Source organism: Humulus lupulus, chromosome X, assembly GCF_963169125.1.
Source record: "Humulus lupulus chromosome X, drHumLupu1.1, whole genome shotgun sequence".
NCBI lineage: Eukaryota > Viridiplantae > Streptophyta > Magnoliopsida > Rosales > Cannabaceae > Humulus > Humulus lupulus.
The window spans coordinates 163,794,767-163,866,855 of NC_084802.1; positions in this window are offsets into that span (position 1 = coordinate 163,794,767).

The following is a 72,089-nucleotide window of genomic DNA, read 5'->3' on the forward strand; positions in this document are numbered from 1 at the left end:
CTGGGGATTCAACCTCATGTTATATTTCCTCAGGATCTCAAAACATTCATTTAGGTCGGATACATGGTTGTTGGCAGTCTTGGATTTGACTAGCATATCTTCGACATGCACTTCCATTTTTTTTTCGATCTGACCAACGAACATTTTGTTAACTAACCATTGGTAGGTAGCCCCGACATTCTTTAATCCGAAGGGCATGACTTTATAACAGTATACGTTTGTTGGAGTCATAAAGATGGTGTGCTCCTAGTCTGCAGGGTTCATCGCGATCTGGTTATATCCAAAATACACATCCATGAAGGACATGAGCTCGTGCCCCACAGTGGCATCTACCAACTGATCTATTCTCAGCAATGGAAAACAATCCTTAGGACAAGCTTTGTTTAGGTCAGAGAAATCAATCCAGGTCTGCCATTTTCCGTTTGGTTTTGGGACCAGGATAGGATTCGCCACCCAGATCGGATATTTTGCTTCACGAATGAACCCGCACTTTAATAACCGAACTACTTCTTCCTCCAACGCCTCAGCTCAGGTTGTTCCTAAATGTCTCTGTTTTTGGGATTTCGCAGGTACGCTTTTATCCAAGTTGAGGGTGTGCATGATCACACTCGGGCTTATTCCCACCATGTCTTCATGAGACAAGGCGAAGACATCTAGATTCCCTTGCAAAAAATTTATCAGCTCCATTTTTCTCTCATCGTCAAGATTTTTCCCAATCTTAGCGACTCTTGAAGCGTCCTTGGGATCTATATTTACCTCCTCGAGCTCTTCGATAGCTTGGAGCTCTGATCTATCCTCACCCATTTGTGGGTCAATATCATCACTTGGGGCGGTGCCTCTATCCTTGGTTTCCTGAGGTTCTTCCGTTCCAGAAGCAACTTCTACTTCCTGGGACTCCTCGCTCCATCATGTATGGCCATTGTTTTCTGCATGGGTTGGGATTTTCCCTTCATGGAAATGCTATAGCATTCCCTAGCAGCAAGCTGATCACCTTTGACAGTGCATATTCCTGCAGAGAAGGGGAATTTGATTACTAGGTGGCAGATATAGGTTATGGCTTCAAACGTCATCAACGCAGGTCGGCCCAAGATCGCATTATAGGTCGATGGACAATCGATGACCACAAACTCAAGGAGTTTGGAGACAGTTCGTGGACCTTCACCCAATGTCACCACTAGCTTGATTGTTCCGATGGCTACTGATCCATCATCGAAAAATCCATATAGAATCATGGAAGTTGCCTTTAGGTCGGTTATAAACAACCCCATTTTTTCTAAGGTGGCCCTAAACAGTAGATTCATAGAACTTCCATTATCTGCTAGTATCCTCCTAACTCTTCGGTTGGCGAGCTGAATCGTTACGACTAAAGGGTCGTTGTGTGGGAACTGGACATGGCTGGTGTCTTCTTCCGTAAAAATGATCGGTTTCTTTTCTAACCGCTGGTGCTTTGATAATTGCTGCTCCGGGACGAACTCCATTCCGTTGTGGGATTTTAGCTCATTGATATACCTCTTCTGGGCACCTCTGCTCGTGCCTGCCAGGTGAGGACCTCAAGAAATGGTTGCTATATCTCCTCCCATGATCGGAGGAGGGTTGTCTTGATTCACCTGATCTCCATTTTGATTTAATGGAGCCTCCAGAGTTGATGGAATGTTTTGTCCAGTGGGCAGTCTGGGAGTTCGTCGATTCCGGGCGTACTGAGCCAAAGGTCCTGCCCTGATGAGAGTCTTGATCTCATCCTTTAATTGTCTACAGTCATCAGTATTATGACTGATATCATTGTGGATTCGAAAAAATTTCGAGGGATCTCTCTTCACCCTTTGATTCTTTAACAGTTCCGGCTTCTTCCATGGAAGGCGAGCAGAATTCGCCAAGAAGATACACTCTCTAGTATCCGTGATGTCAGAATAATTTGCATATATTGATTTAAACTTCTCCACGGACTTGTTTCTCTTTAACCCGCTTTGGCCGCCTTCGCCATTTCCCTTTCTTTTACTACCCCCTTGGTTATTCTGGACAATGGTTTGAGCTGTAGCACCTGCCATAGTGGTTGCCACTCCAACGGGTTGAGCAGGGGTTTGGCTGATTCCTGCAACAGAAGCTCGCGCCACTTCTAGATTAATCCACCTCTAAGCTCGGTTTAGGACCTCATCCACAGTGTTAAATCCCTTTCTCTGTAGCTCCTGCCATAGGTCGCCTCCCACAAGGATCCCCGTCCTCATTTCCATGAGTTTAGAACTCTCATTGGTGTCTCTTGCTCGTGCGGCAACATTGGAAAACCTACTCAGGTATGCTTTCAAAGGTTCTTCGGGTTGTTGTTTTACATTTTCCAAGGAGTCAGCCTTAATCCGAACTGCCTGAGAAGCCCTGAAAGCTCTCTTGAAATCCGTAGAGAAATTCTTCCACTAGCTGATAGAGTGCTTTTTGTACTGTTTGAACCATTGCCTAGCCGGCCCGATCAGAGTCGAAGGGAATATTAGGCACCTTAGATCGGGTCCAATGTTGTGGGCCATCATTAGGGTATTGAACATTCCCAAGTGGTCGGATGGATCTCCATCTCCATCAAATTTTGATAAATGGGGCATCCTGAAACCCGACGGGTATGCAGTTGCCGCAATGTTTGGGGTGAAAATCTCGAGCTCATCCCCTGAATCATTTTCATCTTTTACCTTTTCTAATAGGAGTTTGGTCTTTGATTCCTTGGTTATTTTGGGGTTGTTCCACAGCTCCTGTCCTACTGTACGCGTTCGGTGGGTTGTTGTCCCTCTAAGTTCGAGCTTGGTTTGGTGGGACATTCCCGTTATCACGTACTTCGGAAGGAACTCCCTCTTGACAAGTGTAACTGACTCCATTTTGGGCTGAATTTCTCCTCTGTGAGTTTAGGTGATCTCAAAGATTGGTCTGGGGATCCACTTGAGGGCTCTGAGCCGAACTCAGGTGATTTCTCAAATTTGTATCGGACCTGCCCCTTCGACGGCTCTCGGTCCAATAGCTCCCATTAGCGAAGCTTAGTGCTCGCGGTTGAGGATGAGGATCTGGGATACTGCCGCATGTCCACGGGGCATAGGTAAGGGTAGCGGTAGGAGGATTTTTCCCGCTGTCCCCATAAGCAGGAACATTTCGCGCAGAACGAGGTGGTGTTGGATGTCTTATGGGTGATGGGGGATGCCTAATTAGCGAGGCAATTCTTGTCCCGTCAGGATGAACCAAATTAGCCTGCGGTCATTCTGCCCCACCATTTCTAACTCTCTGCATATGGCGATCTGATCGTGATGCAGGAGGGTTGGCTGGAACATGCTGTCTTCGTGAGTTTGCCCTAGACCTTCTCTGTGGGTTGCCATGGGCGTTTTCAGGCGCATACGACAGTGGTACTGAACTTGGGGTCGAGGTCCTAACCGATCGGCTGACTTGCCAATGACCCCTGGGAGGGCCATCAGGCTGAACATCTTGGTGATCTTGTGCTAGGCACAGAACTTGTGGTCGAGGTCCTAACCGATCGACTTGGTTTGGATCGGCCATCCCGGCGAGACTTATGAGACCCACCTTGCCTCTTTCTGACATTAATGTCGGTTGCAAGAGGGGGTAGCCGAGCCAAATCCTCCTCGATTTGCTTGTTTGCTTTGGCTAAATGGCTTCTTAACTGCATGTTTTCCAGTTCTACCACAGTCAAGTAATCTGGGTTCGGATTCGACAACAATGATGCCGAACTCCCAATGTCGTCGTGGCCCATCGATTATTTTCCCGATAGTTGCTAGACTTCAGGGCTATGCTCATCGAAAATAGCAGTATGGTGAGCCTCCTGCCCACCAGGCTTTTCCATTTCATTATAGTGCCTTGATCGAGTGACCACCATGATGAACTTTGATTGGGATTTTGATGAAAGCACTAATCTGCAACTCTCAATGAAAGCACCAAACTGTTGACGCAGTTTTTCACTAATAGTGAATTATGAAAATAGCTGGGATGAATTAGTGCTTAATGATAAACCACAATAAGAAAATGATACTCAAGAGTTCTAGAAAAGAACTCTCAAGAACACTCATCTTTTTTTACGTGGTTCGGGGGTTAAAATCCACCTAGTCCACGAGTCTATGTTATTACTGTTTTTCTCTCTAAATTTTGACAGGATTTTTTGCATTATAGGAAAAATCCTCCTTTTCCTATCCAAGATCTTAGTATTTATAGAGAAAATCCTTGGACAGGCCTTGGGGTTATCACGTGACTTAACCCCCAGTGTTACCCATACCACACTAATTATAAATATTATAATTTATCCTAAGATATGGTCTGATCATTAGGTAAAACTGATCTTTGGATTCTCAGGGATAATCAAACATGCCATGCCTGACCATGCACGATTATATTACGTGTCCAGGTTTTTAGGGATCCGTGGACATGCCATGTCTCACCATGCACGTCTATATAACGTATCCGGGTTTCTTAAGAATCTAAGGATACGTCAGGTCTCTAGCGTACCCCAAGCTGAATGCATCGTGAGCTTGTGTCATGGGTGATATGCCTTATATACATTACAAGCTCGTACTTATTGCTTTGCATTCCCAACTCATGTTATTGACCTGGGGAATCGTGCTGCCTTTGTGGAGAAAATATGGACTTATGGATCATCTATTGGAGTCCTTTACTTGCCAGCTGTACACGAGCTGAATAAAAGACTCGTGCTGAATTTTAGGATGCACACTATGTTACAATGTGTAACAAATGAAATTTTGTCACATTATTAATCTAACATTATATTATATAAAATAATATAACATTTAATGTTCTATTATTACTAATAAAAAATATATACAAAAACAAGTAGGAAGAAGACCCTCGTAATGTGATCTTAGTACGCATGCATATAAATATATATACTAGATTCAAGCAATGTGTAATGCACGTTTATTTAGTTTTATTTATAGAATTTATTAATTATTTTTATTAAATTTGTATCATTGTCATATAAATTTCAAATAATAAATAATATTATATATAAAAGAATGACATAAATATATTAGATGAAAAATTAAACCAAAACATTGTTTATGATATATATATATATAACATGATAACCTTTTTAAACATAAATGATAATTTTTTTAATAAAAATAAAGATTCTTTATTATATATTTTATAATATTCAAATTTATATTAATATAAGTATTAAATATCTAGTCTTATATTAATTATTATTATAATAATATTTGAATTCATATTAATATAATTAGTAAAAAAATAGGATTATATATTATTATTATCCCTCAAAATTCAAGAGCTGACGTGGCGAATGAGAAAGCGGCACGTGGCATCACAAGTCATGGAAAAATTGATAAAGTATTGAAAAAGACCAATGAACAAAAATGGATAGGTCTAGGACCTATAGTGAAGTCGACTAGGCCTAAACCCCCTAGGGGTGGTCGGCCTAGTGTGACCTAAGGACCACATGGGGTGGTCGGCCCACCCTATTCTTCATAGGGTGGTCGACCTAAACTCCCAAATATACTTTGCTGGATAAAGTTCACGCTCATTCAAGTTGAAATCAACAGGCCTAGCACCCAGAAGATCAGGCCTTGCATCCAAGCTCTAAAGGGTCATCGGGCATAGTAGCTAAATCTCATATACCAACCAAGACTTAGTGTTTTCCCGAAGATTCCAATCGTGCATCGTCAACCATGATCCAGAGAAACGATGAGAAGACCCACGATCTCATAATCATGGGAAGGTGGACACGTATCTCCATTCCCAATGATCGTTAACCACACCACGATCCCCAGTCTTGCTGATCATGTAACAACCCATGGGTACTATAAATAAAGGACCTAGGGCTTCATTTAAAGGGATAGTTTTTTTGAGGGAAAAGGGAGAGACTTTGGGATCGATCATTTGATTAACTTTCGGGCAAATCTATGACGAGTGAACTCTTTAGGTCATCTTTGTAATGGTCAATTGAGTGATTCAATACTAAATACTCAGTGGATTAGGTTATTAATGTTCATTAGAACAGGGCTGAACCACTATAAATCTCTGTGTTTTGTCTAGATATTTGTACTCTGTAGTATATATACATTTATATCATTTAAAAGGTGTCGTATATCATACATACAACTGTTGGCCAATTTCACAGGTCAACATTTTGGTGCTTTCATTGAGAGTACGAAATCAAAAAACACACTTTCATCAGTTTTATGATGCCTCCAAAACCTAGTCAGACGAAAAAGACAGCTCCTAGGGATTCCACCACTCAGGATCCCATCTATCCTGTTAATGAACCTCAAGTGGAGGTTGGAGATCAACCTGATGCGGAGGATCCATAGGATGCTCACCAGGAGGAGATGGCGCAATTTCTGGAGAGGCAAGAGACCTTTGCTGCAAAAATTTTCCTCCAGAGGGCGACTATGGAACAACAACGGCGGGAGATAGATAAACAGATCCATAGGATGATCTAAAGGGAGGAAGAGGCTGACCGGAGGCACCATGAGGCTGTTGTGGCCCTGGAGGCGGCTACCCAATTAGCTTGAGCTAACGCTGAAGCTGCTGCTCTGGCGGTGAGGGAGGCTCAGGCCAAAGCAGCATGGATGTATGACAACAGTAACAGGGAGTCCCAAGGGAGGAGTTGAACCCCAAGGACGCTCTCAGAGCCACTTTCCCAGAGACAGGATGAAGAGGTGCAGTCCAAGACTGCCTCCTCCATGACTAAGAAGAATAACACTTCCTCTCGAAGTAAGAGTGTTACCAACCTAAAGGCCACCTCCCAGGGGGGGCAGATGAAAAGGTACAGGAAGGAAGGTTAGACATCTGAGAGGCGTGATAGAATTGAAAATGGTCGCTCAAAGTCTTAGAGTCATGTAGGAGGAGAGGCTTGGGGGCAGGATTGCACCGGCAAGAGGAAGGCAGACCTACCACCCCTACACTCTCAGTCTCGCAAGGGAAAGGAACTGATGAACAACACCAATACTGTAATGCCCTACCTCGTTAGAGCCGTTACTAAGTGAGTTAAAAACGTGCAATTAACTCACTAATCGATGTTTTAGGTTTAAAAGTGTAGCTAAACTATAATAAAAGTCATACAATTTGAAAATATAATCATCCATTGAAAATAATAAAGCGTTAAACATTTGGGATCCCAAAATACTATTTTAGAAATATTTACAACTCAAAAATATAATTAAAGTCGACTAAACGACAAAATTAGATTTAATACAAACATCCCCCAAAAATACCCTGTTCGTGGCAGCCAGGTAGGCCAAACATGTACACGTCGCTTCACGCTCTCCGTACTCATGGTTGATCGACTTTCCCCTTGCCCTTACATGCACCATAGAGCACCCGTGAGCCGAAGCCCAGCAAGAAAACTCCACACAAGCAAATAACATATGCATAACATCATTCAACCCATAACAAAACTGCCAACAGGCTAAACACATAACGGCCATGCCGTCCCAGGCTCTGGGTTCGCAGTCTACACCGTGAGGATATCCCAGGTATCCTATAGGGTCTCACCCTGGCAACTCGCACTCTGTGTGCTAAACGCTACTCCCGGCCCCTTGCCGTACTCGGCCTATCCGTTCTCAGCCTTTGCCGTTCCCAGCTCTCGTTGTTCTCGGCCTTCGCCGTTCCCGGCTCTCGCTGTTCTTGGCCTTCACCGTTCTCAGCATTCGTCGTTCTCGACCTTCACCGTTCCCGGCTCTTGTCGTTCATTCATATATATGCACACGTAGCATAATTAAACAAGTACTTAAACACATATAAACATAATCAATGGGGCTATGCCCTGAAACACAATCATATAAGGTCGTGCCCTACAACACAAACTATAGGGCCTCGCCCCGCTCTATGGGTACAACAGTTTTCTTACCTGTGTCCCGAGCTTTCCAAGCACCGATGTCCCAAGCACAGTCCCCTAGTCTGAGCCTCGCTAAAAACCTAGTCACAACGTATCAACAACATCCATCCATCAATTTCTAATCCATTAAATAAATTTGGGTCATAATTCTAGTCTCCGGGACCTTGAATTCTATCAATCCGGATGATAAAATCTATCCTGAGCCTTAACTTTTGGATTCCTGAGCCTAAAACCTCCTTGGAGCCCAAAAACTCACTAAGTACCGCGGCCCCAAGAACCCATGACGCGGCCCGCCTCAACTAGAAACCCCAACCCCCAAAACAAGGCATGCGCGCCATGGCACAAGCCATGGTGTGCCGCAACCCGCCCTTCTTTCTGGCCTCCCAAGTGTTCTAGAGGGCGGCAACTCAACAAGAACAATGTCGCGGCCCGATCCTTAAAACCCAGAAAAATCCTCCATTTTCACAACTAAAGCCAAGCCAATTTACCCCAAAATCAATCTAACAATCCAACTCAATCACCACAGAAGTTCTACTATAGTCTCAGCAACAAAACCTAACAAGAATTAACCCCAAACTTCATCTAGAAACTCAAAAGTGATTCACCACCTAGCTCACATGCATAACCTTGAAATATCAACAGAAACTCAGCATAACTCAGATAATTAGGTGCTAGATTCTTACCTCAACTGATAACTTGGCCCTGAGCTAATCCTTAATCACTGCCAGCTTCAATTCCCTTGACAAGCAAGCCAAAATCCTCCTATAGATCAACGTCTCCAAGCTTCCAAAGAGAGAGAACTCCAAGATAGAGAGAGAGTCGGTTTCTCCAAGGTTCAGAATGTTTCTTGGTTTTGTTTTACTTATCCTAAGTCATTTGAGTTATCTCCAAGGCTCGAGGTACAAAAAACGTCCCCTAGGGCAAAATGATAAATTTCCCCGATATTCCCTCCTATATGTTCTAACTTCAAATATATCTCCAAATATTTATTTCCATAACCCGATAACCCAATAAAATATCTAATGCTCGGACTACCCCTCGACTCGCCCCGAGTTGGGTATTCGACCCCGTTGTGACATTCTAGCTAAACCGCTCCCTAGGACTGTCTCAGATCGTGCAACACGAATATATCACAATATTCACAATTATTACATTTATGCCCTCAACGAGCTAAAATTACAAATATGCCCCTAATAACTAAATGGGACCCACATGAATATTTAATTCACCTAAACATGCATTTCTAATCCCATACTCAACAAATTCACATATTAGCATAAAAAATCACTTATTGCCCTCCAGGCACGCTAATCAAGGCCCTAAGCCTTATTAGGAAATTTAGGATGCTACAAATACCCTGTTTGATAGGCTCGGGAAAGATGCACAACCTTAGGATTTGAGGGAAGTCAATAATAGGAGAACCAGCCCTCACGAGGGGGTACCAGGGACATCTACCCCACCTGGAGCAGCAATCCCACCAGTAGTGTAGGCTCAGATAGATGCACTCACCACGGCTGTTCAGGGCCTGAGAAAGAAACCTTCCAATATCAAGATGGCTCATAGAAGTGGAAGCCCCTTCAATGCCAAGATCCAAGCTGCTCAACCACCATCGAAGTACAAGACCCCGAAACTTCCAACATACATTGGGAAGGAGGATCCAGTCCGACACATTGGAAAGTTCGAGGATCAGATGGAGTTACACGGTGTGGAACATGATTATAGGTGCAGCGTATTCCCTACCAGTCTCTCTAACTCAACTCAGGAATGGTATTGAAAATTCAGACCTGGATCCATCACTTCCTGGAAGCAATTCAGGAAGGAATTTTGTAAGGTCTTCAGTGCCGGTCAGATTCAATCAATTTATGCCAATTAGCTAGCTGACATCAAGTAAGGGAAGGATGAATCTCTAAAGGACTACATCCAAAGATTCATGAGAGAAGAAAACTGAGCATCCACGATAGGAGATGAAGGGAAGTTCGTTGCCATCTCGACAAGAATCATTTATCATAGTCCCTTGTCAGATAGCATCCACGTGAACCCCTTTAACACCTTACAGGAGTTCCTGGAACGAGCAAACAAATGCATGAACCTAGATGACACTATCATGAAGGAAGAAAGAGGCATAAACCATCCGACCGCTATCAAGGAAAGCAAGAACGTCGCAAACCCTCAGGCCAGTAGTGGGGGCAACAATAAGAAGAAGAGTACCTCAGGGTCCAAGCAGAATGGAGAAAAGAAGGCTAAGTCAGAATCAACTAAAAAACAACCTAAGCACCAGCCCTACCAGCCCAAGTTCACCAACTATAGTCTCATGACTACAACAAGGGCTGAGATTTACTTGGCAACATACCAGAAGGTACCATACCGAAAGCCACCACCCTTGCGCTCAGAAGGAAAGAGGGACAAGAACAAGTTTTGTCGGTTCCATAATGACTATGGCCACTACAGAAATGAGTACAAACAACTGAAGGATGAGATAAAGTTTCTCCTCCGATCAGGAAAACTCTCGAGGTACCAAGTCAAGACCGAAACCCCAAGCAGGATCCAGAGTTTCGAAGGCAAATGAGTCCACCGTTGGAGCCAGCGGTCGTAGACTTCACATTGGACACCATATATGGGGGCCCCACATAGCAGGCAACAGTAACAATGCTCGTGAGCAATATGCAAGGACCCTAAGACTTGAGGTAGGGAGTATTCCCAGTGTATGGCAGTCGAGGAGCGGTCTCCAAGAAATCTAAAGTATGAAGCTGAAACTCTCACTTTTATGGAGGATGACACCAGGCACGTGAGGTACTCCCACAGTGATCCTCTGGTTTTACCATTCAAATCGCCAATGCCTGAGTGAAGAGATGCTTGGTGGATACAAGAAGTTCAGTAGATATCATCTACAAATCATCCTTCGAGAAGATGAAGCTCACGATCAAGGACCAAGCACCTTGTTCCCAAGTGATATATGGGTTCACAAGAGAATGCCTAGCACCAGCAGGAACTATCAAACTGCCAGTCATAGTGGGGGGATGCCCCTAGACATGAGACTGTGATGACAGAGTTCCTAGTGGTAGATTTCTCATCGACATACAACGTATTGCTTGGGAGACCCCTCCTGATGGCATTACACATAGCAGTGTCCATCTGGCATCTGTCTTTGAAGTTCCCCATAAGAGCAGGGCAAGGATGCGTATAGGGTAACCAAAGGGAGGCACGAGAATGCTATAATGCGTCAGTGGTCAAAGAAAATAAAGGACCATGCATAAACAACATGGTGGTGACCTATTGCGAAGGGAATGAAGGAACCGATAAGGTTGTCAACATGGAAGTTGATGTTGAAGGAAACACTCTACTAGAGCCGAGGGCTTCTTTTAACAAAGATTTGTTATTGTAACAAGTTTTCCAAAGCGAGGGAAACAACATTGATCCTTGCTTTGGGGATGAAGTCATGGGGGTAGGACTAGTTGAAGATCTTGACGAAGTCCTACTAGATGAGGAGGACCCGAATAGAGTAATCAAAGTTGAGAAGGAACTAAAGGTGGAAATTAAGGCACGGTTGGTAGAATTTTTGAAGAAGAACCAGGATGTCTTTGCCTAGTCACATAAGGACATGGTTGGAATTTATCCATCCGTGATAAGCCATGTCCTCAATGTGGATAAAAACTACACACTGGTGGAACAAAAGAGGAGACTGCTTGACAAAGACCGATCTCAAGCCCTGAAGGAGGAGGTCGAACGGCTCAAGGAAAACAGTTTTATAAGGGAGGCCTACTACCTAGACTGGCTATCAAACCCCGTGCTGATCCTAAAACCAAACGAGAAGCGAAGGACATGCGTGGACTTCACAATTCTGAATAAGGCCTACCCCAAAGATTGATTCCCACTACCCAGAATATACCAACTGTTCGATGCAACTGTAGGTCATGAAATACTCCCATTCATGGATGCATATTCTCGATATAATCAGATAAGTATGCACCCTCCCGACGAGGAACATACCAGCTTCCGGACAAACAAGGGATCGTACTGTTATAAGGTAATGCCATTTGGATTGAAAAACGCAGAAGCCGCCTACAAGCGTTTAGTGAATGGCATGTTCCGAGACTTGATCAACAAAAATATGGAGGTATATGTCGATGACATGTTGGTCAAGTCCAAAGAAGCTAGAGGGCATGTTCAAGACTTGGAGGAATGCTTTGCAATACTTAGAAAGTATTGCATGAAGTAAAATCCTCTCAAGTGCTCGTTTGGAGTAGTTCAGGTAAGTTTCTCGGATACATAGTTAATTCACGTGGAATCGAGGCTAACCCCGAGGAGATACATGGATGACTCCTATTATAAACTATCTCAACAAATGAGTAGTACCAGTGATCGGAACAAAGAACGGAAGTTGGTGAGACAAGCTGCACGATATATGATAGTCAAAGGGGTCCTGTACCGACGAGGGTACTCCCTACCACTGTTAAGGTGCGTTACACCAGACCAGTCAAAGTTGTTAATAATCGAGGTACACGAGGGGTTTTGTGGAGATCACGCTGGGGGGCAGAGCCTATCAAAGAAAATCTTAAGGAAAGGATGTGTTTGGCTGACAATGAATGAAGACTCGATGGAGTATGTCAGAAGATGCCACAAGTGTCAGATGTTCTCCAAGATACCCCAAGCGACACCTAATGAATTAACACAAATGCAAAGTCGTTGGCCCTTTGTTGTATGGGGAATCGACCTGATCGGGAAGCTACCCACAGGAAGGGGAGGAGTCCAATTTGTTGTTGTAACGGTGGACTACTTCACCAAATGGAATGAAGCAGAACCACTCGCCACCATCACCTCGAAGAAATCCTTAGACTTTGTGGTGAAGAATATCATTTGTCGATTCGATCTACCGAAGAAGATAGTCTTGGACAATGGGACTCAATTCAACAGTGATATGTTCACCAACTTTTGTACGAGGCATGGAATCACATAGAGCTTTTCCTCGGTAGCACACCCCAAGCCAATGGTCAAGTAGAAGCAGTGAACAAGACTATCACAGGCACTCTAAAGAAACACCTTGAACCAGCCAAAGAAGCCTTGCCAGAAATACTTCTGGAGGTCCTATGGTCACATCGAACAATGGCTCGAACAACAACATGCCATACACCATTCTCTTTGGCATTTGGGTATGAAGCCATGTTGCCAGTTGAACTCACTCCATTGCATAGACGGGAGACATACGATCAAGGGAGGAACCATCAACTAATAGAAGAGTTGCTCGATTTTATCGTAGAAATATGAGAAAAGGCAAGTCTCAAAGTAGAAGCACACTAGCAAAAAGTGGCCAAATACTTCAACTCTAAGGTGAAAGATTGAAAATTCTAAGTTGGAGACTTAGTACTCAGGAGGGTGTTCCTAAACACTAAGGACACTACAACAGGGGTACTAGGACCTAATTGGGAAGGGCCATACCTTGTGGAGGAGGTGATCCCACCAGGGACATACGAGATAGCTCGACTGAATGAAGAACTAATAAAAAACTACTAAAATGGCGAACACATAGGAGAAGTCGAAGTTAGGATTCTGCCTCCACATTCCATAAAAGGTGTGCTCTACGGATTTATACTCAACCTCTGCCAAATTAGCCTCTAGGAGAGTGACCCTCTCCCGCAGCACCTTAGTCTTAGCTTCTGCTCTCTTCTTCTTTTTTGATGACGAAGAGGCTTTCGCCAAGGCTTTCTCCAGCTTGAGGTTGACATCGGCAAGTTGTCCCTTGAGCTCCTGAACTCTGACCGCTAGACGATCCCTTTCGACATTGGATGAAGATAGGCCCTATGTCGAGTCTATAAAGTGTTGAGCCACCAGAGAAGCCTGCAAGGAAGCAAAAAGTGAGCAAACAAGGAGCCCAAAACACAAAAAAAAAACCAATGTAAGACGCATGAACTCACCAAAGTTGTGGAGCACAAGAGGGTCTCCCCAAACTCCACCATTGTAAAATTCTCGAGACCTCTCCACTCAGTCTTTGGAATACCCTCGGCAACTAGGGCATACCTTTGCACGAAAGGGGCTGACGTACAACCCACCCATGATGTTCCCTCCAAATCAGGAGCTCCCGGGTGAGCAAGGATAGATGACCCACTCATCGAGGGAGGAGGAGGCGCAAGAACATCGGACAAAGATTACCCCGAATGACCATGACTAGCGGGAACGTAAGGAAGATTATCAAATTCATTGGAGAAAGGCAGAACGAAGTGCCCTTGCATGGTCTGTGGACCGCGGGAATGAGAAGTCGTGTCGTGGTCCGTAGGAGCAAAAGAGGGACACCTCCTAGAGGGTGGAGATAGCTGAGCTGGACGTTTAGATTCGGGGGAAACCTCCTCAAGCACCCATTCAACATCGCCCTCGTCCAAGTGAGGTTCTGCCAGAGTTACCTTCTTCTTTCGCTTGGAAATGTGCCATAGCAAGTCGGGCGCTGAAACCCTGGATAGACAATAGTGATTGAGGTTGGCCATAGTAAAGAGATGGGCAGCCATTTTCATTACAGGGTCTACATCAAGGAAGACATCTACCGGCGCTGCCTCCGACTCAGGAACGTCGGGGATACTAAAGCTCTCTAAACAATCACCTCAGTTATCAATATGAGTATAAGTTCCAAAATAGCAAGCTCAATATAAAAGGAAAGACTTGAAGTACTTACTTGGGGATGAGCGGAAATGTTCGCGGACGGAAAGGCGACCTTTCACAAAGAAAAAGTCATGCTTCCAAGAACCCAGGTTAGACACAGAACCCTCTATCAAGGAGACCTGAGAGCTGGCTTTCTGTAAGAAGTAGAAGCCTTTAGATTCAGGAGTGGGCATGAGATCATACATAAAATGCACCTCATGGGCCGTGGGAGCACGACCGTTAAGCTTCACGAACGCCATATACAGGCAGCTTAAGGTCAACCAGCTGTTAGGTGCCAACTGAAGCAACTGAAGCGAAGCAAGGTCTAAGTGATTTAGGACCATGATGAAGAACGGTTGTAAGGGAATGGTCCCATCCACCTTCAAGATATGCTCGCTCATAGCAACATAGCCCTGGGGGGATTATCAACCCGACACTTGTTGGAGGGTACATACAGCTTATACTCTTTCCTAATGTGGTACTTCTCGGACAACTCTAACAACTTGTTTTCCGACACGTTGGAAATGATAGTGGATGCCAATAAAGGATCAGAGTCTGGCTTCTCGGGAGCCACCTGTCATCTCATTCTCTTTGGCATGTCTACAAAACCAAAGTAAAAATGTGGGGTCAAAACAGGGCACTTTACCCTCCATTTTTTTTTCTTCTTGCTTGAGTTTTCCACCGAGGCATTGAGTGTGGAAGCATCTAACACAGGTGGATTAAGGACAAAGGTTGAGGGAAACCAGGGGAGACCTCGGGAATATTATAGGGAGAAAATGAGGTAGGAGGTTCAGGAGGGAGGTTTTCCTCCATGAACTCCAGCTCCATTTGTAGATAAAAAAAGGCTCACTCTCAGGCTTGCAATGTGATCATTAAGGTCAAAGGAGAAAGGGACTCCATCACCCCTCGAATCCGAATCTATCTCGCTCTCCACCACCCAGATTTTACGCCTAAGCTCAGCCATGCGTTCAAGGTGACATATACGGGCCCTCCTCAAGGTGTCATAGTTTTGGTAAGGGTTGTTTTCGGGGGACCCCGAGTCTGAGGATAAGTCTACAAACTCGACCTCCAAAGGAACGCTAGATGACCCCTCACATGCCATAAAGTCGCGTCTTGTTGGTAATAAGGGTGCAAGTGTAGGTGGAAAGGGTACTACAAAACACAAAGGAGTAAGCTCAAAACCTCTAGACACAAGTGCTCGAAACAACCAACTACGGGGTACAAGGGAGGGCATAGGTGCAAATGGGTGCATATACATGAATTAGCTCACGAAGAGCTTCGACTGAGACAACCCTTCCCAAGTAACGTCATTTAAACCCATTAAGCATAAGAAAGGGTGAAAGCATACCTTGAGCGGGTAAAGTTGCGCACCATCGCAGCTGAAGAAATACTAGGGTACACGCCAACAAACATAAAGGGGAAAGGTATTTTAGTCTCTTAGCACATATATATACATTTAAATATAAAAAAAAATAAGGAGAAAAGGAAGACAAAATGCCCTTGTGAGGGATGGAACCACTTACCTCTTTGAAGATTTGAAGACACAAGTACCACAAGCTAAGAAAAGAAAGTGTAGAAATTGTCTTTGAGAAGAAGACCTATTTATAAGAAGCTCAAACTCATCCTAACCGTTGAATCCAATGTTTGATCTATGGTCACAAATAAATCCAAATACCTACATTGGGATCCGCAAAGCGAAATGATAGGCTCACATTCAATCTCAAGGGATCATGAGGATCACCACCTCCAAAGCGAGTTTTTACACACCACCAAAGCAAAGAAACACACTAACACCACCTATGCTTTGAAGACACCATAGCGGAGAGTCTACCAGAGCGCCTATAGGCCCCCTCACACCGTGCCTCCGTGAAGCCACCTCACCTTGCACCTCAACAAGGCCATCTTGCCCCGTGCCTTCGCAAGACCATCTCGCCCCGCGCCTCGGCGAGGCCGTCTCACCCCGTGCCTTTGCGAGACCATCTCACCTCGTGCCTCAGCGAGGCCATCTTGCACCCTGCCTCCACGAGGCCACCTCACCTTGCACTTCAGTGAGGTTATCTCGCACCGTGCCTTTGCAAGACCGTCTCGCATCGTGCCTCGGTGAAGCCGTCTCGCTCCGTGGCTCCACAAGGCCCACCTACCTTACACAACTGCCTTGTGCCTAAGGTCTTGCGAGGACCCCCTTCACTGATGTCAAGCCTCACACAGAGGCTCCAGCTGCCTGGGTTCGCATGGCACACGCCTGACCAACGCCTCGCACGACATACATCCCCTGCGGACAAGATCTCGCAGGGTACCCCTCGCGCTTCGCAAGTGTGTCTCCACAAAGACCACAAGTAGTCTGATGCTTAGCAGAATATAGAGTGGCCTGAGGCATAGGCACATCTTGGAAAGGTGAAAACATCTACGGGGCACGTGGAACACGTAAGGGTACGAAACATACGTATCAACCAAAGGAATCCCCAAGCACGCCTATGATGTTCGTACCCGACAAGTAGTACGACACGATACCAAGGTAGGAGTGCTGTTGCAGACCCCTGACACGTACTAAAGCTGATCACCACTCCACCAACACCACTACCACCTGCGCTACTATCTTGACAGTGTACTATTTTATCCCCAGGGACCACCATGTATAAGGGGTCATTAGAGCCCAGCTATAAATAGACCTTCACCCCTCACAATAAGGGGTTGGAAAATTCATTGTATACTCAGGCTATTAAGAAATATACAAATGTTTTACTCCATTGTTGATCTGTGCTTATTTTTCCTCAAGTCTATTCTAAGTTCTTACTTAGTTATCTGCTTACTAAGCTTTGAGTTTTTCGATCTAACATCATGGACGAGTTCTCACCGTCAACAGTTTGGCGTCGTTTGTGGGAAGGATGACTATCAAGCCGTTGTTCTTCCATAAATTTTGACAAGAAAAAATTCCACGGTGTTCAAAATGCCTATGGGAATCTCAGGATGCTGAGATTCACCTTGACGGATGTAGCATCCCAAATTTGCTAATAGGGCTTAGGGCCTTGATTAGCGTGCCAGGAGGGAAATAAGTGATTTATTATATTAATATGTGAATTTGATGAGTATGTGATTAGAAATGCATGTTTAGGTGAATTAAATATGCATGTGGCCCCCATTTTGTTATTAGGAGCATGTTTGTAATTTTAGCCCGTTGAGGGCATAAATGTAATACTTGTGAATATTGTGATCTTTACCACGTGTGAGTGGTGATATATTTGTGATGCACGATCCGAGATAGTCCTAGGGAACGGTTTAGCTAGGAAGTCACAACAGGACCCAATACCCGACTCGCGACAAGTCAATGGGTATTTCGAGCATTAGACATTTTACTGGGTTATTGTATTATGAAAATAAATAATTGGAGATGTATTTGAAGTTAGGACATTTAGGAGGGAATATCGGGGAGATTTACCATTTTGCCCTCGGGGATGTTTTTGGTACCGCGAGCCTTGGAGGTAACTTAAGTGACCTAGGATAAGTAAAACAAAACTTAGGAAACACTCAGAACTTGGTAAACCGACCCAAACCCCTTTTCTCTTTCTCTTATTTTCTCTAAACCGTACCAAGGGAAACATTGAAGATTAAGCAAGGAATTTGGGCTCTAAACTTGGGGATTAGCTCAGTTTCAACTTGTGGATTCAAGCAGAGGATAAGGTAAGCTTTGAACTGTGATTTTAGCCTTTAGATTCTGTAATTATTGGCTGAGTTTTTGGCTTTCTTAAGTCTTTGAAGTTGAAGATTAAATTTGGGATTTGATGAGGTTTTGAGCTAGCTTTTTGTTAGGTTTTGTTTCTGGGACTATTCTAGAACTTCTGTGGTGATTAAATTGAGTTGTTAGATTGAAAATGGGGGATTTTTCTGGGTTCGAAGGGTTGGGCCGCGACATTGTTCTTGGTGAGTCGTGACCCTCTAGAACATTTTGGAGGCCAGGAAGAGGGGCGGGCCGCAACGCCCTATAGGTTGGGCCGCGACACGCATAGGCTAAAATGGGAGGCTGGTTTCTGGTTGAGGCGGGCTGCGGCACAAGGCCTTGGGGTCACATCGCTTAGTGGGTTTTTGGACCCCGAGAAGGTTTTAGGCTCAGGAATCCAAAAGTTAAGGCTCGGGATGGATTTTATCACCCAGATTGATAGAATTCAAGGTCCTGGAGATTAGAATTATAACCCAAAGTTATTTAATGGATTAGAACTTGATGGATGGACGTTGTTGATACGTTGTGACTAGGTTTTCAGGGAGGCTCGGACTAGGGGACTATGCTCAGAATATCGGTGCTTGGAAAGCTCGGGACATAGGTAAGAAAACTGTTGTACCCGTAGAGCATGGCGTGGCCCTATAGTTTGTATTGCAAGGCATGACCCTATGTGATTTTGATGAAGGGTGTAGCCCTATTGTTTATATTTGTATTTGTTTAAGTATTTGTTAAGTTTATGTTATGTGTTGCATATCTGTAAATGTACGGCGAAGGCCGAGAACGGAAAGGGGCCGGGAGCAGTGTTAAGCACGCAGAGTGCAAGTTTCTAGGGTGAGACCCCTATAGGATACCTGGGATATCCTCATAGTGTAGACCGCAAACCCAGGGCCTGATAAAGCGCCTGGGACGGCATGGTCGTTATGTGTTTAGCCTGTTGGCGGCTATGTTATATGTTGATTGATAGTTATGCATATGTTGATTTCTTGTGTGGGGTTTTCTTGTCGGGCTTCAGCTCACGGGTGCTCTATGGTGCAGGTAAGGGCAAGGGAAAGGTCGATCAACCATGAGTACGGAGAGCGTGAAGCGATGTGTACATATTCGGCCTGCTTGGCTGCCACGGCTAGGGGTATTTTTTTTGGGAGATGTTTTGTATTAAACCTAATTTTGTCATTTAGTCAACTTTAATCATATTTTGAGTTGTAAATATTTCTAAACAGTATTTTGGGACCCCAAATATATAATGCTTTATAATTTCAATGAATGGTTACATTTTCAAATTATATATTTTTTTATTACATTTTAGCTACACTTTTAACGTAAAACCTCAATTAGCGAGTTAATTGCACGTTTAAAACTCACTTGGAAACAACTCTAAGGGAGTAGGGCATTACAACGGAGGCCAAATAAAAGCCTCCAGAAGAGACCCTCCACCACCTGAGAATTGAGGCATGCCGGAGGAATATCCGACCCCTGGAGAGGAGAAGGAGGCATCACTCCCGACATTCCAACCTAGAGGAGGTGATCGTGAACCATCTATGACCTATGTGGGTGGCCTGAGTACACACCCTCCTCCTCAACCATCGATTGCACTGCGCTCCAGCCACCGAGATCCATGCCCCTCTTTGCACAAGCCCGATAACAGTTTGTGGGTGTACTCCGTGAGTCTCATCTCCAGAATTCGCTTTTACGAGAATGAGATATGTGAGTTGCGCATAAAAAATCAAAGGCTGGGGGCATATCCTTTATTAAGGAGCAAAAATGAAGAAATCAAAGGAAAAATTGATCAAAGTCACAAAGGAGGGTCGGCCTGGGCCTTAAGCTTATAAAACAGGAAGGAAAGGTCATAGGCAGTTGGCCTACCACCTTAGGCTGACCACCCTAGGATGCAAACTTCAGAAAAATTCCAGAGGGCTAAGGTTCAAGTCTCCAATAAATCATACAGAACAAGGAAGACCCTAAGGAGATCTGTAATGCCCTGGATAGCCAAGACCGCTACACTGTGTGTTTATAAAGGTGTGAGACTTGCTAATCAAGTCGTTTAATCAAAACGTGTCATTAGTTAAAGTGTTCTAGGGCTAAAAGACATTTTGGCCACAAAAGATGCATTTTATAAAATATAAACAATTTACAGAAGGGATCCCTAAACAGAACAATGTTTAAAAGTTGGTTTACAAAATTCAACAGTTAATAGTAAACGTTAGCCATACTAAGGCAAAACACAAGGTTCTGGTCCTCTCGTCCCTGTAATCTCCTCAACCGTGGCGGTTGAGCGGCCTGACACGTACATTCACCCTGCAGAGCTCTCCAATCAAGGTTGATTGATCTTGCCCTTGCCTTTACCTGCACCACGCAGCACCCGTGAGCCAAGGCCCAGCAAGAAAACAACATACACAGCATAAACAATATTATCAGACATATATTCCAATATGCATGTTCAGATATTCAATCCACAGCATATAAGCACACTTCAAGGTACAGGTAACCTCATCTATACTCAGATTATTCAACAATCTCATTAATCACATTCATAGCCAAGTATAACAATCAATTAACACAAATACTAGGGTCGACACCTTAGGTCGCACCCTCTGTTTAACCCACTGACTCCGGCCCGTTTAAACTGAGCTTAGTGCATAATAAGCTGTCCTCAGATACCAGTGTCTGAGTCGTGCCAATTGCACAAGTTAACCGTGGCACGCTTAGGCCGTTGGTTATAATTTACATGGCATAATACCATTCTTTCAATCATATATATCAGGGAGCCCTTAGTCCCGTTCAAATATTCAACCGGGTGTAGTTTTCTTACCTTTAGCTTCTAGATGAATTAGCTACGGGCGATACTCCTTGAGCGCGATCCGATCCCTGAGCCCTAGCTTAACACCTAGTCACAACCATGATGAAAGATACCATTAACAATCTTAAATGAGTTTCCAAACCAAGTTCTAGTCCACGGAACATTGAACTTCACCAAATATGGTAAAAGATTCAATCCCGAGCACCCTAGGTTAAATTCCCAAGCCTGAAATCCCAAAATCCCTTAAGCGCCCCGGCATAGGCCACCCATGCCGCGGCATGGCCCCCAAACAGAACCACCTAGGGCACAAAAACAGGTAAGGGCCGCGGCATTGCTTGGACCATGCCGCGACCCGCCCTCCTTCCTCAGCATGCAACAGCCTCGAAGGGCCGCAGCTCACCAAGAACCATGCTGCGGCCCGACCCTCCAAACCCAGAAAAAACCACCATTTTCAATCTCTAAACCTCACCTTAAGCCATCCCAAAGCCCCCAACTCAAAACCAATTAATAATAACAACATTAGAATGATTTAAACAACACAACTCCACCAAAAATCCAGCCTAACACTCACCAAAATCCTAATTCCAATTTCTAAGATTTCAAACCCACAGAACTCAAAACCAGCCATGAAAACTCTCAAATTCAACCATCAAAATTTAAATTAAACCTTACCTCAGTTGTAGAATCGTTTCTCCAAGAGTCCCCTGACCGATCTTCAAAGTTTCAAGCCTCAATTTTCCACCTTAAATGCCAAAACCACAGATATTTAAAACTCAGCCATTTCTCTAAATTCCTAACCTCAGAAACGAAAATTCAAAGCTTACCTTGGCTCTATCTCAGACCTTGATCAGTTCCTGAGCTAATCCTCCAGATTATTCCCTTCAATTCCCAAGTATTCAACTTGATTCTCTTGAAAATTCAGAGTTTTCCTTTGGTAAGAGAGAGGAGAGAGAGAAGGAGAGAAAGGGTCAGTTTAAACTTTCTATCTAATATTTTATAAGTCTTCCAAGTATATCCTTAGATGATTAAACTAATCCCAAAGGTCGGGGTGCCGGAAACGTCCCCGAGGGCAAAACGGTAAAATCCCCCAATAATCCCGCCTAGACATCCTAACCTCAAATATATCTCCAATTATTTATTTTCATCACCCGATAGTCTGAATCACTACCCGATACCTAAAATACTCCTTGACTTGTCCAAAGTCAATTATAATGCCCCGTTGTGACTTTTCCCGCTATCTAACCCTAGGATCGCCTCGAGTCGCCGGCTGCAGAGTTATCCACATAATAATGTGGTTCTCACATATAGAACATGTCTATTTCATATTATCACATAATATCATCAATTATCATAAACACATTATTAATCATATAATTACACATTTAAATCAATAACATTCATTCTAATCCCAATTATACCCTCCCGGCACACTAATCAAGGCCCTTAAGCCTTATTAGCAAATTTGGGTCGTTACAAGATCAATAAAAAAAAATTAAGGGTCCCGGGTGGTCGACCTATGATTGGGCCGACCACCCTAGATGTTGGGTCCTTGGAAATCACCCAGGGAGTATGGCGGTCGACCTATGCTAAGGATTGGGCCAACCACCCAGGCATGTGAATCCTAGAAATTTCCCAGGGCATAGGAAATGTTTTCTAGGCTTGGATTTGTAACCCTGGAAATCGCCTATGCCTGGATCTGAAACCTTGGAAATCGCCTATACCTGGATCTGAAACCCTAGAAATCTCCCAGGCTAGGAAAACCCTAGGGGTAGTTGGCTTGTACCCTAATACCTTAAGCCTGGAAATCGCCCAGGCTAGGGAAACCCTAGGGTGGTCGGCCTATGAGGAGATTTGTAGGCTTGGAAATCGCCCAGGCCAAGGGAACCGTAGGGTAGTCAGCCTATGATGGGATTTGTAGTCCTGGAAATCGCCCAAGTCAGGGAAACCTAGGGGTCGTCGGCCTATGATGAATTTGTAAGCCTGGAAATCACCCAGGCTAAGGAAAATCTATGGGCGGTCGGCCTACATACCTCTAAACCCTAAAGTATCACGCAAAAAGAAACAAGGATCAAGCCAATCTTTGATTGAAAAAAAGTTTTTTGATTCAAACAAGTCAGTTGTTTTAAATCAAAATAGAGCAAAGCTAGAAAATTCAGACAGATTCATCAAAGACGTAAAGATTGGGAGAGAATACTTACCCAAGAGAAGATATGCAGAGTTGATGAAGAATTGGATAATTTTACAGCTCAGAATTTTCCTGAAGGAGGCGCATGGATCAGGGATCTGATGAGTAACTCTCTACTTATAGCCTCTCTCAGGCTAACCATATTTTTAGGAATTCAAATTCCTTGAAAAATATGTTGTATTTTTAGGAATTCAAATTCCTTGAAAAATATCTTATATTTTTAGGAATTCAAATCCTTGAATAATATTTTACATTTTTAGGAATTAATATCCTTGAAAAATATATTATATTTTTAGGAATTCAGAATTCCTTGAAAAATATATTAGATTTTTAGGAAATTAATTTTCTTGAAAAATGTGATTATTTTTAGGAATTACAATTTTCCTTGAAAAATATTATCGTTTTTAAGAGTTAAAAGGAAATTCTTGAAAAACAGATTATGTCTTAGGAGTAGAATTCTTTGAAATACATATCTATTTTTAGGATAAGAATCCTTGAAAAATACGTGCTGAGAAAATTATCGATAGTTGATAAAAGTAATATGTAATGTCCTGGGGAATTTGTTGTTAGAGTACTGCTACGATATGTTTCTCGGGCCAGATCAAGTTTACCGCAACGTTGGATACAATATGATAAACTTAGGGGGAAAATGTTATCCCACAAAATTCAAGAGATGACATGGCGAATGAGAAAGCAACACGTGGCTTCACAAGTCAAGGAAAAAACGACAAAGTATTGAAAAAGACCGATGAACAAAAATGGACAGGTCAGGACCTATAGAGAAGACGACCAGGCCTAAACCCCCTAGGGGTGATTGGCCCGGGCCTAGCCCCCTAGGGGTTGTCGGCTTGACCCCAACCCCTAAGGGTGGTCGGCCTAGCATGACCTAAGCACCACATGGGGTGGTCGACCCACCCTATTCTTCATAGGGTGGTCTGCATAAACTCCCAAATACACTTCGTTGGATAAAGTTCACACTCGTTCAAGCTAAAATCAACAGGCCTAGCACCCAGAAGATAAACATGCCTAGCATCCAGAAGATCAACAGGCCTTGCACCCAGAAGATCAGGCCTAGCACTAGAGCTCTAAAGGGTCATCGGGCCTAGCACCTAAGTTTCATAGACCAATCAAGACTTAGCGTTTTCCTGAAGGTTCCAATCGTACATCGTCAACCACAATCCAGAGAAACGACGAGAAGGCCCACGATCTCATAATCATTGGAAGGTGGTGATGTATCTCCACTCCCAATGATCGTGTACCAAACCACGATCCCCAGTCTTGCTGATCATGTAACAACCCCTGGGTACTATAAATAAAGGACTCAGGGCTTCATTTAAGGGGATGGTTTTTTTTTAGGGAAAAAGGAGAGACTTTGGGATTGATCACTTGATTAACTTCTGGGCAAATATGTGACGAGTGAACTCTTCAGTTCATCTTTGTAATGGTCAATTGATTGATTCAATACTAAATACTAAGTAGATTAGGTTATTATTGTTCATTAGAACAAGGTTGAACCACTATAAATCTCTGTGTTTTGTTTAGATATTTGTACTCTGTCATATATTTACATTTATATTGTTCAAAAGGTGTCGTATATCGTACATACAACCGTTGACCAATTTCACAGGTCAACAATTATTATCATAATAATATTTCATATTATTTAAATTTATATTAATATAAATACTATATATCTAATATTATATTATATATTATTATAATAATGATATTTTATAACATTTGAATTTAAATTTATATTAAAATAATTATTATAAATGTTTAATTAGTCTTAAAGGTATATTATATTAAATATTTAGAATATTCTGTTAAAGTTAATAAAACAAACCGTTAAAACTAAGAATTTCTATTATATACACAATTTTTATATAGAAGAGATATATACTAGTAACTATAACGTGCCTAAGGCAGGTTCTGTTGATTTAAAAAGTTATAAAAAAATGTTAATATTATGTTAATAAAGTTATATATTTGTTATTTGAAATAATTATATTTTTTGTTATTAATTTTATTTAAGAATTGTAAAAAAAAATAGTTAATTTTATAAATGTGATGTTTTTTTATTATTAAGAAAATTTTGATATATTATTTTTATTATTAATGGTCAATTTTATGAGTAAGTGCAAAAGTAGTTTTTACTAAATTAAAAAATTAACAATGAAATACTAAATTTACTTGAAGTTTAAAATTAAAATTGATTATTTTTTAATATTATTATATTTTCTTTATTTAAGAGAAAGACTGAAAAAAAAAGTAAATGCTAATAACAACTCCCAAATAGACAAAAAAAAAAAAAATAACAGTATATGTTATGATAAACATTATTCCTTATTGTGTGTAAGAAAAGACAAATTATTTATTTAAAAATAAATAAATTATTGCAAAAGTAAATAAATTTATATAAAGACAAAATAGAGTGCATGGGTTGAACATGCTTCTATATATTAATAGATTGGAAATTTTAGGGGTTTCAAAAAGAGTTTTATTGGTGTGGTTTTTTTTATTCTCAACTTGTGAACAATTTTCAACATGATTTATTTTTTATAATCGTGTATATTGTAGTTATTTAATATATCCTGCAAATTTTTAAAAAATTCTGAATAATTTACAATACCAAAAACTAGCATGTCCGAATAATTTTTTATGATCGTAGTTGTTACACGCGTGACTAATTTTTTTATATTCGTGGAAAATAGCATGTTTGAACCTAGTTTTCGGCATTGTAAATTATTTGAAAATTTTTAAAAATTTACAAGATGCTCTAAATAACTACAATATACACAATCATAAAAAAAATCGTGCCAAAAATTATTTACGGATCGAAAATACAAAAACTCTTACCAGTAAGCTCTTTTTGAAGCCTAAGAATCATTCGGATAAATATACTAGATTTTTGTGACACGAATCCCTAGAATCACTTTTTATAATAAAATAAAATATTGAAACTTAAGTAATTGAAAGTAAAATTTTAATTTTAATTATTCATAAAAATTTAAATATTTCCTGCATATTTTAAATGTAAATATATATTTAAAAATAATATTAATATCTTTTCTTTAATAAATAATAATATTATCTTAAAACATCATTGAACCCATAAAATTAAATATTAATAAAATAAAATAAAATAAAAACTCATATCAAATAACATCAACGATAATAATAAATAAATTTATATAATCGCAAAAAAAATACATATTACAAAATAAAAACTCACTTTTTACTACAATAATATATTTTTTTAAATAACATATTATACTTTTTTTCCAAAAATTACTACTATATTATTAAATATTTTTAATATATATTTTAGTTTTAAAAATATGTTAGATTGATAAATAAAAAGATATGGTGATGTAAGTATGCATATATATATTTACATAAATATATAATATAAGTACTTACAAATATTTATAGGGTTTTTATGCTTACAAATAATAGTGTAATTAGGTTAAAATTTTAAACTACAATTGCTTGTTTTTTTTTTTGGGGACAAAATACTAAAATAATTGTGAGCTTCTTATTAAAAAATAATTATTTTGTTATAAAAATGGAAATGATAAAAACATTAAAAATATTTTTATATATAAATTTTTGGTAAGTTGTTCTATAATTAACAAGAAGAAGAATTATATACAAAATACAATGAATTTATTAAGTTACTAAAGTTAATTTTTTTTACCTATATGATAATTAATTAAGGTATTCATCTCTAGTGATTTTCTTACATTAAATTAATTATTCAAATTTTTAAAATTTAAATACTAAGATTTTTGTTAATTAGTTCAAATATTTTACCATAATTTGATTTTATTTGCTTCATAAATGACAGAAAAAAATTAGTGTAATTAATAATTATATTTGGACATTTTTTTTTGAAGAGTGGACAACCTTAATTTTTATTTTGATCTTCTATATTAGTTTTTATTGAAGAAAATGAATATAAAAATTATGGTTAATTAGAAAATATTATTTTAAAATATTGGAAATTATTAATAAAATTGATGTAATAAAATGTAAAATTTAAAATGAAAAAGAGAGTTTTATTTTGTTTTTAATATTTGTTATATTAACATTGAATTTATGTTTTCTTAATGATTAAAATTAGCATTTAAAAAATGATTAAAATTAGAAAACTAATTTACTAAAAAATTAGAAGACTAATCTTATAAATTTATAATTTAAAACAAAAATTAGATACATTTTGCTATCCAAAAAACATGCACGGATGACGTGGCAAGTGATGTCTGGACACGTGGCTGACACCTGGCAGAATTCTGTTAGAGTATCGACCAGTAAAATATTACAAGCATAGGCAGTTGAGCTTTTCCTACGACCAGCGTGGTCGTACATTCCGCATAATTCAAGATAATTTTATAAAGATCTTAGTCAATCCCGAGATTGTCTCCAATAATTCATGATTATCCGATTAATTAGGAAAGAATATCTGTAACAAATTAATGTAATCTTCCTTGAGCCTATAAATAGAGAAAGATTGTTCAAGGAAATGACTTTTGGCTTTCTAATTATCTGAGATTAAAGTTTTACGAGAGTATTAGAGCTATCATATTTGATATATTGTTTTGTTCTTCAGAGGTTGGTGAAACTCATTGAACCCTAGTTCTTTGATCACTCCTTTGAGCTATTATATCAAATACAGTTCAAGTGGACGTAGGTTATTACCAGATTCTGGGGCCGAACCACTATAAATTCTTGTGTGTTTTATTGTTTTTGTCATCATTCTCATTTCAACATATATGTCCGCATTAAGCATTTCTGACTCCGTGTCAGTTGACCAAAATCAGGGTCAACATTCTGGTGCTTTCATTGAGAGCTTGTTACAATATTGTTGAAAGATCAATGGCGAAAACTACCAAGAAGACTGGACAGGCGGCTAGCGCTGCACCATCTCACCCGCCTCCTCCTCCTCCAAACGTCACTGAGGATGAGCCACATTTGGAATTTGATGAGGAAGAATTGGATTCTGAGGCGCTGAGGAATACCCTGGGGGTATTGCCGGATGAACTGGCCAGTCTGAGGGCCAGCCAGGAAAGTGCTACCGAGATTATGGCACGACAGCAACAAGAGATTGAACGACAGCGCTTGGAACTGAGTGAGAGGCAGGCGGAGATGGACCGCCGTCAGAGGGAGGCCATGGCAGCCCTCGAAGCAGCCTTTCAGCTGGCTAGGAATTAGGTTGTACCTGCATCGCAGCCTGATCAACCTACAAATGGCCCGCCCCAAAGGGGTCCTAATCCTAGCCCGCCTATCCAGCCCTCGAGCCCCCAAAAGCCCGAGCAGCCACCGATGCCTCAGAACGATGTCCCGCTAAGGGACCCTGAGGCACAGCCTCCATCCCAGGCTGGTCGCGACAATCCCCCGCAACTAAGGCAGAATAGGGCCAGGCAGCCGCCCCGCAGTCCTAAACACCATAGGGGCGACGAGCCAAACCCTCCGAGCAGAGGACAGCGTCCTTCTGGAAACAGAAGGAACTCAGAGACAGGCTCTGCGGTCCGAGGCCCCCCACGACATGATAATGCACAGGGACCTACCGACCAACGCAGGCCACCCTCTAACGCTCGGGAGGTTCCAGCCCGGGAAGGTAACCAAGGGAACAGTCGATCCCATCATAGCCAATCAAGATTCAGAGATGGTCATGATTCTAAGGAGGCCGACTCAGGTAGAGGAAACGCCGGTCGGAGAAATGAGGAAAGAGGTGGGGGCAGAAGCCTACCACCTAGGGATGACCAACCCGAAAGACGTGACGCTGGGGGGCAGCCCAGAAAAAATAACGTCTTTAACTAGCTCGGAGCTAGCGAGCAGCGGAGGAGAGACGAGGATTTAAGAGACGTACTCAACGATCGTCGGGAACGGCACGATGAGTATGTTCCCCCAGCACCAGAGGCCCCGACGATTCTTGGCGCTGTGCAAGCCCAGATAGATGCCCTCAACCAGGCAGTGCAACAGCTGGTCGGGGGAAGAACATCTTATATCGACCACGATAGGAGAAAGGGCACCCCTTTCGTCCAGAGGATAGCTATGGTAGAAACTCCTAGCAAGTTTAAGATGCCTACGCTTCCGAACTTTGACGGGTATGGTGACCCGGTATCTCATGTCAACAAATTTGAGATACAAATGGACATTCAGAAAGTGTCCGAAGACGCTCGGTGCAGGAGCTTCCCTGCAACACTTTCTGATGCTGCACAGGAGTGGTTTTTCAAATTTCCTCCTGCAAGTATAGTTTCCTGGGAGATGTTCGTGAAGGAATTTTACGGACAGTTCTATGCGGGTTGTGTGCACCCGACTGAGGCAAATTAGCTGGTCGAAATACGCCAGCAAGACAGAGAATCACTGAAAGATTACGTCCAGTGTTTTATGCGAGCAGCTGCTGGAGCGAAAACAGTGGGGGGCGAAGGCAAGATGATGGCCATAACAGCAGGGGTTAAGCGCCGCACGCCTCTCTGGGACAGCCTCAGAAAGCATGGGGTCAGGACTGCCCAGGAATTTTTAGATCGAGCTGATCGATATATCAAGCTCGAGGACGCCATCGCCAATGAAGGAAAGCCCCCAGGCAAAGATAAGGGGACAGCCGAGCCCGCCAAAGCCGCCAATGGGTCGAAGCCCAACAGCAACGGCAAAGGCAACGGGAACGGCAATGGAAATTGCAAGAATGGTGGGAACGGCCGCACAATGAGCCTTCCACCTCTAACAATAAACGAGCCAAGGGTAATCGTTATGAACCTCGGTTCACTAACTACACTACCCTTATTGAGTCTCAGGGAGAGGTGTATCAGGCCACGAGTTCCAGTGTGCCTTATAAGAAACCTGCCCCCATTCGAAAGGATATTTCGAGAAGAGACACTACCAAGTTCTGTCATTATCATAACGACTATGGACATGATACCAATGAATGCAACCAACTGAAGGATGAAATCGAGTTCCTTATTAGACAAGGACACTTGAGATGATATATACGGGCCTCAGGAAATTCCCAACAAGAAGCTCCAAGTGGCAACGAGCATGCGCCCACACGCCAACGCTCGCCACCTTTGCAGCCTGACCCCGTAGCTGGCACTTTACTCACCATCTATGGAGGCCCGCACCTCACGGGAAGCAGTGGAAAGGCGAGGGAACGATATGCTCGGACCCTACGTCACGACCAAGACATCAAGATGATGACTGTGGAGGACATGGCATCGAAGAAGACTCTATCAGAGGATGGTGAGATAACCTTCTCTGATAGCAACGCCCAGCATGTCCGGTTCCCACATTCCGATCCTCTGGTTGTGGACGTTCAAATCGCCAACATGATGGTGAAAAGAGTACTAGTTGATACAAGAAGTTCAGTGAACATCCTGTACAAATCTTCACTGGAACGCATGAAGTTATCCATTAAGGACTTGGAGCCCTGCAACCAAACAATTTACGGCTTCTCTGGTGAGGGACTCGCCCCCACGGGGTCAATCAGACTTCCAGTGACAGCAGGTACAATGCCTGCTACCAGGACATTACTCGCTACTTTTATAGTAGTCGATTGCCCTTCAGCGTATAATTCCGTCATTGGAAGGCCCATACTGGTTGATCTTCGGGCCGTCACCTCAGTATGGCACTTGGCCATGAAATTCCCGACAAACACAGGGGTATGACGCGTGTTGGGAAATCAGAGGGAAGCCAGGGAGTGCTACAACGCCTCAGTCTTAAAGGCGAAGAAGGGAACGTCAAAGAACACTCCCTCAGATAGGTTGCAAATGGCTATTGATACACAAGCCCAATCCGGTGATGGAGTCACCAAATAGGGTGTTGCCCAAAGTGAGGACAGGGATTTAGATCCTCGCTTTGGGGATTTTGAGGAAAATTTTGGACCCGTTGAGGACCTGGAAGAGGTCCAACTTGACGTAAAATACCCGACCAGAGTTGTGAAGGTCGGGAAAAACTTAGAAGCAACCACGAAGCATGCACTGGTGGAATTTTTGCGGAAGAACTAGGAAGTCTTTGCCTGGTCGCACAAAGACATGACTGGGATAGATCCTGCAGTTATCAGCCATGTCCTGAACGTAGACAAGAGTTTTCCACCCGTGCAACAAAAAAGAAGGCTGCTCGATAAGGATAGATTGAAAGCCTTAAAAGAGGAAGTCGAAAGACTGAAGGAGAATGAATTCATCCGGGTGGTGTTTTATCCATCATGGGTCTCTAATCCAGTACTGGTTCCCAAGCCTAACGGCAAATGGCGAACCTGTGTGGATTTCACAAACCTTAATAAAGCCTGCCCAAAGGATTGCTTCCCACTCCCAAGGATCGACCAGCTGGTCGATGCAACTGCAGGACATGAGATCCTCTCCTTCATGGACGCATACTCAGGATACAATCAGATTAGTATGCATCCTCCTGACAAGGATCACACCAGCTTTCGGATTGATACGGGGTAGTACTGTTATAAAGTAATGCCCTTCGGACTGAAAAACGCAGGTGCGACTTACCAGCGATTGGTTAACCACATGTTTAAGGAGTTGATAGGAGTAAACATGGAGGTGTATGTGGACGACATGCTGGTAAAGTTGAAAAAAGCAGAAGGACATGTGAAGGATTTGCAAGAATGTTTTGATGTATTGAACAAGTACCAAATGAAATTAAATCCTCTCAAATGTTCCTTCGGAGTCGGATCAAGGAAATTCTTGGGATTCATTGTTAATTCAAGAGGAATCGAGGCCAACCCCGACAAGATAAGAGCCCTGATCGACATGAAATCTCCAGAGAAGATCAAGGATGTGCAAAGTTTAACTGGAAGAATTGTCGCACTAAGTAGATTCATTTCCAAGTCGACGGATAAATGCGTCCCTTTCTTTAATCTACTTAGAGGCAACAAGAATTTTGAATGGACAGGAGACTGCGAGCAAGCTTTCCAGGCCTTAAAATACCATATGGCATAGCCTCCTATTTTGTCAAAGACTATCGAAGGAGAAACTTTGTTCATCTACCTGGCGATCACAGAAGTTGCTGCTAGTGCGGTACTAGTACGAGAAGAAGAGGGCGTACAAAAGGTGGTTTACTATGTAAGCAAGAGGCTAATCGGAGCAGAGTTGAGATATCCTCCCATCGAGAGATTAGCCTATTGTTTAATCTTGGCCTCAAGGAAACTACGTCCTTACTTCCAAGCCCATCCCATCACAGTCTTAACTGACCAGCCCCTTCGGCAAGTTCTGCAAAAACCAGAGGCGGCTGGGCGATTATCAAAATGGGCAGTCGAACTAGGGCAGTTCGATATTACATATTCACTACGAGCAGCAGTAAAAGGACAAGTCTTGGCTGATCTTATTGCTAAGTTCATTGAGCTCCCAGACAACGAGCAGTGCGAAGAGTCTAGTGCGCCTGAGCCCCAAGATGAAGCTCCTTCGTGGAAGTTATTCACGGATGGGTCATCCAACGAATCTCACGTAGGAGCGGGAGTGATATTGATAACACCAGAAGGGCATCGATTTCACTGCGCTATTAGGTTCGACTTCACTGCGTCAAATAATGAGGCCGAATATGAAGCACTCCTCGCTGGATTAAGATTGGCAAAAGACATGAGTATAAAGGTGCTGGATATTTTACAGTGATTCACAGCTGGTAGTGAATCAAGTCCTAGGGGAGTATCAAGCACGAGGCCTCAAAATGGTGGCCTACTTAAACAAAACTAGAGATTTGTTGGCTCAATTCGAGAAGTATACCCTCCAGCAAATACCTCGGGATCAGAATTCGAAAGCAGATGCCTTAGCCAAACTCGCAAGCGCGAAAGACGCTGACACTTTGAATATTGTGCTAGTAGAAAGATTGTGCGAGCCAAGCATACGAGTAGACGAAACTAATATGGAGATCCGGATGGAGGATACATGGATGGCACCATACTTGGAGAATCTCGCAAATGGTGTACTACCGGCAGATAGAAACAAAGCCAGAACTCTTCAAAGGCAAGCTGCTAGGTACATACTAGTCGATGGTGTTCTTTATCGAAGAGGATATTCCATGCCACTGCTCAGATGTATTACACCGGGAAAGGCTAAAGAGCTAATGAAGGAAGTGCATGAAGGCTTCTGCGAGGATCACGCTAGGGGGCAAAGTTTGGCAAAAAAAGATTCTGAGCTAAGGTTATTTTCTGGCCGACTATGAACGAAGACTCAATGGAGTTTGTGCAAAAATGCGATAAGTGTAAAAGATTTTCCAAGATCCCACGCGCAGCTCCCAACGAGTTAAAACAAATGCAGATTCCTTGGCCTTTCACAGTATGGGGTATAGACTTGATTGGATCCCTGCCAACGGGAAAAGGCGGAGTGAAGTACGCAGTCGTAGCAGTCGACTACTTCTCCAAATGGGCCGAAGTTGAGCCGCTCGCTACCATAACGACTAAGAAAGTTCTTGACTTTGTCATCAAGAACATTGTTTGTCGATATGGTTTGCCTCAAAAAATAGTCTCAGACAACGACACCCAGTTTGACAGTGACTTATTCACAGACTTCTGCGAAAGACATGGAATCGTCAAAAGCTTTTCTTCAGTCACGCATCCACAAGAAAATGGGCAAGTTGAAGCATTGAATAAAATGCTTAAGGACACCCTGAAGAAAAGTCTCGAAGATGCTAAAGGAGCATGGCTAGAACAATTGCCCGAAGTCCTCTGGTCGTATAGAACTTCTCATCGAACAGCGACAGGTCATACCCCGTTTTCCTTAGCATACGGGTATGAAGCTATGTTGCCTGTCGAGTTAGATCCCCCCTCACACCGACGGATTACATACGACCAAGACCAGAATTGCCAACTGATGATGGAGTCCCTAGACTCACTTGAAGAGAAACGGGAAAGATCCCAACTCCAAGTAGCTACGTACCAACAAAAGGTCGCCCGGTATTTTAACTCGAAAGTGAAAGAAAGAAAATTCAACGTCGGAGATCTAGTACTACGACGAGTTTTCTTAAACACCCACGACCCAACTGCTGAAGTGCTCGGTCCAAACTGGGAAGGACCTTACCAGATTGAGGAAGTCCTTCATCCAGGCACCTACAAGCTTGCACGCTTAAATGGAGATCTCGTTCCACGCTATTGGAACGGAGAACACTTGCGCAAGTATTATCAATAAACAGTCCTTTTTAAAGGACTGGCTTGTATTAATTTTTACTTTTTACAAGTTTCGAAAAAGGGTTAGCCACGTTGTATGGCTAATCACTTATAAGTGTAAGATCTTTTTAAGATCACTCGTAAAGACATGTTTAGTCCATTTGTAATATGAGATTATAAGGGACTATGCGCAGCCAGTCATTCTTGCCAACCTTTGTAAATTTATTGTTACAAGTATTTGTTCATTACGTGTGTTGTTTTGCTGTATTATAAGTGTTACGTTTCCTACCGAGCAGTAATGTTCGCACAGGTCGCGGTCAAGGCAAGTGACCAAGGACCTAAAGCTCCTCGATCACTTGGGGGGCATATAAGGTACATCGATAGCAAAGCATACCAAGAGGTATGTAAACACATGAACAAAATGAGTGAAAGCATGCTACGGTACTTAGAGTATTTTTCAAATTTTATATTTTGCTAAATCAAGCCAAAGTACTATGCTAAGTTCGGTCATGCGAACAGATGTTATAATAGATAAAAATATTATAATGTCAAAAGGCATTCTTTTACACCACGAGCAGTACTGCTTGGATGTAATTGTTTAAAGTAAAAGGAAAGTTTGCTGCCCATGCAACAAATTTAAAAATAAAAATTTAGTCTTTACATCATGACCCGTGGGTCGTGTAATTATAGAAGAGAAAAAGAATAAAAAAGTTTAAGGAGCATTACGAGCAGGAGGGTCTTGCTCTGCATTCTGGTTGGCCGCATCCTCGACAACTCCTCCTTCCTCCACGCCAGCAGCTGGCTGGATACTTGGGGAAGCCGAGACTCTGGCTATTTCTTCTTCTGCAGCCAATCGAGCTGTGCAGCGAGCTAACTCAGCGTTCCTGCGATCCTCTGGAAGGTAGTTGAAGTTAGCACTCAGGTTGTGTTTCCAAAAGTCGTAGAAACACAGAAGTGTCGCATTCTTGTATCTCTCTAGATCTTTAGCATTGGTGAGCTTCAACTGCTCCACTTGGCTCTCAAGAACAGCTATGGTCTTGTCCTTAGTAAGGTGCTCCTCCTTAAGTCTCTTGACTTCACGATATTGGATTCGACTAGACTCCTGGAAATCGTCCTTCTGCTTCTTCAAAGCTGCCTAAGAAGCTTCAGTCTCCGCCAGCTTTGCCACCAAAGCATCCTTCTGCTGGGTGATCACCTCCAACTCCCCAGCGTGCCTGGCTTCTGCAGCCTGAAGCTCCTCGATGGCTTTCGCCTGAAACTCCTCGACGGCCTTTGCCCGAGCCTGCTCGATGGTAGTAGTGGCACGGGCACGAGCGGCAATTATCGTCAGCATGGCCTGCAGTCAAGGAATAAAAGTTAGACTATATTACAAGAAGGAAAGGTAAAAACCAAGAAGAAGAATACTTACATTGGCTACTTCGTTAAGAGCCCTGTTAAGGATCTGATCGACCCCCATGCTCTCAGCTTCAGCCATTGCCTCCCTGCAACGGTCATGCTTCAAGATATGAGCAAGGCGATCTTTAGCTGATCGCAGGGAGCGGTTCGAGAGTTTGGTCCCGGGAAGTTCTGCTTGCGGGGTCTATTCCCTTCGGGTCGCAGGCGGAGGGTTCGCAACATGAGCAGTCTTCTTTTCGGCAGGAGCCGAAGGCTGGGCAGAAGGTTGGCCAGTAGGTCCGTCCTTGGAAAGATCATCTGTTCGACCCTTCTTGGCCGGGGGTGCATGGCTTGATTTGCCATTATGCCTCCTAGCTGATTTCCGTCGAACCAGGGGGACCTCCTCTTCCTCCTGGGTCTGATACAGATCAAAAACGTTGGGGGAAACCATCTCTGCAGATAAAGAAAAACATGCAGACAGTAAGACAAAGGCGGATACAAAATCATGGCAAATCAGAAAAGAGGTCACAAAGTTTAATACCTGAGCTACAACTACTGGTCGCTATACTACTGACTCTATTAGTCATACACTCACTATCTGGCACGAAGAAGTCTAGCCCTAGATTTGGAGTATACGTAAAATTGTCGTCCCCATCAAACAAGTGACAAGGAATTGGCAAGCTATTTAAAAGCAAGATAACAATACCGTTTTCGTCTGAGGATTCATCCAGGTCTATGACAGACTCTGTTTCCTTTTGTTTCCCCTTGCCTTGGGGCGCAGAAGGCCTCTCTGCTGAAGGGACGCCAGTGGGTTCCCTGATCGTAACCCCCGTTGGCCTCCTTTGGGGAGGAGACGCCGGAGGTTGCTGCTCGGGATCCCCCTCGGCCGTGGCATCTGCCACCATGGGTCCTGAGCCAGGAGGCCAGATAACCTCAGATTTTCATCAGTGACCAGGGACTTAACGCTTTTTTCAGCGTCTGCCATCCTGGCCAGTGCGTTGGACCTCAACACCATGTCTGGTGTTGGGCTCGGACGTAACCATGGTCCTGAAAGGCACAATATACTTTAGAGAAATGCAGAAGAGTGTGATAAGGAAAAGTATCGACCAGTGAAAGTAGCATTTACCTCCTCGAGCGAAGGCCAAGTTGTTCGTAGTCATGTCTGGTGTGAGGAAGTACTCTCTATTGTACTGCCCCACATTAGAAATATGGGTAGTGTCACTCAGGAACGTTCAGCTTGTTTCCTGATGACAGAGATGAAAAAAGCCTGTCCCGTATTGTTGAGGGTTGGACTTAAGGTCAAAGAGGAAGTTTACCTCATGAGGAGTGGGTTCTGGCCATTTTTTGAGTTTTTGAAGGATATAGAGTGCAACCAGCAGTCTATATCCGTTTGGGTTAATTTGAAAGGGGGCAACACCAAAGTAGTTGGCCACCCCCTGGTAGAAAGGATGTAGAGGGAGGATAGCCCCCGCCTGTATGTGATATCTGGACCAAGCACTATAGACGCCCCCAGGCAGGTTAGCTCTTTGGTCAGCAGGATGGATTGTGAGATTAACCCCAGTAAGAGGATACTTCCTACGATAATTGGCAAGCATCCGGGAAGTTACCTGGCTGGTAGGAGAGAGATACCACTCGATATTAGGAAGGTTTTGATGTCGAGGACGAGCCTTGACTTGAATACGAGGGTCTGGGGCAGCATTTTCTCGACCACTAGTCGAGGGAACCCTAGCCTACGAATCAGGCTGGGCAGGAGAATTTGGATTATTTTCAGGGTTTGGTTTTTTCTTGCCTGGAGACTTAGAATAGGCCATTTGAGGTGGTGATGGTTGAGGTCTAGAAGAAACTCTGGAAAATGGAATCTCGTGAACTCGGTCGGTCGGTTGTTCTTCGCCTTCAAGCAGATGTGCAAGAAGATCGTCGTCGATGGGCCGCTCACCTCCCCACAAAGCTGGCATTAAAATCTGCGAACAAAAGAATGGGGAGGTGAGGAAGAAGAATTTTGAAATTTTTTTAGAATAACGCTGGTCGAGTATAAAAGTTAAGCTTTTATACAACAACATTCTAACAAAAAACTAAATTTTTCGCACGAACAGTTTGAGAAACAGATCAAAAAGTGAAAGCAAAAAGCTTTTTGAAAAAGCTTTTTGAAAAAGATTTTTCAACTCCTTTTAGGGCGGGAAAAAGTTGGTTTTTCAACTGGCATAAAAATCGAATTTTTACTTCGGTTTTACGTCCTAAAGTTGTGATCTCTACTATCAAACTAACTCATGACTCCTTAATGGCAGAAGAAATATCACCCACAAAACCCCCTACTGACATGCATCTCAACCCAGAAACAAATGAACTCAACAGTCAATCCACAGAAGCATGCACGACAAAAATATAGAGCATAAAAGTTCTGAGACTTACCAAAAAAAAGATCGTGGAGATTGGAGAGAATTTTCGAAGGTCGGAGAACTCACGGACTGAATCTTGAAACGCTGAAAGACGGTCTCCAGAAGAAAATGGAAGCTCTGATTTTAGGGTTTCTTGAAAGAGTAATAGCTTGCGTAAAAAGAAAAAGAAGACTCTGGAGAGACTATATATATTTTTGTCCATGGCATTAAAAGGGAGTAATCATCAGTTTCCTCTTTTTCGAATCATTGGGAAGGGTGATAGCCATCGAAAGGTTACTTGGGAGCCGAAAAGCCGTGATTAGACAATGGTAGGTTACTTTTCCCAAGATTGCACATATTATTCTGACAGGTCTAGTGGGGTAACCGAAGGGTTGTTTCCTTAAAAGTTTATTTATTGCTCATAATAAATAAACTTGGGGAGCAAATGTTATCCAAAAAACAGGCACGGATGACGTGGCAAGTGATGTCTGGACACGTGGCTGACACCTGGCAGAATTCTGTTAGAGTATCGACCAGTAAAATATTACAAGCATAGGCAGTTGAGCTTTTCCTACGACCAGCGTGATCGTACATTCCGCATAATTCAAGATAATTTTATAAAGATCTTAGTCAATCCCGAGATTGTCTCCAATAATTCCTGATTATCCGATTAATTAGGAAAGAATATCTGTAACAAATTAATGTAATCTTCCTTGAGCCTATAAATAGAGAAAGATTGTTCAAGGAAAGGACTTTTGGCTTTCTAATTATCTGAGATTAAAGTTTTATGAGTGTATTAGAGCTATCATATTTGATATATTGTTTTGTTCTTCAGAGTTTGGTGAAACTCATTGAACCCTAGTTCTTTGATCACTCCTTTGAGCTATTATATCAAATACAGTTCAAGTGGACGTAGGTTATTACCAGATTCTGGGGCCGAACCACTATAAATTCCTGTGTGTTTTATTGTTTTTGTCATCATTCTCATTTCAACATATCTGTCCGCATCAAGCATTTCTGACTCCGTGTCAGTTGACCAAAATCAGGGTCAACACATTTTACAGTAGAAATTAGATTGGGTACCCACTTTTATAGATTGTTATATTTTTTTACCCAAGTTTTAACTTTTTTATATTTGTACCCATTTTTTTAATCAGTTTTCCCATAATACCCTTTTAGAGTATATGTAACGACCCAAATTTTCTATTAAGGCTTAAGGGCCTTGATTAGTGTGCCTGGAGGGCATAATGGGAATTATGTGTGATTCTAATGAGTAAGATGCATGATTATGATTTAAAGCATGTTATATGACTATTTGAATGTTTGTGATGCATGATTATGTGTATTAGTATGCATGTAGGCCTCGATTAGGTTAGAAGGGCATAATCATAATTTTGGCCATTATGGGCATAATTTCTTTGATATATGTGATAATTGTTGAGACCACATTATTATGTGGATATGTCTGTGATCTGTGACTCGAGACGATCCTAGTGAGCAAAGTAGCGAAAAAGTCATGGCGGGGATTTATACCTGGCTCGGGGTGAGTCGAGGGGTATAAATGAGAATTTAGTGAGTATACTGGAGTCTATCTTGACATTGAGGAATATTATTGGTGATTAATTAGGTATCGGGAATTAAGCGGGAAATATTAGAGACACTCGAGGAATTAGCGGGAAATGGGTAAAATGACTAAAATGCCCTTAAGTGGATTAAAGGGTTAGAAATAAAGGGGAGGGCATTAAGGTCATTTGGCTTGCAAGGGATAGATATGCTGAGGCTTTATGTTAGTGGTAATTGTAGAAAGTAATAGAAGTCTGAAAGAAAGGAAGGGAGAAAAGAAGGAAAAGGAAGAAAAAGGAAAGGGAGAAAACAGAGAGTTCCTAAGGTCGGTTTATGCATTTTCCATCAGTTTCTTGAGAATTTTGGAGCAAAGTTCAGGAAGGAGAGCTGGGTTAGGCTGAGTATCAAGGATCCTAAGCTAGGTTTGAGGAATTGGCAGAGGTATAGCAAGAACTTACCAACACTTGAGGTAAAATTCTGTAAGTTTCTTCAGTTCTGGTTTTAGTTCTTAGCTAGGATATCTAAGCTGGGTTTGATGGGAATTCAGGCCAAGAGTTGAGGGAGAGCAAGCCAAAGAGGTGTAGAGGTTGTCTTGAAGTCGAAACTCCATTAAAGGTATGAATTCCAAGCCTCTAACTCTGATGTTTTGACTGGTTTTGCTGAGTTTCTGAGCTTAGGGTCAGCTATGGTGAATTTTGGGATTAGAGATGCATGTGATTGGGTTTTGAGTTTTTGGGGTGCTTGGGATGAGTGGAGTATGTTTATAAGTTTGTTTTTGAGGTTGGCAAAGGTATGGAGAGGTTTTGGTTGAGTTTGGTTCGAGGAAATCGCAGGAAGGGAAAACTAGTGTTGGTCTGTCTGTGACTAGCGCTACAGCGCTAGCCTTTGGGCGCTGTAGCGCTAGGCCATGCATGTTGAGGGAATTTTGCTTCTGTTTGTAGCGCTGTAGCGCTCTCCTAAGAGCGCTGTAGCACTGCCCTATTTTCAAAAAGGGATTTTAGGGTTGTTTGCAAGGGTTTTTGACCAAGGGTTTGGGCTTTGATTCCACCACCTTGTTTGGTGGAACTAGGACTTCCCGGGGGCTCGGGATTGGCCCCGAGGCTAGGTTTTGGACTTGAGGTTTGATAATGACTTTGGCCTATGGTTGTGCTTAGGTGAGCGCTAGGGCTCGAGAGGGATCGTGCTCAAGGACTCAAGTGATCAAAGCTAGCGAATCGAAAGGTAAGAAAACTGCACCCGGATATATGCTTGTGATGGGACTAAGTGCTCCCGATATTTGTATCGTGTCAATGATGGTATTATGCCATGGGACATGTGAAAGCGGCCTAAGAGTGCCGTACAATATTTGCGCACAGGGCGCGGCTTGGCCACTGGTAGCCGAGGACAGCTTAATATTCACTGAGATCGGTTTAAGTGGGCCGGAGTCAGTGGGATAACGGAGGGAGCAGCCTGAGGGCGCTAGCCTTAGTTATCATTTGTGAACTGTTATATGATATGAGTTGATATGTTAGTATGCTGAACACTTGATTATACTGTGTGATTATATGGTTGAGAATATGTGATGCAGTATGAGATATTGATTGGTCTGTTGATTGCTTATGCTCTGTTGTTGTGTGTTTCTTGCTGGGCCTTGGCTCACGGGTGCTACGTGGTGCAGGTAAAGGCAAAGGCAAGCTGGACCAACCCTGAGATGGAGGGTCGCGGGGTGGAATGTACATAGCCAGCTGTTCGATCACCATGGTCGAGGAGTGGATCAGGATGGGGATTGCCTAACTGTTTGTTTTGCCTTAAATATGGCTTGTTGTTGTATCTAAACCTTATGACTTTTGTAAACGGTCTTTAAACTTATCATTTTTGGGATCTCGTGTTAACAGGAAACGTTTCTTAATGAAAAATGTGACTTTTGAGGCCAAAACATTTTAACCCTAGTTTCTTTATAGTTTCAATAGCACGTTTATAATTAAATGACTTGATTAGCAAGTCCAGCACTTTTTAAACACACAGTGTAGTGGTATTGGCTATCCAGGGCGTTACAGTATAAGTTGAGTACTCTTCAATTCTTCCCACGTTTCCCTCACCTTCTCTCTATTTTCAAAGTTTGATCTTCCTCTATCTCTGCCGAGCTCCCCCGATCACCACCTTCAAGCTTCCCCTGTCTTTAGCGCCGGAACTGACCGCCGATCCCAACGACAGAGCCGACAACAACGATTAAAAGACCCTTGTTTGGTACTATTCTATTTGGCAACGATTGAACAATATATTGTTTCCCTTCTTCCCCAACGACAGAGCCGATCCCAATTTTTAATTTATTTTTGAAGCTTGCTTTCTTGTAGTGAGGTATGTAAAAGAGCTTTGTTTAATACTTTGCACCCCATTTGTTTGATGAAAGTCCTCATTAAATTTTGTATGAATAATTTATGTTCTTATATAGTATTTTTTGTTTTGTTTTGATGAAAGTCTTCATTGCTTTTGGTTTTAAAAAATTATAGATAGTTGGACAATTCTCATATTTGTTGTATAGTTTGTATTTTTTCCTATCATTTTTGCATTTTGTTCTTGGTTTATGTTTTGTTTCCCCATTTCTTTAAGATTTTTAATTCTATTTTGATATTAAGTTCTTTGTTTTGTATTTTGTGTTTAGTCTAGCTTGGATGATTCATTTTTTTTTATTTCATGCACTCCATGTGTTTGATGAAACTCTTCATCTAAAGTTCATATGTTCAACTTCAAATGTTATTAGTTGTTTTTTCCCATTGGTGTAATTCTTGAATTGGTTGACATTGAAGCATTAAGTTTTTAGTTTTTTGTGATTTCCTTGTTGTTATTGATATTGAGTTGATGTTCTTGAACTTGTGTTTTATAGGAAATAGTCAAATGAAATTACTCATGATTTTCTTATGGGAATATCTCTGTAGTCATTTTTTTTATAGGAATATCTTTTTATTAAACGAAAGTTAGGTTTGAAAAAGGGTTCGTCAGAAGAAAATAATGAAAATTGTGAGGTTACTGTATTGTATATAAAGTTTTTTGTAAAAAAGAAAAATATATATATTTTTTAATTTTTTATTGTAGTTTGAACATGAGAGGAATTGAAGTATGATCCCTTCTTATCAATGTTGAACATAGTTAAATTTGTCTTTTATAGTTGCTAGGGAAGCTACTTAAGTGTCTTGAGCTGTTATTTGTATAATGTTGATTGTTGGCAAAAGACTGAGGGACACATATCTGATGTATGTTCGATACTTTTTGAGTTATAGTTTATATTACTTGCATAGTATGCCTGTGAAATAGGATTCGTTGATGTTTGTTGTTTAATTTTGGTTGGTTTTGAAAAACAACTTTTTTTAATATAGGAAAAATGCATTGATTGTAAACGGTTACTTTCAAGTTGCTCCACCAGACCATATTAAATAATAAATATATGCATATAAAGTATAAAATTCATTAACATTAGTTATCTGTTATGATTACTGTGTACTGAAAAGCTTAAGAAAATGAAGATAATCTCTTTTTTTCTGACTGATACATGCACAGAAATATATATCATTTGCTTCAAGTATATGTATACATCAATATATGGACCACTTCCATGCAATATGATTGCCCAAAGTATCAAAATCGTCCAAAGGAGAAATAACAAATAAGTCTTGATTGATGATTCTTCTTTATCTTAATTCATTATATATATATGAAAAATTATATGGCAGTGTTCCATCTCTTGCAATCAGTATATCTTGTTTGTTAACTAGCCTCACTCCCCCAACAAGGGGAACCCTTACAAAGTATACCCTCTTCTATGCTCTTTAAGGTGTTATTGGAATTTTCTAATTCCAGAATAAGCTTAAACAAATATAAATGAGAACTAAAAATATCACTTTATAGTACACTACCTTACATTAATGACGAGGCTTACCATTCCCCTCTTTCTTTGTGTGTGTGTGTGTAATGTGCAAAATGAAAGCTAAACTCTCATATTTTTCTGGGAGCTTTCTGGTGACAGAGGACTTAAAAGCCTGAATGTGTCTCTCCTATCTTTAGAATCACAAGGCTCCAAAACATATCCATTGCTACTAGAGCTCCTACAGCAACGATTGTCATTTTCAGAATGCATGTGGTTCCTTAGTGATGTCCCTCCTGCATCAGAGGATGTACACGAATTGTCTTGAAACTCTCTATCTTGTTTCTCTTCTGAAGCAATTTTATTCTGAAGTTGAACTACAGGTCTGGAACGGCTGAGCTTGTCAGGGAATGTTTCTTCTGAACTTTGGTCAACACCCCCATTATTAGAATAAGAATTCTTCAACTAAACTATATTTATATTCTTTAGTTTCTTTTATGTCTTGATGATGATGATGATGTTAATCCTGTGCTCTCAAAATTAATTTTTGATGAATTATTTAATTGTTTATTTGTCTTGTCAGGGAATGTTTCTTCTGAACTTTGGTCAACACCCCCATTATTAGAATCAAAATTCTTCAACCAAACTATATGTATATTCTTTAGTTTGTTTGATGTCTTGATGATGATGATGATGATGATGTTAATCCCGTGCTCTCGAAATTAATTTTTGATGAATTATTTAATTGTTTATTTGTCTTACAAGTTAAAATAAAAGACTATTCAAATCTTTAAAATCCAGTTGCATTTAAGCTGTTGATTTTTGTCTTAATCTGATGATATTGATTGTTATACTGTTTATTTTTGTGAAAAGTTAGTAGACAAAATTTTCACACGAGAACAATGCTCATCTTATTTTCATGACTTTATTTTCTTTTTCCATTACCTATAAATTAGATAACTTATATATGGTTCATGTGGTTATCACATATATTATTGATAACATGATGATTTATGAGTTTTACCACTTTTATATTACCATTTTATTGTTTTGAATGTGAGTTTTATAGAGTTAGGATGGTTCATGTGGTATGTGTATATTTTGAATGTTTTTATGTGCACTTTGTCTTTGATGGAATTTCTCAAATCAACTTTGTGTTTGCAAAATGAGAAACAGAATAGGAAGCTTATTGATCATGCTCATTATTGGGTGGTTAATCTCCACGACAACATAGAGATTGAATTTTTTTTTGTTCTTCTTTCTTATGTGTTGCTTTGCTTCGTCTATATGGGGAAATTTAGAGGGGTAGAAGATAAGCAAAAATCCTAATCGCTTTTAAGTTGGGACAATGGATTTTTCCCATGAAAACTTGAGTTTTAATCAAACGCAAAATTTGATGCAAGTAAAAAATTATCATCTATTTGGATGTATTGTTATTCCATTATTTTTCTTGGATACACAATTTCTTTTGGACACTAAAATTTGCTTTGGGGAAAGTAGAGGTTGATGGTTTGTTTCATATATATGGCTCATACTCTTTATAGTTAACAAACAATGGTTGGAATTGAAGGTGAATGTAAAGGGAATAGTTGGTTTCTTCAGTTTAAATATTTTGAATCAGGGGTTTGTGTTCTTGCTAGTAAGGTGGCTTTATTTTTATAAGTTTTCTTTGAGTTTTGCTTTTGTCAAGAGATAAATTTGTATCTATCTGTCATTTCTTTATTAGATCTTTAAGTGTTAGATTTAAATTTTAAGGAATTATGGTTTTGATTTTAAACGTTATGCTTTGTGGTTTAAATTTATAGTGTAATGAGCCGTAGTTTAAATTTTAAGCCTAGTGGTTTAAATTTTAAGGTTTGTTGTTTAATTATTAAGAAGTTCTAGTTTAGATTTTAAATGTTATGCTTTATAGTATAAAGAGATGTGTTTTGGATTTTAAGCCTATTCGTTTCTATTTTAAGCCTAGGAGTTAAATTTTAATCCTTGTGTTTTTAATTTGAAGGTCTTGTGGTTGAGATTTTAAACGTTATGCTTTATAGTTTAAAGAGACGTGTTTTAAATTTTAAACCTTATGGTTTAAAATTTGAGGAGTTATGGTTTATATTTTAAACATTATGCTTTATAGTTTACATTTATAGTGTAAATAGTTGTGTTCTAGATTTTAAGCATAGTGGTTTAAATTTTAAGAAGTTATGGTTTAGAGTTTAAACATTATGCTTTACAATTTAAAGAGACGTGGTTTAAACGTTATGCCATACTCCTGATTGAAAATGCATAAGCATGAATTCCATCTTTATTTCTTGTAGCGTTGTAACTGCTTCACCTTGAGCTTCATGCTTCGTAGATATATTAGTCCTCCTAGTTCTTCCTTGCTCATATATATGATGGTCACAGTAAGTTTCCAGATGAGGTCTATGTTGTGAAGAACCTTTTAGCGTGATGAAAACAAAACCTTTTTAAATGTATTCTCTATGTTGTGGAACTTACAGGTTGTAGCTCATGTGCTTTATTTATTCTCTTTTTCAGAGTCTGCATGAGTAACATTATATCTTTTCCTTTCTTTTTAGCATATTTCATTTTTTTTATTCAATTGAGTTTGGTTGGTTTTTAATTTTGCTTTGTTTCGATGATTTCAAGATTATTTATCTACCGAGTTTAGTAATTGATGGGGGATTATTTTGTTTGGTAGGTTTATATTTTGATCTATGTTATACGGAAATGCCTTTAAAATCTTAGCAGAAAAACAAATTTAGTTTTATGGTCATTTTCCTTTTGGGGATTTTAATAGGCCATTACATATAGATTCCCAATAATTGAAGCTTTCAACTAAAAGATTAATATAATCAGTTTAAACCATTAGGGTTAAAATTAAACTACTAGGATAAAATTTAAACCAATAAGCTTAGATGACTTTAAATTTAAACCCCTAGGCTTAAATGAATTAAAATTTAAATGACTTAAAATTAAACCACTAGGTTTAAGATTTAAACCACTAGGCTGAAAGTTTAAACCACTGAACTTAAAATTTAAACTACTAGTCTTAAAACTTAAACCACTAGGGTTAAATTATAAATTTAAACCCCTCGGCTTAAATTATAAAGCAAGTGTCTTTAAACTATAATTTTAAGTTATATAGCATAATTTATAAAATGTAAACCAAAATCTTTACAAATTTAAATCACAAGGCTTTAGATTTAAATTACTAAACTTAAAATTTAAACCATGAGCCTTAAATGCTTAAAATTTGATCCTCAAGGCTTAATTAGCATCAAATTTGATCCAAAATCACATTTCAACCCCAAGTCTTAGATAGCTTAAATTTTATTATTTTAGCTTGCAAAACAGATATCGATTCAACAATTTTGTAGATGCCTCCTGATCGCTGCGTCACTATTCATGTAGTGCTGCAGCGCCTGCAGTAGGTATGCACCTGTGTCCTGAGAGCCACAACACACCTGAAGCACATATGTTACTGTCTCCTGAGCGCCGCAGCGCTATATTTGTTGTGCCACGGCGCAATCCCCTAATTTTCCAACTTATACTAACGATTCCAAAATCCTATTTGCAAAGTCATTATATAATTTTTGTTTAAAATATGAAAATATTTCATTTTTTAGATTGATGACTTGTTTCTTAGACTACAGTTGTACAAGTAATTTTATTATACAAAATAAAGAATAATCGGGTAGTTCAAATCATTGTATGTGCTTCTATGAATACTTGTGGTTTAATTTTGATATTTTTCTATTACCAAGTTTCTATTACTGTTTATGCGACTCTAATTTTCGTAGTTCTTGTGCGCCGTGGCGGGGTAATTAGAGTCCCAGTTCAACATTTCCCCATATTACTGATTTCAAAATATCATTTCTACCCCATTTTGAAATCTTTTTATATATAGATATTGTATTTTTTTAATTTGTTGTATGAAGTGTAACGGTTACAATAATAAGTAATACTATCAAAATTTAAACCATGATACTATAAAATGTAATCTTGAAGGATTAAAATTTAAAACACAATTATTTAAAATCTAAGCAATGACTATTTAAAATTTAGGCTTAAATCATAAATGTACTCTCTTTAATCTATATAATGTAATGTGTGAGTCTAATCCTAAATCCTTATAATTTTAAACCAAATGACATCAAATTTAAACCACAATTTATAAATTTTAATCCATTAAGATTTAATTATAAATCAAGACTATTTAGACCACAATATTTTAAATTTAAACCACAAGGCTTAAAATTTAAACCACTTGCCTTAAATTTTAAACTGCAAGCCTTAAATGGCTTAAAATATGAACCACTAAATGGCATCAAAATTTAATCCACAAGGTTTAAGTTTTAATCTTTTAGGTTTAAATCATAAACATACTCTCTTTAATCTATATAATGTAATGTGTGAGTCTAATCCTAAATCTTTATAATTTTAAACCAAATGGCATCAAATTTTGAACCACAAGGCTAAATGGCATCAAATTTAAACCACAATTTATAAATTTTTATCCATTAAGCTTTAATTATAAATCAAGACCATTTAAATCACAATGTTTTAAATTTAAACCACTAAGCTTTAAATTTATACCACAAGGCTTAAAATTTAAACCACTTGCCTTAAAATTTAAATCGCAAACCTTAAAAGGCTTAAACTCTGAACCACTAAACTTAAATGGCATCAAAATTTAATCCACAATGTTTAAGTTTTAATCTTTTAGGCTTAAATCATAAACATACTCTCTTTAATCTATATAATGTAATGTGTGAGTCTAATCCAAAATCTTTATAATTTTAAACCAAATGACATCAAATTTTGAATCACGAGACTAAATGACATCAAATTTAAACCACAATTTATAAATTTTTATCCATTAAGCTATAATTATAAATCACGACCATTTAAACCACAATGCTTTAAATTTAAACCACTAAGCTTTAAATTTAAACCAATTGCCTTAAAATTTAAACTGCAAGTCTTAAATGGCTTAAACTATGAACCACTAAACTTAAATGGCATCAAAATTTAATCCACAAGGTTTATGTTTTAATCCTTCACGATTAAATCATAAACATACTCTCTTTAATCTATATAATGTAATGTGTGAGTCTAATCCATAATCTTTATAATTTTAAACCAAATGTCATCAAATTTTGAACCACAAGGTTAAATGGCATCAAATTTAAACCACAATTTATAAATTTGTATCCATTAAGCTTTAATTTTTAAATCAAGACCATTTAAACCACAATGTTTTAAATTTAAACCACTAAGCTTTAGATTTAAACAACTAAGCTTTAAATTTAAATCACTTGCCTTAAAATTTAAAATCCAAGCCTTAAATGGCTTAAACTATGAACCACTAAATTTAAATGGCATCAAAATTTAATCCACAAGGTTTAAGTTTTAATCATTTAGGCTTAAATCATAAATATACTCTCTTTAATCTATATAATGTAATGTGTGAGTCTAATCCAAAATCTTTATAATTTTAAACCAAATGGCATCAAATTTTGAACCACAAGGCTAAATGACATCAAATTTTGAACCACAAGGCTAAATAGCATCAAATTTAAACCACAATTTATAAATTTTTATCCATTAAGCTTTAATTATAATCAAAGTCTCTTTAAATCACAATGTTTTAAATTTGAACCACTAAGCTTTAAATTTAAACCACTAAGCCTTAAATTTAAACCACAAGGCTTAAAATTTAAACAAATTGCCTTAAAATTTAAACCGCAAGCATTAAATGGCTTAAAATATGAACCACTAAACTTAAATGGCGATCAAAATTTAATCCACAGGGTTTAAGTTTTAATCCTTTAGGCTTAAATCATAAACATACTCCCTTTAACCATTATGTTTAAAATTTAAACCAGTAGCCTTTAAATTTAAACAAATAGGCTTAAAATTTAATCCAAATTTCTTTATTGGTTAAAAATTTAGACCACAAGTTGTGATTGGCAAAAAAATATATATTATTAATAAATGTGTTTACTGCGTGCCGCGGCCCATATATTTTAGAGCCGCGGCGCGTAGTAACATCAAATTGGCGTGATTTTTCTCACCGCCTGCGCGCCGCGACTTTAATTTTCGTAGTTCCCGTGCGCCGCACGCAATCGAATTAGAGTCCCAGTACAACATTATCCCATATTACTGATTTCAAAATATTATTTCTACCCCATTTTGAAATCTTTTTATATATATATTGTATTTCTAATTTTTTGTATGAAGTGTAACGTTTACAATAATAAGTAACACTATCGAAATTTAAACCATGATACTGTAAAATGTAATCTTGAAGGATTAAAATTTAAAGCACAATTCTTTAAAATCTAAACAATGACTATTTAAAATTTAGAGCACTTGTCACAAATGACAAATGTAATTCTTGAAGGATTATTTGTTGCTTAACAAATGACATTTTATTTTATTAAGATGTAAATCACAAAGATGAAAAATGTAAAACACTAATCATAAATTGAAAACTACTAGTCATAAAATGAAATGAAAACACATGAGAGTTACAAAATTGAAAAAAAAATATAAAACATTAAAACATTTAAGAAATTTTAAAATGAAAAAAATTACTTAAAGATTTATGTTTTCATATTTAATGCGTTATCCTTCTTTTAGAATTGGGTTGTTTTTACAATTCTTTCTATTATGTCCCAATATTCCACAATTTCTACATTTGACTGTTCGAACATGTTTGGAAAATTCTCCTGTTGATGGAATTCTTTTTTTCTTACGACATCCTCTATTTACTTTGAATTTTGGAGCTTTCATGCTATCTTCTTTAATTTCATCCAGGACACTCCAATCAACTTTATCTAGAACAAGATTAACTGAACCTGCATATGTCTCTTTCAAAATAGAATTTCTATACCAATTTGAGCAAAATTTGTACTTGTCCAAGTACTTGCTTTCAATTGCTGCGATAGCATGTGCATATAGAATTCCCTCTAGTTGAAATTCATTACATGAGCACATATTTTTTTCCAAGTCGACAACAAACACTCGATCACCATATGTGACACGAGATTTGATTGCATCACTTGCATCTACATATGAAACAATTCAATTATTAAGCAATAGTTTTAAAAGCCAAACAAAAAAGTAAATAAATATAACTTTAATAACGTACCTTCATTTGAAATGCCACATCATGTTTGATCTCCATTTCATCATTTGCCCATTTTGTCACTTCAATAAATTGGGTGATTGCTGCTTCTTTTCTTGTTGAAAACCATCTTTGAAGTATCTCTCTTACAACTTCTATTAATGATGTTATAGGCAATTCTCTCGAATGCACAATTGCTGCATTTATAGATTCTGTAACGACCCAAAATCGCTAATAAGGCTTAAGGGCCTTGATTAGTGTGCCTGGAGGGCATAATGGGATTTTGTGTGTGACTTTAATGAGTTAAATGCATGATTATGATTTAATGCATGTTATATGACTATTTGATTATTTGAGATGCATGACTATGTGAATTAGTATGCATGTAGACCTGATTATCTTAGAAAGAGCATAATTGTAATTTGGCCATTTTGGGCATGATTGTGTTGATATCTGTGATATGTGACTCGAGACGATCCTAGAATGAGCGGGTTAGCGGAAAAGTCAAAGCGGGAATTTATACCCGGCTTGGGGTTAAGCCTTGGGAGTTTAAATGGGAATTTGGAAATATATTGAGGTTAATCTTGATGATGTGGGATATATTTGGAGATTAATTAGGTGTTGGGTAGCAAGAGGGAAATTATTAGAGACACTCGAGGAATTAGTGGGAAATGGGTAAAATGACTAAAATGGCCCTACATGGACAAAAAGGGTTAGATTTAATAGGGAGGGCATTTTGGTCTTTAGGCTTTTTAGAGATAAGTTAAAGGGAGCTTTATACTTAGTGGAATTGGTAGAAAAAGAGTGATAAGGCTGAAAAAGAAAGAAAGAAGGAAGAAAAAAGGAAAAGAGAGAAAAAACTGAGGGGTTTGGTTTCAAAGGAACGGTTTGTGGCTCTTCCACCATTTCCCTTCATTTTTCTTGGAGCTAAGCTCAGTGGTGAGCTAAGGTAAGCTGAGCATCAAGGATCCTAAGCTAGACTTGAAGATTGGCAAGGGATTAGCAAGAACACATCAAGCATTGAGGTAAGTTTTAGAAATTTCAGTTTTAGGGTTTGACTGGTTTGAGCTGTGTATTTAAGCTAATTAGATGGGGATTTTTGGGGAAATCAGGCCAAGGTTGTGAAGGAGCAAGATAAGGAGGTTTAGGATTCAACTCAAGGTCGAATTTCCATCCACGGTATGATTTCTAAGTCCTTAACTTTGATGTTTGACTGAATTTCTGGGTTTAGGGTTCATTGTGGTAGATCTTGAGTTTTGGGTTGCTTGAGCTTGGGTTATGAGTTCTTGGGATGATTGGGATGAGTTTGAGGTGTTGATAAGTTTGTTTTTGGGTTTGGGAAAGATTTGGACAAGTTTGGGGTTGAAATGGTTGAAAGAAATCGCAGAAAACGATTTTTGGGGTTGCCAGTCTGCAACTAGCGCTAGTCTTTCGACGCTGTAGCGCTAGGCCCTGTTTCTGGGGATGTGTTGTTCTGCTTGTAGTGCTACAGCGCCCTCTTAAGGGCGCTGTAGCGCTGCACTGTTCACAGAAAGGGGTTTTTGGGCTTTTGTTGAGGGATTTTGACCTAGGGTTCGGGGATCGATTCCACCACCTTGTTTTGTGGATCTTGGACTTCCCGGGGGCTCGGGATTGGTCCCGAGGCTAGGTTTTGGACTTGAGTTTTGGTAATGACTTTGACTTATGGATTTTGTTTAGGTGAGCGCTAGGGCTCGAGTAGGATCGTGCCCGAGGAGTCAGGTGATCAAAGCTATCGAATTGAAAGGTAAGAAAACCTTAACACCTGAGAACAGGGCATGGGCCCACAGTGTTATTGCAGGGCATGGCTGTAGATTGTATTATGTGCGAATGTATAACCTTAAATGAATTATTATATGTTTGAATGATTATTTCAAAATGTACTATATGCGTGATTATAATGAAATGAACGGCTAAGGCCGAGAACGGCCTTGGGGCCTGAAGTAACACTTAGCACATGGAGTGCTTATAGCCAGGGTGGGACCCAATGGATACGTGAGCTATCCTTACGGTAAGGACCGATACCCCAGGCTTTGGTAAGGCCTCTGGGGTGGCATGGCCGTGCTTGTTCAGTCTAATGGTTTTCCTATTTATCAGCGGATTGTATGTCAGCTATATTCTATGCATATGTTATATACTGTATGAGTTTTCTTGCTGGGCTTCGGCTCATGGGTGCTCTGTGTGGCAGGTAAAAGCAAGGAGTCAGTCAACCGGCCATGAGTATGGAGAGCATGGGGGCGGCGCGTACATGTTCGGCCTGCCCGACTGCTTTGGTTGGGGGCATTTTGTATATGGCTGTATTAACTCATTCTTTTGATAGTTAACCAGGTGTAAATCCATTTTTGAGTTGTAAATATTTTGTAAACCTTATTTTGGGATCCCAGATGTTTGACACTTAATGTTTTCAATGAAACTAAGCATTTTCAAAGACTACAGCCTTAATTTCTAATCAAGTCACACTTTTGGTTTTAGAAACCTCGTAGAGTCAGTTAATTGCACATTTTTTGTCTTAAACTCACTTAGTAACGGCTCTAAGGTAGTAGGGCGTTACAGATTCGGCAATGTTACTTGTAAGAGTGTTATACCTTTTCGTTGGAAAGAATGGTCGAGCCCATCTTTCTGGTTTTCTTGCAAAAGATAAGTGGTCATTTCAGGGCTAATTTTCTGTAATTCAGCCATGGCAGAATAATATTCTTGAGCCGAGAGGGCTCTTGAAGCAATTTCGAATATGGCATGCTCATGTAATCCCCTAAACGTAGTCCTTAGATTTTACTTCAAATGATAAAGACAAACTCCATGGTATACACCAGGATACACTTGTTCAATTGCATTTTTGATGCTTTTGTGCCTGTTAGATACTATGCACAAGTCTTCTCGATCTCCTATTGCTTCTTTTAGTCTTGTAAAGAACCATATCCATGCATTGTCATTTTCTGAATCCCCAATTCCAAAGGCAAGCAGAAAAATTTGATTGTTTCCATCTTTAACACAAGCTGCATATAGTGTGCCTCCACATTTTGTCTTTAAAAATGTTCCATCTACCACTATGACTGGTCTACAGTGTTTCCAGTCATCCAATGAAGCACCAAAAGCAAGAAACATATATTTAAACCTATAAAATTTTAAAAAAAACAAGCATTTTCTAGAAATGTAAGATACGGATTGTGAACAGTAAAGCCCTGAATATAGGGATGCAAAGCATAAATATTATTCATACCTGTTTTCTTCATCTTTATCTACTCTTGTGATAGTTCCTGGGTTGGCCAATTTTAGCATATGCGAGAATGAAGGTAACAATGCATAACTTTCCTCATTTGACCCTCTAACATCATCAACTGCAAGTTCTTTTGCTCTCCATGCTTTATTGTGCGTTACACCTACCCCATATTCATCTCTCATGTCTCATATTATTTGCCTTGGTTGGTACGTTGAGCTTGGGTCACAAAAATTCTCTTTGAAGTAATTACTGATGACTTTTGCACTTGCTTGTCTATTCTTGAATTTTTTGTGATTTAAGGAGCATGTGTGTTGTTTATGGTACTTGATAACTCGAAAGTAGTCTGATAGTTTTGTGCTTCTTGCACGTATATACCAGCTACAACTATCATCTTGCATTTTGCCCAAAATGCCTCCTCTGAACATGGTTTTTCAATCCTATACTAAAAGAGTTTCTTGATGGAGATTTTTGCAAGTGTATATTTTAGATCAGTCTTATTCTTGAAAACATAATCGACTCTTATGTTTTCAATCTCCATATTTGGCAACACATGCAGAGGTGATTGAGCTTCTTGCCCATGTTCTGTTATTTTGTGGGATTCTTGTGTTGAGGTGCTCTTTATCTTACTAGTTCTTGTAGTAATAGTATTGGGGTCTGTGATAGTCAAAGTGTGATTTGTTGCACTGCTTGCTAAAGCAGTTGGAATGCTAGCTTCTCTTGGCAAAGAAAGGGTTTGGTTTCTCTATTCTACTTCAATGACGAGAGGACATTTTTTCAACTCTTCCATAGTCTTGTTCAAGTTTAGATATACTTGTAAATTGTCATCACTTTCTATCTTCATTCCTTTGCTTGTATCCATTTTTGCATCAAAAAACATATTTGTTGAAATCAAATTTTCATTCAAATCGAGCTCTTTGTATATCTTTTCTACCAATTCCAAGCACTTAATATCCTATTCCACCATCAAAATTTTGACTTCATGATCAACATATTTGTTGTTTTCATTCCATCTTCCGTTAAAAACTACAACCAAGATTATTTTGTCCATTTTCTGCAATAAAAAATAACACAACCAAGTGAGCTTATTCCTTGAACTTAGATGTTTAGCATTTTTGCAAAACTAGGTCTCAATAATATTTGTGATGCAATAAGAAGAATCAAAGTAATGCAAAAGATGTTTAGCATGGAGATATTAATATTATTTTACAACATAATTTAAACCACAAACATTCAATGGCTAAAAATTTAAAACATTAGTTTTATAATTTAAATCATTGGACTTAAAATTTAAACTTCTAGACTTAAATTTTAAACCACAAATCTTTAATGTCTTAAAATTTAAACCTTTAAGTTTAAAAGTTAATCCACTAGCCTTTATTTTTAAAATTCTATGCTTAAAATTTGAGTCTATGACTCTTAAACTATTAGGCTTAAAATTTGAATCATGACTCTTTGAAACTTAAAATAAATTCTTACAAATTAAAACCAGTGTTACAATGTTCAAGAGTTGAATATAACAACCAACATAAAACATGTAAGAAACAGTTATAGGCAAAGCCATTGAGCTAATGTCCCATTAACTCACATATTTTATATATTTGTCAATCGCAAGAACAATGCTTTTGTTTTGTATAAAGTAATCTTCTCTATATTTGTGTTCCAAGTCAGTATTTTCTTCAAGTTCTATTCAGTTTCTTATGCATATAAATTTTATACCAAGAGGACATTTGTTAGTAATAAAAACATGTTGATTTCTATTAAGTGTCTTATGCATAAAAAAAATGGAAAGAATGAAGTAAATGGTAGAGGCTGTTACCATAAGAGTATCTCCTCCTGTGAATGTAAAAGCCAACTAGATACCTGCCACCAACTAATCCGACAATGATAGATTGTCAAGGAATAGCTATCTAACATGAAGAACTTGCTCAAGGCCAAAGACAAATAATTGAGTTTCATTTGTATTGAATTTTATAAATATATGGTGATGATGGTATGATGACAACTATATTCATTATGTATAAGAGACATATATATCAGAAACATTTTCACAAACACATGGCATACATCACAGTATATACGGTAAGAATTTATTTTGAACCAAGATGCAACCAAACATACATTAACAAAGGCTATGAATCTACAATAATCATTTGTATATTACTGAAATCTAAACATATGTTAAGCATAGTTCATGTGAAAAAGCAAACTAATGAAAGATTTATAACATTTTACACAAAGATACACAAGACATTAATGAACCAAACTTCAAGCAGCTCTTATGTCAATATCTCAGTAAAAAAAAAAATCCTACACCTATAACTATACCAGTAGTGGAGGCGCGGTGGAGGCATGGTGGCTTCATGGTAGAGCTGTGGTGGCGGAACCGTGGTTGTTGAACGCCGTAGAAGGTTATGGTGTCAATGACTCTATTGATGGCAATGGCAAAGCTGCGGTGGACGTGTGGTGGCGTTGTGGTAGTTTCGTGGTGGAGTTGTGGTGGCAGAGTGATGGTCGTGGAGGCTGGGATTGATTGGCAAGGTTGAGAGAATGGTTATTGTTGTGGGGTACAAGGTTAAAGAAAATGGTAATGGTCAAGAGAATTTTTGGAAGTGTGGGAAAAAATGGGTAGAATTAAACAAAATATAATTAGAGGGTAATTTTAGTTAACTAATCATATAACTGGCTAATTTTCAACAAATCCCCATTTTGCATCACTTTCAAAACTATTATATACATTTCTTTTAGTAGGCCTACCCATCCACCCACGTACTCTTCGCTCTTTCAATATGTTGTTCAAAACATATAATATAAAAAATATTGTTAAAAAAATACGAGATGTGAATGGACATAAAGACTTGCATAATTTTCAATAGTAATTTCTTCTACACTTTCCATAAAGGAGAAAAAAAAAAGAAAATTTCATGTTCTATGCATAGTAATATAGTGAAATATTTTAATATGCCAACATAAAGATTCTTCCTATTAATGTGCCCCTATCATATTTTGGATAAAAATATCTCTGACATTCAAACACTCTCTCTTTCTCACTCTGAACACTCCCTCTCTCTAACATGTCTCATTCTCTCACACTTTCTCTCATTCTAATATTGTAGATCTCGAAAAAATACCAATTTTTTTAAAAAAATAATCTAAAACAGACATTTAAGTGAAAAGATATGAACATCCAAAGTTTTCGTCAAATTTCAGTGCAGAGCATCGAAAATGCATCGATTTTGCATTGAAAAACAATCGTTTTGGCCAAAAATCAAGTTTTCATGACTGCATCGCAAAAGCATTGCAACACCATCAATTTTGCATCGAAAAAGCATCGTTGTGGCCAAAAATCAAGTTTTCATGATTGCATCGATGGTGTTTTGATGCTTTTGCGATGCAATCATGAAAACTTGATTTTTGGCCAAAACGATGTATTTTCAATGCAAAGTCGATGGTATTTCGATGCAATCATGACACTTGATTTTTTACAAAAATGATTATTTTTCGATGCAAAATCGATGGTGTTTTGATGCGATGCTTTTGCGATGCAACTATGAAAACTTGATTTTTGGCAAAAATGATGATTTTTCGATGCATGCTTTGTACTAAAATTTGACGAACACTTTGAAGATTCATATTTTTTCACTAAAATGTCCGTTTTAGATGATTTTTTTTTTTATTTTAATATTTTTTCGAGATCTACAAGATTAGAATGAGAAAGAGAATAAGAGTGTGAGAGAATGATAGAATGAGAGATGTTAGATAGAAAGAGAGTTCGAACTGAGAGAGAGAAAGAGGGAGTGTTTGAATGCTAAAAGTATTTTTGTCCAAAAAATTAAAACTGTCATATATTTTGGATAATAACTTATGTTGATATTTTTAAAAATTTTACTATATTATAAGGGCATATACCTTGAAATTTAAAAAAAAAAAAATGGACATAAAGAATCTAAACCGAATATTTGATATCCACGCTTCTATAGGCACGTATAGGCCTATTAATTAAAAAATATATATTGTTATATATTTGTTAATTATTACTTTTTTAACAATTTTGTGAAAGATTATTTCAGTTTTGTTCGTTTAGACTATATTAATTAAATTTTTGAAAATGAAATTATAACAAATAAAATAAGTAATTATCTAAATAAATAATTTAATTGTTACATTTTTTCATGTATTATTATTGTTGATTTTATTTATTTATCCATCTATTATTATTATTACTATATTACTTATACTAATTAAGAAATATATTATCCAAAATGTATATACCTCGGGAATAAAGAAATAAAATGCAATCACTTTATAATAAATTAGTAATTTATTTTATTAGTTTATTGTAATTTAATATTCATATAAATAAATTTTAATCTAGAATATACTCGATAATAAGTGTAAACTGAGAAAAACTTGCATAAAAGAATAAATAAAGGAGCAAACACATTTACATTGAACCCAACGTCCATTAACCTTATTTCCATTAGGTAAACAAATTATGTTAGTCATATGAAGACAAAAAATAGAATTAAAAAAAATAAGAAAAAGACAAAAGTTAGAGTGAAATGGGAGATACTAGAAAATTTATGCAGACTTCTAATAGTGCTAGGATTAGATATGTGCCTACGGCACATCACCGTTTGATACAAATTCCAAGTTAATATTAACATACTTTTACATAATGTAGCAATAAAAACATAAATTCAAACCATATATATAAAATAACATATGTACAAGTGGAGTTGGAAGGTTCAGAACTAAGTATTTTTGTAGTTAAATATTACTATTAATTGCAGACAGTTCCAAAAGATATAAACATATTACTATTAATTACAGTCAGTTCCAAGAATTTTTTTGTCTTATATAGGTATAATGAAATTTTTTGTATTTATTATGACTACCGAAATATCCATCCTTCTATTAAGTTATCTAGATATTATAAATATGATTAAAAAAAAAAAACAGTTTGTGGAGCTTTGAGGGAAGATTTTTAAATATAAATACATAGATTAAATATAATTTCATAAAAGACAAAATAATCGAATGTACAACCCACATCCGTACTTCTATATATTATATAAATATATACTAGTTATGTATTGTTAATTAAAAAAATAATTTATATTTTTTAATACAAAAATTAATATTGTTGACCCTCAAATTAGCCAACGATGCAGAGTCAAAAATACGATAGGAAATAGCACAACGCTTGAAAAGATAATCTAATGGAAATGAGAAAACACCAAGAATTATAGTAGTTCGGCCCCAGTGATTGGTAATGACCTACGTCCACTTTGTGATATTGTTATTATAGAATCCTAAAGTTGTGATCAAAGAACTAGGGTTCTTGAGTTTCACAGACCTTAGGCGTAATACAATCAGATGGTAACAACTCACCTTAGCTCATTTTCTCTCAATCTTAAGGGAAAAAAGCTAAAATGAATCCAAGAGTCCCTTCCTTGAGCTATTTCATGCATATTTATAGGCTCAAGGAGGGTTACATATGATAACGTATCTTATCTTATCCTCAATAACCGCGTATCAATGATAATTATCAAGAAATATTCAAATGCAATTAATATTAGATTACAAGTTAAGAAAGAAATAAATCGGGCTTCACGACTAGCTTGGTCGTGACAAACATTAACTCCGACAAGGAGGCATGCTTCTGATCGATAGCCGAACAATACCTCTGCCTTTTAATTATGCCACGTGTCAATTTATGTGTAAGTAATCTTTGCCACGTCATCAGTGATCTTTGCCACATCATCAGTGACCTTTTTTGGGTAAACAAATATTATAAATTAAATAATAATATGAAAATTTAAATTTGTTGATGCGGTTTCTTGCCAACAGAGAATTTAGAAATCCGAAAATAAAGATATTAGACTTTTGTTAAACCATAATTGAATAAATAAATAAAAGTATTAAGATCGCCCACACTTTTTACGTGATTAGTGGTTAAAATCTACCTAGTCCACAAGTCACTCTTATTAATCTGTTTGTTTATCACCGTGAAATTGTCTGTCACAATTTCACCAGAGTTTCAATATACAAAATGTTCTCTCCATTTCTGTCCATTCTCCCATGTATTTATAGGGAAATCTTCCTTGACAGTTTTGGGAAACTGTGCATAAATATGGTAACATACATTTTTGGGTAACATCTCATTTACATAAATACATTAATGCATATTGATTCTACGCCCCAATATCGAGTAATAAATGAAGAATAATATCTAAGAATTAATGAGTGTATAAGAAATCTTCAAGTCTTTTGGGATCTTTCACTGTACGTCATGACCAGGCTTCCGCGAGCTGAGCATTTCTTTCGAGCTGGATGTTGAAGAAATAACCTGAACTGACACAGGTCACGCTTAGAGTTTCACGAAGTTGATCTGGATATCACGCTTCTCGAACTAAGCTGTTGGTGCAAGAGGTGATCTGGAGACTATCTGGTTGTCATAAGCTGTCAAGTTTGACTCGAGCTGCGCACTCCAAAGTTAGCTAGATATTCTATCTGTACACTTTCTTCATACGCTTGTTTGTCAGCTGTACCCCATTCTGAGTAATTTAGTTCGTATTTATTTTGGGGTACAACATTTTCCCCCCAAGCTTCTGCTCGTGCATGACGTCACTTCTGATACACACAGTAGGGGCTTTTAAGCTTCTGTTATGTGAAAACGTGCCTACCCACTCACTCGAGTGTGAGACACGTGTCGGTCTATAATAGGCGCATGTTCGGGTTCGAGTACTATGACAACTGTCTTGTCAACTTTTTGCCGTCACTTGGTTTATTTAATCGAGGCCCTTGGATCTTGAACTGATCTAATCGTGTGGCCTAGATTGTCTCCCTAATTTTACGTATAAATAGGAGAACCAGACCTAAACCTTACCACCTTTGCATTAAAAAAAATTCCTCTTCTTTCTTCTCAAAATACTTTCAGAGCTTTTTGTGTTCCCTCATTTTCCAAAAGCTTGCAGGTTATTACCTCTAGTGATATGATCATTTCCTCAACCGAAAAACCAAACTATAAGTATCTTTATATCCAGTTTAAATTTCATCTTCTTATTTTTCAATAAGTTTTATGAAATTTTACAGTATATTTTCTTACTTCGGTTTTGTTTGAGTTCAGTATGGGTTTTTTTTTAGGAAAAAAACAATAGCACTAGGTGTTACACCCAGATTTCAAGCTATGTTAAATATGACCTTGAAAGTTGGATTTGCAAATAAGTGGATTCATAAGGTTGGAAACATGCTCCAGGATTGAATATCGAGCCTGCAGGACATAGACGACCTCGAGTATGGTGACCTCGAAGTATTAATGATCTCGAAAGATAGCTCCGGGGACGCTCTCATCTTCAGGGATGATCTCGGATCAGGGGTCCCGAGCTCGACGCACATACGATCTCGAAAGCCATGTGGCCTCGGGAGATGTTTCTAGCTCGATAGATGACGGGAAACCTGGGAAGCTAAAGCCTTAGAGATATGTGATAACCACCTTGAATATCTACAAGTGTTGTAAATACGAGATGTAATCCTCATTTATTATTGTAAATCCCCTAGAATCGTGGGATATTATTTGGTCAGTTATACGTCCCCTGGTCTTCAGGGGACGTTTCCTTTTATATCTGATTATAGGCATTTAAAGCCATTTATTTTATATACAGAAAAAGAGTAACTACCCAAAATATGTGGGATAGTATTCTGCAGCCTTCTCTATAAATAGAGAGGTTAAGCACCATTGTAAAGGACCGAAATTCTGAACCTTGAGAGAAAACTCTGGAGAATTCATTCCTGAAGAATTTCCAGAGATAATCCTGAGCTTAATAACAGAGACTCGTGGACTAGGCAGATTTAACTGCTGAACCACGTAAAAATCGTGTGTCTGTATTGTTTTATTTCAATTGGTCGTTATCAGTTATTGTTTATGTGCTCTTCTTTCACTGTTTGACGAAAAACGGCGTCAACAGTTTGGTGCTTTCATTGAGAGCATTAAGCATTCATCCCTGAGAAAATCATGGCCACAAACAATTAGAACACCCCTGAAGAAAATTACCCAAGACGTCCTGGAAAACAACCAATGGAGAACCCGGATGTTGAAGAGAGAAGTGGGTCCTCTGATTCCCGGGGACCACCTCCTCTACCAAGAGATGAGGATATGTACTACAATCCTGAGCGGTATGTTCCTATTGTGGAACTTGAAAACCGACAACTGAAGCAGCTGTTGGCAGAAGCCAACAAACGGAATGAGGAGTTGACAAGGATAGCCGCAGAGGCGCAGGTGGCTCAGCCCCTGCCTCCGCGCGAAAACCAAGTCCCTCCTCCAAGGGACGTACATGTTCCTCCCCGGAGGCCCCGCGGGCGTCCGCGAAAGGATGCTGCCACAAGGAGGCCGACTCAACCTCCGGCACCAGCAGAGCCATCCGCTCCACCTAGGCCCCAGAGGAGTACTCGAGCTCGGGCCCCGGCTAACCCGCCTGTGGAAGTGCCTGCAGGAGCTGAGAATAACCGAACCCCTGTAGAGGCTCGGACTCAGGTACCTGGGAGCGCACCGAATGCAACTGACCCATCTCGGGCAAATTCTGGACCCTCCAGGCCGCGACAAGGGTGGCAGCCACCGTCGCCAATACGGTTCCCTCCGTCACCCATAAGATACCCTTCCCCCACACACAGAAACGCTCAACCTGTTCGGGATCAGGATCAAGGGCGTGCGGGGGAAAGACAAGGAAACAGAGAGACTTTCCAGGAGCGGAGAGGCGCTCCATCTGAGAGAAGTCAGACGTCTCGGTCTCGCACTGTGGAGACGAGGCGACGTGGAAAGAATCCATCGTGAAATAACCGAGCAATGAGTTTCACCAGTGATGAGTCTGGAGAGACCAGGTCCGTCAGTAAACACGACCGAGGTCATAAGAATACTGGAAGTCGCAAGAATCATCCCGACCTGCGAAATCATCTGAATCAGAGTCGGGGGAATGGGGATCAAACAAATCCGGACCTGAGGGATCGCTTGAATAAGCGTAGAGATCCCTTGCGAAGACGTGAGCCTGGAATCACTATCAATGACAGTCAATTCCAGACAGCACCTCATACTGACCCAGTCCAAGAAAGAATCGATCAGCTCGAAAGAGCCTTTAGGCTTTTAAAGAATGAACGAGGAAATGGTCGATATGAGGACTCTGATGAGGAGCTCGAGCCGTTTGCTCCCCATATTTCTGACACTCAATTTCCTCAAGGGTTTTGGATTCCTCACATCCCTACGTTTGAAGGAAAGACCGACCCATGTAGTCACCTGAGCACATTCAACACGATCATGAGAGCCAGTAACGTGGGTTACGAGCTCAGGTGCATGTTGTTTCCAACATCATTGGCAGGACCTGCCAAAAGTTGGTTCGAAAAGTATAAGAGACACTCAATAACCTCATGGGAGCAGTTGTCTAAAGACTTTAAGAAGCAGTTCAGAGCAATGGTAGGGGTCAGACCAGAAGCGTCCACCTTAACTAACGTTCGGCAGCAACCGGGCGAAACATTGAAGAGTTACTTAACAAGATTTAATCTGGAAGTAGCCCGAGCTTGGGATGTGGATGACAGTGGACACCTCATGGCTATCCGAGCTGGTGTATTACCGGGAAGTGCCCTTTGGGATGACATGCAAGGGAAACTGGTAAGGTCAATAACCGAGTTTAACAGACGAGCGCAGAGGTTTGTCAATGTAGAGGAAGCAAGGTCGACGCTCAAAGCGACCTCCCAGTCTGAAACTACAACGATAAACATCAACTCTGCCTCAACCTCGGCGGACCCAGCAGCACCAAAGCCTGCCTCGGAGAACCCATCCAAGAGGAAAAAGAATGAAGGAAGTAACCCCGAAGCTGAGGGAGGAAAGAAAAAGAAAGGGGAGAGGTATTTCTCCGTGTATAAGGTATACACCGAGCTCAATGAGTCTCGGGAGAACATATATCTGGCTAATGAAAACCAGGTCCCCTTTAGGCGTCCAAACCCGATGAGAAATCAAAAATCAAAGAGGGATTCTAGAAAATATTGTCGGTTCCACAGAGACACCGGACATACAACCGATGAATGTCGACAACTGAAGGACGAGATCGAAGGGTTGATCTCGAGAGGTTACTTCCGGCATTATGTCAAAAACCAGAATACTGGTCAGGCGGCCGCGAGCCAGAGAGTAGCCGCGCCTCCAACCACATAAAACAATAACTCCCGATCTCGGGAAGAAGATAGGCCCCCGCCAATAGATGGAGAGGATGTAATAACCATCTCGGGAGGGCCTCATCTCGCAGGAGGGGGCAGGAATGCCCAAAAGAGGTATGTTAACGAGTTGAAGACAAGGGACAGGTCTCCTTATGAGCCCAAACCCAGGGCACCAAAAAGCCAGAGGATTGAAACACAACCTATAACCTTCACCGAGGAAGACGCCTCCCATGTTCAATTCCCTCATCATGATCCGCTGGTTATTACTCTTTAGTTGGCCAATAAAAGGGTCCACCGAGTTCTCATAGATAATGGGAGCTCAGTCAACATCCTCTATAAAGCAACCCTCGAGAAGATGGGACTCTCCCTTCGTGACCTGAAAGCATGTGCAACTACTTTGTACGGCTTTTCAGGAGAAGGAACTGCCTGTATGGGATCCATTGAGCTCCCCATAACCTTGGGAGACTATCCAGTCTCGGTGACCAAGATAATGGAGTTCGTGGTAGTAGACTTACCATCTACCTACAATGTGCTGCTCGGGAGACCCGCCCTGGTCGGGCTGGGGGCAGTTTCATCAGTAAGGCATCTGGCCCTTAAGTTCCCGACCCCTAGCAGAGTCGGGACGTTGAAAGGAGACCAATTGGCAGGGAGGGAATGTTATAGCATCTCCATGAGAGGAAAGAAACAAATGAACGCTCAAGCACTCGTCGTCATACAAAACAAAGACGGAACGGTCTTAGAGGTTGACGAAGAGATCGATCCAAGGATTGAGGAGAAGGTTGACCTCGAACCTTTAGAGGAGCTCGAAGAAATTCAGCTCGAAGAAACTGATACCTCGAAGAAAGTGAAGGTCGGAAAACACCTCCAAGATGAGGCAAAATAGCAATTAATTTGCTGCTCTGAAGAAAAACCAGGATGTCTTCGCGTGGTCGCACTCAGACATGGTAGGAATAAGCCCGAATGTGGAAAGCCACGCCCTAAACATAGACAAAAGCTTTCCCCCAAAGTAACAAAAGCAAAGACAGCTGGACGAAAACAGAAAGAAGGCACTGAAGGAGGAGGTTGACAGGTTAAAGGCAAACCATTTCATTAGGGACGCCTTTTACCCTGACTGGGTAGCCAATCTGGTGTTGGTCCCAAAGCCCAATGGGACGTGGAGAACCTGTATTGACTACTCAGATCTCAACAAAGCTTGCCCAAAAGACTGTTTTCCGTCACCAAGGATTGACCAGCTCGTAGATACCACGGCGGGGCATGGCCTGATGTCGTTCATGGACGCCTATTCTGGATATAACCAGATTCCCATGCACGCCCCCGACCAAGAACATACGAGCTTCATCACGGATAAAGCTATATTGTTATAATGTCATGCCATTCGGGCTCAAGAATGTTGGAGCCACATACCAGTGGCTCGTAAACATGATGTTTTCAGAACAAATTGGGAACAACATGGAGGTTTATGTTGATTACATGCTTGTGAAGTCTCAACTCAACAAGAACCATGTTGATGACCTCGAAGAGTGCTTCGGCGTGCTCAGGAAGTATAACATGAAGCTAAATCCTCAGAAGTGCACTTTCGGGGTATCTTCAGGAAAATTTCTGGGTTTCATTGTGAACTCTCGTGGAATCGAGGCTAACCCTGACAAGATCAAGGCCCTGATTGATATGCCCTCGCCTCGAAGGCACAAAGATGTCCAAAGTCTGACTGGCAGGATGGCAGCCCTAAGCAGATTCATCTCGAAATCTACGGAACGTGGTCTTCCATTTTTCAACTTACTGAGAGGAGGTAAGAAATTTGAATGGACAGAGGAATGCGAGCTGGCCTTTTAGGAGCTCAAAAAGCACCTGGCGGAACCACCCATCCTGTCAAAACCTGAAACGGGAGAAATACTGTACCTATACCTTTCAACTACCGAACACGCGATAAGTACGGTGCTCGTCCGAGAAGAAGAGAGGGTGCAAAGACCCGTTTATTACATCAGTAAAAGATTACTGGGGGTAGAGTCAAGGTACCCATTGATGGAGAAACTCGCGCTCAGTCTAATTCATTCATCCCGTAAGCTCTGCCCCTACTTTCAGGCACATCCCATCCATGTACTGACTGATCAACCACTTAGGCAAGTCCTATCTAAACCAGAGGCTTCAGGTCGATTTCTTAAATGGGCTGTTGAGCTCGGACAGTTCGAGATCACCTACCACCCAAGAACGACCATTAAGGCACAGGCATTGGCGGACTTTATAGTGGAATGTACGGGTATAGCCGACGACGAGGTAATAACCACGGCCCACGAGCTGTGGAAACTTTACGTCGACGGCTCGTCAAATGAAAATGGAGCAGGGGCAGGGATCATTTTGGTTACCCCCGCAGGAAGCAGATTTCATTCTGCCCTAAGATTTGGCTTTAAAGCATCGAATAATGAGGCCGAGTACGAGGCTTTACTCGGGGGACTTCGTATAGCTAAGGAGCTCAAAGCTAAAGCTATACATTGCTACAGTGACTCCCAGCTAGTGGTTAATCAAATCTTGGGTGAATACCAGGCTCGCGGCACGAGAATGGCAGCTTATTTGGAGAAGGCAAAATCAGCGTTAGAGTGTTTCGAATTCTATACAATCGAACAGGTTCCCCACGAGCAGAATTCAAATGCAGATGCCTTAGCTCGACTCACAACGTCCGCCGAAAATGAAGAGCTGAATGTCGTACCCATAGAACACCTATCAGCGCCTAGCATTAATGAGCCAGAAGAGGAAGATGTGTGTATGATCAAAACAGAGCCGACCTGGATGACCCTGATAGTTGATTATCTCGAAAATGGAGTTCTTCCAAAAGATCGGAACCAAGCTCGAAAGTTGATGTATCAACTTCCCCGTTACACATTCTTGGATGGAAGGTTGTACCGAAGGGGATATTCCATGCTGTTACTCAGATGCGTAACCCCTCCCGAAGCTAAGAAAATCATTGAAGAAATTCATGAAGGGTTCTGCGGAGATCACACTGGGGGGCACATCCTGTCCAAGAAGATCATACGCCAGGGATATTTCTGGGCAACCATTAAAGCAGATTCTTTCGAGTATGTGAAGAAATGCGACAAATGCCAGAGATTCGCCACGATACCTCGAGCCCCACCATCCGAGCTGACCATGTTGACATCCCCATGGCCTTTCGCGGTATAGGGCATCGACCTCATAGGCTCTCTCCCGACTGGAAAAGGCGGAGTGAAATATGCTGTAGTCGCCGTGGATTACTTCACAAAATGGACGGAGGCTGAACCATTGGCAACTATAACCTCAAAGAAGATCCTTGATTTCGTTGTAAAGAGCATCGTGTGCCGATACGGAGTGCCGAGGAAGATCGTATCCGACAACGGAACCCAGTTCGATTGCGACCTATTCACCAATTTTTGTGAAAAGAACGGTATAATAAAGAGTTTTTCATCAGTGGCTCACCCTCAAGCGAATGGCCAGGTCGAAGCTGTGAACAAAACTCTCAAGAGTTCACTAAAGAAAAAGTTGGAGGAAGCAAAAGGACGGTGGCCAGAAGAATTGCCCCAAGTCCTTTGGGGATACAGGACCACGGCTCGAACCTCAACAGGACATACCCCGTTCTCTCTAGCATACGGCTACGAGGCAATGTTGCCCATAGAAGTCGAAATCCCAACGATCCGAACTCAGATCTACGACCAAATTTCAAACCATACTCAGCTCGAGGAAACCTTAGACTTGATTGAAGAAAAAAGAGAAGAGGCCCAGCTGAGAAATGCTGCCTACCAGCAACGAACTACCAGATACTTCAACAATAGGGTTCGAGATCGAAAATTTGGAATGGGAGATCTGGTGTTAAGACGTGTATTCTTGGCAACTCGAGATCCGGCAGCTGGAGTGCTCGGGCCGAACTGGGAAGGACCATACCAGATAGAGTCAATCATCCGACCTGATGTGTAAAAACTTGCGAGATTGGACGGGAGCCTAGTACCGCGAGCATGGAATGGCGAACACCTTAGACCTTACTATCAGTAGTATAGGAAAAGTGTTGCCTATAACCATGAGTTTCTATTTGTATTAGCTTATTTGTTTTTGAATGTCATCAAATAAAAGTTCCATTTCGTTCAAATATGTTATTTCTTTTCATTTTTGCAATCTCTCTTAATTTAATAACCTATGGTCACACTCATAGGATATTAAGGGGGCATCATTGGTACATATACCATCAGCTTAAAAAATAAAATAACATATACAAAAAAAAACATATAAAGTATTTGGATGTAACCAAATACGCGAGCCTAGATAGTTCAGATATAACCGAATTATCAAAAACATATAAAGTATTTGGATGTAACCAAATACGCAAGCCTAGATAGTTCGGATATAACTGAATTATCAAAAACATATAAAGTATTTGGATGTAACCAAATATGCGAGCCTAGATAGTTCGGATATAACCAAATTATCAAAAATATATAAAGTACTTGGATATAACCAATTACGCGAGCTGAGATAGTTCGGACATAACCGGATTATCAAAAACCGAAAACGTTTGGAGTTAACCAGATGTGCAAACTTAACAGGTTTGGAACAAATCAGCCAAAAAAAAAAAAAAAAAAAAACTAATCGATGGTAAGTAGGAACCTAAACCTATTTCGAAATCGAGGCTGGAATATCTTAAAGAAAATAGTTTCGAACTCCTAACCTTGGAGCAAAAATCAAGGATGAGAAAAAGTGACTAAACAAAAAAGATATAACCAAACCATCCACATTACATACCATATAAGTACTTTTGGGTTCATGGTTGAAGTAATATCCGACTTTGAAGAATAACGAGGTCAGAAGCGGATAATTTGAATAAACTGTGCATGAATGCATTGAGCTTCGAACCTAAATCCACAATATGTTTGTATGACTAAATAAACATAACAGATTCATCAATATAAAATGTGCCAAATATTTCGAGCCAAGAAATGTAAAGCATATATAAGTAATATTTAAAGAAATTGTATCAGCCCCGAGGGCATAAATTAAAATAATTACAGAAATAAGGGGACGCAGCCCCAATAAATAGTTTCGCCGAGATCAGAGTCAAGGAAGAGGAGTCTCCTTGGCCTTCTCAGCATCTGCAGCACCGGATTCCTCAGGACGAATAGCATGGCTATCCTCCTGGGCTCCCTCCGAAACGGCGTCCTGAGCAGCCTTTTCCTTCTCGAGCTGCCCAGCCTCTTCCTTCTCGAGCCGAGCATTCCACCTTTCAAGAAGCGGCGCCTCGTGAGGACCTAAGAAGCTGGTGTCCAGATCTTCATTGTAGGCCCACATTCGGTACATAGCAGAGTCAACCGCTTGATCCTTCTTCTCTTTGTATTCAGCAAGGAGGCGAGTTTTTTCATCCTCCATGATCTCGAAGGTGGCAGCCTTGTCCTCTTCAAGATTCTTGTTGGTCTCCTGAAGCTGGGTGATCTCCTTCTTATGCTCCTCGAGCTCAGCTTTCAGCTTCCCGAGCTCGGTGGCCATGTCTTCACGTTCCTTGGCTCCTGCCTCAAGCTTCGCATTCGCTGCCTTCAGATCATCACATGCTTTGAGCTGGAGATCCTTCGCTTCCTGAGCATGAGACTTGCTCGAATGGATCTCATTGTTCAGCTTATAGTTGAGCTGGACAGTGAAGGCAAGAGCCTGAAAAAGGAAGGAACCACCATTAGCTCCAAGTCAGTGCGATTATAAGCAGAAAAGGAAGGACTATAGAAGGACACTCACCGCGGCAGTATGCTCGATACTTTTCTCGTAGAGAAAAGTGCAGTCTCGGGTGTCATTTAAGCACTGCCATTGGGGAGCTTCGAGACTGCCATAGCTCTGGCCGATCCGGGGCATAACATCCGAGACCAGCGTAGATCCATGGGACCCAGCGGCATTATCAACCACATATGCATCCATGTGGGTGGAGACTGATAGCTTCTGTGCTCGAGAAACAGAAGGCCTTCTAGAAGGCGGACCTAAGGATGACTAAACCACCACGGGGGGTTGGGACTCAGCCATAGCGGAGGGACCGACCAGCGAAGTCGGCGCCACTGCCGAGGCGACGACCTGCGAGGACGGCACCGTTGTGGAAGCACCGGCCTGGGAAGTCGCCGCAGCGATGGAGCTCGAAACCGGCGGAGCAAGGGGAGGTGTTTTCTTGGACCTCTTGGGGCCTTTGCCTGGCTGGTCAGTCTTCTACGCCCTCGCTCTGGGGCGCTTGCTCCTCTTGGCGCCGGCGCCGTCGATGATGTTGTCGAGGTCGGAGTCCATTTTGCCTGCACAAGTCACAACACAGAGCGAGTTAATAAAAGAGAAGCATACAAGTTGTTTCAGTATCACAGACGTATAAAGTGATGATAGAAGAAACCTAACTGGAACTCTCCCTCGAGCTCGAGCTTGGGGACCATGAAATTCCCCCGTCTTCAGAGGAGGCGGGGGGAGTGCCTTCCTTATATGTGGGTGATAACCTCGAAAGGTCCCTATAATCGTTGGTCCCATACTGAACAGCTATCCCGTTCCACACCTCGTCCGTAGTATACATGGTGGCGTATTTCCTGAGCCCACTATCAAACCTATGGACGCAGTCATCTACCCAACTCCATATGTAGATGTGGTATCTATCCTGTGGGCACGAGACTAACCTATTGGGCCTGTGTTTTAGTAAGGTGGGGGACCACATTCTCGAGGTAGGAAGGACTTTACCTTCATCTGAATCCGAGCTCGAGGCTTCATCATTAGCCTCATTCCCAGACAGCGGACTCCTCGGGCGAACTGGAAGTGGCGGCCTCGTTTCTCTCCTCGGAGGAAGGGCGCCTGTGGGCCGTGGCACCTGCTCCCAGTGCTCATATTTTTTATTGGACCAGTCAAAGGTGGACTGGCCCTTCCCCAAAAGTCCACACTTTCGGAGCTTATCCTCGTGTAGAAGGTATAAGAGGGACCTCCTACCATGTGGGAGTTGGAGCAGGGTCTCTCTATGCTCCTTCATTGTATCGTCAGGAGTGGGACGCTGAAAATTGGCTGAAAGACAACATATTTCTACTAAGTACGGATCTAAGAGCTAAAGTCACGAGTACAGAAATAAAGATAACAAGAATACTTACGAATCCGCCTGAACGAATAGTGTCGAGATGGGGACAGACCGTCTGTCTAGAAGAAGGCCCCTTTGAAATCGGGCGGATGATTGGGAAGATCTTCAAAAACCTTCTTCTCCTTGGGGTAGCTCGAGAGGTAATAAAAGCCATCCCCTCCCCGAGCTCGGGAGGGGTTACTTTTCAGACAAAAGAGATACAAGATCTCTTGAGGCGAAGGTCCTTTCCACCTCATCTCGTGGTATAAGGACCTCAGGGCAGACAGTACCCTGTAAGAGTTGGTGTTGAGTTGGAACGGGGCCAACCCAACGAAATCTGTGAAGTCCTTGAAAAAAGACTTCAAGGGCAACAGAGCTCCTGCCCTCATATGTTCCTAGCTCCAGGTCGCGTATTTCACACTGGCCTCGCGGCCCCCAAGGGCGAAGCAGCTCCGTTCATGGTCGACCGGAGGTCGACACTTCAAGGAGCTTGATAGTCTAAGGCCGTGGAAAGCCAGGATGTCAGTTATCTGACTAGTTGTGGTAACCGAGCTCCAGTAGTGCTCGGCCTCAAACATCTCTCTCCTCAGTTGTGAGGAAGAAGGTTCCCCCATTAGTGAAAATTTGAGCTCTCCTGGATGGTATGCGACAGTAACCTCTAATGCAGGATCGAGAGGAATCGGCCTAGGTCCTGAATAGGATTCCGGATAGAGGGCCTCCCGAAGAACTCTCCTCTTCCCCTCTATGACCTCGTCTATCTGGCGGCGGTAGTGAGCTCGAATGTCCTCTTGCTCGCGCGCAAGCTCGTATTCTCTTATCCGACGTTGATTCCGGGCGAACAGCGACTCTGGGCTCGGAGATTTTGGCTCGTAAGGGATTGCCAGCAACGACCACCACCGTCTTTCCAGATTCTGTGACATCTAGCGAGAAAGAAAAAATGGTGAGGGCCATGCATGCAAGAGTTCTGAAGCTCGAACTTATGAGCTCGGGGATTTAGGAGCAAAACAAGCTAAATATTAAGAGCCTTATTGAAGAGTCAGGGCGTGCGTTCCA